This window comes from Ctenocephalides felis, unplaced genomic scaffold (assembly GCF_003426905.1).
Source record: "Ctenocephalides felis isolate EL2017-DRISC unplaced genomic scaffold, ASM342690v1 CF-g0.4_SCAFFOLD_00845, whole genome shotgun sequence".
NCBI lineage: Eukaryota > Metazoa > Arthropoda > Insecta > Siphonaptera > Pulicidae > Ctenocephalides > Ctenocephalides felis.
In genome coordinates, this window is record NW_020536999.1 from 32413912 (window position 1) to 32486000 (window position 72089).

General features: G+C 27.4%; 5 protein-coding genes across 5 annotated transcripts in view; all 5 read left to right on the plus strand.

The window, feature by feature from the left end:
• The first annotated feature begins 35634 nt into the window (after positions 1–35634).
• LOC113371510 lies at positions 35635–37800 on the plus strand. Its single transcript, XM_026612138.1, has 2 exons — positions 35635–35649; positions 36242–37800. Coding segments are annotated over exons 1-2 (1446 nt in total). The 5' UTR covers positions 35635–35647; the 3' UTR covers positions 37686–37800.
• A 664-nt stretch (positions 37801–38464) lies between these two features.
• LOC113382324 lies at positions 38465–40802 on the plus strand. Its single transcript, XM_026620768.1, has 2 exons — positions 38465–38568; positions 39356–40802. Exon 2 carries the CDS (start codon positions 39366–39368, stop codon positions 40800–40802), a length of 1437 nt encoding a protein of 478 aa, XP_026476553.1. The 5' UTR covers positions 38465–38568; positions 39356–39365.
• A 523-nt stretch (positions 40803–41325) lies between these two features.
• On the plus strand, positions 41326–43367 carry LOC113382337. Its single transcript, XM_026620769.1, has 2 exons — positions 41326–41369; positions 41889–43367. Exon 2 carries the CDS (start codon positions 41967–41969, stop codon positions 43365–43367), a length of 1401 nt encoding a protein of 466 aa, XP_026476554.1. The 5' UTR covers positions 41326–41369; positions 41889–41966.
• Positions 43368–43695: 328 nt separating this feature from the next.
• LOC113382350 lies at positions 43696–45889 on the plus strand. Its single transcript, XM_026620778.1, has 3 exons — positions 43696–43828; positions 44025–44215; positions 45659–45889. Exons 1-3 carry the CDS (start codon positions 43741–43743, stop codon positions 45887–45889), a joined length of 510 nt encoding a protein of 169 aa, XP_026476563.1. The 5' UTR covers positions 43696–43740.
• A 22598-nt stretch (positions 45890–68487) lies between these two features.
• Positions 68488–72089, plus strand: part of LOC113371527 — a 9659-nt gene continuing 6057 nt past the window's right edge. The window contains exon 1 of the mRNA XM_026612160.1: positions 68488–68545. Within this exon, the coding sequence (XP_026467945.1) occupies positions 68488–68545 (58 nt within the window). The remainder of the gene's footprint in view (positions 68546–72089) is intronic.

Below are 72089 nucleotides of genomic sequence, written 5' to 3' on the forward strand. Positions count from 1 at the left end.
ATGATTATCCAGAAGATATCAGTTTACCAGGAACTATTGTTTCAAAACAAGTAATAGATGACGTAGAACTTTCTTTCAAAGATATTTGCAAAATGAATCCTACTCCTGAATATTACACATGTACTTCGATGTATCAATTTTTATCTTATCCATACGATAAAGGTATTGCTAAAAGAAAGGAGGGATATAAAAAATTGAAAAATATGGTTGAATCTTGTAATCTTGACTAAATTAAAGTAATATTAATGTGTGTATATATATATTTCAACACTATTCATTTGACAAGCATAATTTTGTTCAATTAATGTATTAATAAAAAATTTACAATTATGGAATAAATGAGTTGCGCATATTTTTTTTTATTCTCTATTTTATTTGCAACTGTCCAGTTAAGGACATTTAGTTCATTTACAATTGTCAGCCGTAGAGAGACATCGTACACTAAATTGACATGTTGGAAAAACAATTAGATTTGAAATAAATTTTAGTATGTTTTTTTTAAATGTATTCTATTCTTATTTTAGTTAAATTATTAGTGTAATATCAAAATTTGATTCTCAAAATAAAGTCATACAACTAAATGAAACGTATGAACGTGTGAACTATAAGTGAATACATTAGAAACATCATTTCCATTAAATCTTTTGTATCTTAGAAACTTATACACAATTATAATAAAAAAAATAACTTCGCAGCAAATTGAAATAAACAATCACTATGATCTTGACCACGCCAATGTACTTAGAAGGTCAAGTGTTACATAATACGAATGGAAAGATTTTTATAAGTGTAATCGCCATATTTATTTTGATATGAACGAATGGTGTTAGTTCACATAAATTAATAAAGTTAGTTAAATAAATAATATTCAGAGTAATAAAGTTTTAGCATAATAATATAGTGATCTAAAGGAAATTCTACATACCATAGAATAACATAAGGTACGTTTGCTTTAATTGTATTAAACTAAATTGTTTAAAGTTAAATTATCTGTAAATATTTGTTATTGAGTTAAAATAAAATTAAAATTGCGGTTTAAACTTGCTAGAAAAATTACGAAACTAAAAATAAAAAATACATTCTGTGTTTAGCAATGTATAGTCAAAAAATACAAAAACAAAAATCTGTTTCAAAACAACAATATGGCGAAGAAACTGCACTACATTTGCAAAGTGAATCTTCACATGGACACCTATTTTTCAATTTTTATCTTATTATTAGTGTTATTTTTATCTTATGATAAAGATATTTCTGAACTAATAAAATTAAAAAAAATAGGACAATTAATACCTTGTTTTTAATTTCCAAAATGCATATTATGATGATGCGTCAAAGTCAATTTTAATAATAAATGTTATTCAATGATAATTGCAATATTTTTAATTCTAAGTACTGTTTATATTTTGTATTTTTGTTGCTGACGTTTAATCTTATAAAAGGTCAATTGTATAATGTTAATCATTACTCTGATAAAATAATTGCAATGCGTTTCTGAAGTTGTGGGTTATTGTATATTAGAGAACAGAATTAAAAACATATTTTTTAATTGTGAAATTCGTGCATTAATAAAGCAGTTTTGTGAAAAAAGGTACAAAAATTTAAATATTAAATTAATGTATTTAACATAGAAACAAGCATCAACATTATATGAATTAACATTGTATAAGTGGCCACTTAAAAAAGTTAGACTAAATGCAATGAGTTTAATATAAAAACGTGCCAAATCAGAAATAGTTTTTAAAAAACTTGTATAAGGCAATAATGAAGTAATAGATTAAAAAATTTTCAATTTCGATTTTTGAACGATTACAATAACTTACCCTACGGGAGGTTAAAAATTCATAAAGATCACTATGATTGCAAAAAAAATTATGAATAACTTTTGAAATTAATGAAAGTTTAATAATTTTATTAAAACACTACATTTTATTTGATCTGACTATATCATAAATTTTCAATTGCATATTATCTTTATCATTTCACTTAACTGAATAATCTACATTCATTATGAACACTATGAACAAATAAATATGAATAAAACTTATGTGTACATAAATGTGTTTCATCTTCTTGCCAATATATTATTATAGAAAATAGATGTGTGTTATATATTTGCACGTAATATAATAAATCATTTTGTACTCCGTAAATAATATTTTTAATATTTTACAGATTTCAAATATGCTGCGACTATTAATAATAACTTTTCTCGGGGTATGTTACGCCACTGATGAAATTCATTCGTGCAATAATAAACAAGAAATCATACAACCTATATCAGATTTCTACAAAACCGTATATGAAATGAAGTCACCATTAGTAGATAAAGCAAGCCATGAACAAATATCAAAATTAGTGTACTTCATTGAAGAACATTACAAATATTATAATAGAACTTGTGGACACGAAAACACTGACGGCATGGATGAACTTTATGATTTCATAATTGATATTACAAAAATTCTCGATATTCCGCCTTTGGGCTTCCCTGATGACATGAATGCAGTGAAAGAATTATTTGAGAATTTTGGTAGTAAGCAAATAAGGCAATATTTTATTACACAAATTTACTCATTTGCAAAAAATTTTGATATAGTTATTGAAGTCACAAAACTTATGAAAAATAATACGAACACAATTAACGAAATGCACGAAGCAATCATTAATTTGTCAAATGATACTAACATATTATTTGGAAAACAACTTGTACCCTTAATGAAAGAGATTATAACCCAAAATGAGACAGAAAAAACATCAACCTACGTCAAATGTAACCTGAAAAAATTAGTCGAAAAATCAGCATATAATTATTCTGAGCCACTTGTACTTCTTAATGAGATAGATAGCGCAACTGCAGCAGAAATCGTTCAAGAAATTATTCCAAAGGTATTCAAAAATTATATTTATAGCAAAGCTTTTAATGTTGTAAATAATTCACCTACAGTTCACTTGAAAGCACTGGCTTTAAAAGCTCTACATGAAAAAATCACCTCAATGAACTTGCAGAACAATCTTGTATCTGCTAAGGTTTATGTATGGAGTAAGCAGATGAAGAAATTTTAAGTAATATTATACAAAATGCAACAATATTCTCTAGAAATTTGGTCAATGGTTTTTCGTGTCGATCAATTGAAGAAATAGAATCATTCACAACTAATAAGGAAGAAGAGAGTCATGCCAAATTCTTGGTACTACAGAATACAGATCATCCCCAAGATATCGGAATAGTGCTCAAAGCCACAGAAAGTGGTTCAATGTTAAAAATAAATATTGATACTAAATCTCACACAAATAGCATGAAATATTCCTTGATCCTAGATTATGATGATTATGAAGATTTGACTAATTTATCAGTCGTTTCTAAACAGAGATTCAGCTATGAAAATTTAACGAGTGAAGTAATTTGCAGACTTCATCCTCAGCCTGAATTTGATGTTTGCATACCAATGAGTAAATATTTAAATTACACACATTACGAAGCAATTGCAGTCAGAAAACAATCTTATGAAATTTTAAAAGAATTCATAAATACCTGCAACAAGGATAATTGATTGATAATAATTAATTGATTCAATTTATTGATTGATTAGTTCAATTTATTGATTTGGATAGTAAGGATAATAATATTGATGAACTAATTGCTGAATAGTTATATTATTTTACAAGTAAATAATTCGAAACATGTTAAACTTTGCTTCAGCAGGTTTTTTATATAATCGTTTGTAAAATAAAAACTAAATGAAAATATCTGCATAAAAATACATTCTTCAAATTTAATATTGCTGTTTAATTTATCTGTTTTAATCCTAAATTTATAAATTTTTACATAGATATGTAGATATCATTCTTCAAATAATTCTAGTATATTGTATGTCTAATAATAAGAAATATGCTCCTTGTTGAAGTCATAGATAGATTTCAACTAGTAGCTATGGGATCGTGCTTTAAGACAAATTGCTAGAACTTCCCGCACCTTACTTAAATGTTTGAGGAATATGAAATGTTTCCAAATAGATTATTATAAATAATGTAAGCTTCATTATTCTTATTTTATAAAAACTAAATAAACAAAACTTAAGGGGGTTGTTCTTTTTTCGTTACAAAAAATGCAAGGTATTTGTTTTTGTTTTTTCTCGAAATGTATTTATCATAGAGACATGCGGTTTTTTTTAAACAAAAATTACAAAATCATAGAATATTACGTGATTTTCTTCTTTTCTTTTTGCGCCGTCATTTTTTAATCAGGGGGCGCCAAAGTCGGTCTTGCAAAATCGATCTCTTTTGCGGTGCCACAGATAAATCCGTTGCGCATCGCCCGAAACAAAAAAAAAAGAAATTACGTTGAAGAAGAAGTTTGTTTCCAGTCTCCCTACCAGAATAAAAGAAAAAAAGCAAGAAGGAAAAAAATGGCAGCTATTTAAAAAAAAAGTGTCAAAAAAGGCCTTTTTTTGGGGCGAGAAGCTTCGCAAAATTTTTTTGCGTAATGTTATCAAGTTGTTTGAGGTAGGGGGACTCGGTATTGCAGTGGTGAACAAATTAAAAAAAAATGCAAGTCGATCCGACTTGTAGTTTTTGTTTAATTTGTGGCACCGCATTGAAAAAAGTCAATTTGAGAAAAACGTATTTAAAGTTTTTAATATGATGTACTAAATACACCATTTAATTTAATGTACTAAATACACCATGGTGTTCAAAGATGCTGACACATTAAAAAAGTCATGTGCATGAGGTATTATAATGAAAAAGAGGAATCTGGTATACAATAGCTCGCGGAGCGATAAAAAAAACGCTTTCAGAGGATCATACATATAGAGATATATATATCTATAACTTCGTCAAAAAAATAGATATTGAGATGATTTTTTTTTTAAATGATTCTAAGGGTTTTATCTTTCATAATATCAAAAAATCTCAAAACCGAAACAAAGAAAAATAAAAAAAGAACAACCCCCTTAATCAATCAAATTTAAAATGAAAACATTGTCTAATATTTCTAAGTATTATATAAACTGAATTGCAAGGTTGAAATTATTAATATGAAGTATATAAGTAATGTTTAGATCTTTAGCTAAAATTAGAAATAAAATCCGAATTATTTTTTGATATTCAAATTATTTTTTAAATTAAAAAAAAATTGGAATAATAAAATTTCATTCCGCAAAAGCAATTGTTTCATGAACACAAGCGGACTTTTTTTTCAAATATTTCAAATCGGATGCTTAGTTCTCTCAAAAACTATCGTTTTTTGCACATTTAGCTATTTATATATATATATATATATATATATATATATATATATATGAAACCGCTAGACCTGCCTTCGCCAAAATCTAATTACCACTCCCCATCATTACGAATCGAATGATTTTTGGATCATTCAAATCGGTTGATCCGTTGTCTCAAAAACGGACATTTGTAGCACTTTTTGCTTCACATCTCCGAAGCCGCTGGACCTGTATGTGTCAAAAACAAATCAGCACGTCTCCTCATCAATAGGAATCGAATGTTTCATTTAAATCGGTTAATCCGTACGCCCGGAATCGTCGACTAAACATTGAAACTTCACACAAACACACAACCATTTATTTTTCGGAGGTATGCCAAAATGTTCAGAAACCTCTGAAACGTGAAGATGGGCCAAAAATATAAAATTTTGTTTTGCAGATACGCAAAAAAATTCATTAACTTCCCGTAGGGTAAGTTATTGTAATCGTCCAAAAATCGAAATTGAAAATTTTCACATTTCTCGACGTTTTGAAGGTTTCAGAATCCTTCATTTTGGCATACCTCAGTAAAAATGATGTGTGTGTGTGTGTGTGTATGTATGTATGGATACAATGTTTCGTCCACGTTTTCGGGCGCACGGATCAACCGATTTGAATGGTTCAAAATTTACCAATCAACCTGTCAACCTGTTTATCTATCTCCATATTCGCCTATCTACCAGTTTTCCTCTCTACCATTTTACCCGTCCACCAGTTTACCTTCATAAATTCTTTAATTCACCTTATTTATTTACGCATTATAAAACAATTAAAACTCAAATTGATTCTACGTTTTAGTTAGAAAACGTTTGTATGTGGAAAAGAAAGGGGCTGTTTTTAGGCTTTTTCCAGCAATTATTCAAATTTTTCTCGTTGAAAGAACCATCCTGAGACTTCAACAAATATTTAAAAAAAAAGAATTGGCCAAATTGATCAAGGCGTTGTTGTGTTATGCTTTTACCAACACATTTTGCCATTCATTTTTATATTATAGATAATCTATTTGAAAACATTTAATATTCCTCGATCATTTCGTTACGGTATGGGAAGTTCCAGCAATTTGCCATAAGGCACGATGCCATACACCCCACTAGTTTATGTTTTTGGCCCATTACTAATACTTACCCTACGCGAAGTAAAAAATAGTTTTAATTTTCCTCTTAATTTAAAAATCCATGATCACTTATCCAATATCATAAATCTTTTCTATTTTTATATTTTGAAGTAATAATTTTATCGAAGTAGGAGTGCAGAATTGCAAGTTATATAATTTAATAGTAATTTATACCTACACAATTTTGAAAAAAACGTACCCATAAGTTTGTCAGAATGTATATCCAATATTCGCAAAAATATACAAATTAGTGAGAAATTATGTATTTCGAAAATAATTGATTACACTTTTTAATCAAATTTATACGTATTAGTTTTGATAAGGTTGTTATATTATGTGTAATTATGTAATTATAATAACATCTGTAATCATTTTCCGCTAATTAAACTAGTATTTTTGTAGATTGATCTTATAAAGTTCAATTACACTTAATTATTTTTCTGATAAAATAAATGTGATACACCTTTGAACTTCTCACAAAATATTGTATATAAACACCCGAAAGCAGTAAAAAAATATTAATTCGAGAGATTTAATGCTCTGTGATTGAAAGGTATAAAACTAAAAATATTTAAAAGCAGTTTAATATGTTATTTATTGAACTATAACGTGAAAGTTAATTCATTTATATTGAACTATACATCATTTCAATTTGAAATCATTGTTACATATCAACCCTGCGGCAAAGTTATAAATTAAAAAAACGTTATTCGTATAAATTATTGATATGTTGGAAATATAAAATGTGGATTAATTTGTTCTTAAATAATTAAATCTTATAGTGACAAAAATCGTAAAATATAAAGTCATAATCCTTTAAATAGACTTGGTATTAACACTTATTATTATCAATGATGATAATGGGCATGATTACTTATGGTAACAAAATACGATATCGTTGGTTTAACTTTAGTATTTTTCAGGCAAAATAAATAAATATGCGCACTTTATATATTTTTTACTAATATAAAATATTAAATTACTATTTCATTAAAATATTAAATTAATATCAAGATAATTTATTTATAGGTTAGAAGATGTTGCTGTTTCTAGTATTCGCATTGCTCGGTGCATGCTGCGCCTCACCTGTCACCACCACCTGTTCTGACGATGCAATTTTGAAACCCATCACAGAATTCAACAGAAAGGTAGAAGAACTGCGGTCACCACATGTGGATACAGAAGAAAAACTCGGTGAAATATTGAGTGTTGTGTTTGAAATTAAAGATCATTATGATACTGTTAAAGAAACTTGTGGAAGCGAACACCATGAATCTTTGGAAAAACTTTCCAAATTCGTTGAAGACACAAACGTAATCAACGTTTTCGAGATTTCATTCCTAGGATTAGCTGATTCTACAGATGTCGTCAAAGAAAAATTTGAAAGTTTCAGTAGCAAACATATAAGACATTATATGATTGCTTATATCTACTCTTTGATCGAAAAGTTTGATATGATTATCAAAGCCACAGAATTAATGACAGATAAACATATAATCAATGAAATGTACGAAGGAATTGTATATTCGTTAAATGACACCAACGTAGAGTCTGGAAAAGTACTTGTGCCCTTGATTAAAGAGTTTATCACTAAAACTAACGATGAAGAAACATTAGCCTATGCCAAGAGCAACCTGAGAAAATTGGTCGAAAGATCAGTGCACAGCTATTCAGATGCTCTTGTACTTCTTAATGAAATTGATAGTAAACTGGCAGAACAAACCGTTCAAGAATATATCGAACACACATTTACCAACTCAGTTGCCAGCAAAGCCTTCAGTGCTGTGAATTATGTTCCTACAGTTCATTTAAAAGCTCTTGCATTAAAAGCGCTGAATGAAAAAGTTCACTCAAAGAACTTAGAGAATAGTCTTGTCTCCACCAAGGTTTATGTATTGAGTAAAGACATTGTTCGATATGCAGATAATGTTGATAAAGAAGATGCTGAAATTCTGAATAATATTGTAGAAAATGCAACTAAATTTTCTAAAAATTTGGTTTATGGTCACTCTTGTCGCTCCATCAAAGACGAACATGTAGAACACTCTGAATATTTAGTGAATATATTCACAGAGCATCCCAACCAGATTGGCGCAGTTCTCAAACAGGACGAAGCTGGTACTTTGTTGAAAATTAATTTGGAGACAGAAGATCAAGCAGATAATTTGAAATACTCATTGTCGTTAGAAAACGATGATTATCCTGTCGTTAATTTACCTGTTACTTCTATGCACCGATACACCTTTGTAAGCAAGACTAATGAAGAACTTTGTGGATTGAACCCTCAGCCTGTATACAACATTTGTATCCCAACGCTCAAAGTTTTGAATTATTCGCACGATGAAGAAAAATCTATCAGAAAACAATCTTACGAAGCTTTGAAAAATTTCAAGAAACCTTGCAACACCGAATAAGCACAAGATTGTTAAGCCTTATTTACTTTCCTGATTTTTAATAGGCTCTTGAAAACTTTAGATTACTTCTCTTAATTAATAAATAGATTATTTAAAAACCTGATTAATTAATGTAATATAAAAAAAAATAAAATGTGAACACTATTGCAATGTAAATGTGTTTTTTCATTAATATAGCTACTTTTCAGATTATGATTTAGCTGTTTCTAAATATTTAGAACAAAATATTGAATTTGGTTTCAAAATTGTCTTAACAGTTTTGTTTCACCATACTTATTAATAAATAATATAAAATAATAATAAAAATGAGTAAGAACTATTTATGGAATTGATGTTACAATTCATCTTTATTAAATATTCCGATCAGTAGAAATTCATACCAATATTTTAAATGTCATTATATTTTAGATGAATACCAATTTAAGCAAGGTTTTACTAATATTTTTTGTATTTCTATATATCAATATCCAACTTATACGAGCATCTAATAAGAACTTAACACGAATCAATTTTCACAAATCAATTTTTACTAAATTTTGAGAACGAGGACACTAAGTTTTAATATTTCACAATAAATATTCATTCAGTGATGACCTTATGATATGATATTATATTATTTAAAAAATTAGTTTAAATTCCTTGTGCTAATTAAACCAGTATTTTTGTTGATTATGCTCAATAATCAAAAAGGTTAATCACAAATTAATATACACTTTTGAACTTTTGACAAGATATTGTATATAAACACCGGAAGGCCGTCAGATAACATAAATTTGAAATATGTGGTGTATGGCATAAGGCCTTAAGGCAAATTGCTGGAACTACCCATACGCAACGAAATGTTCGACAAATATTAAATGTTTTCAAATAGATTATTATAAATATTACAACATTGTCTAATATTTATAAGAATTATATAAACTGAATTGCAAAGTTGCAATTATTTGTTTAAAGTGTATTCAAACTTTAGTCAGAATTAAATATAAAATCTGAACTCTTTTCGATATACAAAAAAAACATTTTTTGAAAAAAAAACAAATTTGAAACAATTTTTTATTCCAAGATCAATTATTTGGTTAAATTAAGCAGAAAGTTTTTTGAATCATCCAAATCGGACGCTTAGTTCTCTCAAAAACTGCCATTTTTTGCACATTTAGCTCTGTATCTTCAAAACGGCTAGACCTGCCTTTGCCAAAAACTAATCACCTCTTCTCCCAATCATTATAAATTGAATGTTTTTTTAGATAATAGAAATCGGATACTCCGTTCTCTCAAAAACTCGATTTGTATTTCCTGCACTCTTTACTCCGTATCTCCGTAACGGCTGGACATGCCTTTGCTAGAAACTAATCAGCTTCCATCAATAAGAATCGAATGTTTTTTCAGCCATTCAAATCGGTTGATCCGTGCGCCCAGAGAACGTGGACAAAATAATGCGGACATACAAAACACATACACACACACGCTACAATTTGTTTTTACGATAAAAATAAATATATGAATATATGTTATCAATTGAAATTAGTTCATGATCAACTTTATTTTGAGAATTGATAATAAGCATAATTATGTGACAATAAGATTATTACATCTCTTTTATCTTTTTATATAGTTATTTCTCATAACAAATTTTTGTCAAATTATACAAATAATACTTGTACATACAATCACACACATATGTGGAGACTAGTTCCAACACTAACTACCAGAGACCCTAGAGGGGGTCATCAAACGGCGCATATAAATAAGTAGTCAGGTATCTCAATCAAATGTATACTTCTCAGTATCTATTTATTCATACGTGTTAGTTGTTTATAAATGCTTGATATCTAAATAAAAAGTCAACTCAAATAGTAATAATTTACAAGTTAAAAAATGCTCTTATTACTGATATTCGCATTGCTCGGGGTATGTTGTGCCACTCCAGCGACTACAAACTGTTCTGAAGACGCAATTTTGAAGCCTATTAAAGATTTCAACAATATGGTAGAAGAGTTGCATTCACCACTTGTGAATAAAGAAGAAAAAGTTGATGATATATGGAATTTTGTGATAGAAATTAAAAGGCAATATGAAAATGTTAATAAAACTTGTATGAATGTAAATACTGACATTTTCAATAAACTTTCAAAATTCGTGGAAGACACAAATGCAATAAATGCTTTCGTGGCTTCATTTTTAGGGAATGCAGAATCTGCAGAAGTCGTCAAAGAGCGATTTGAAAATTTTAGCAGCAAACAAATAAGACATTACATGATTGCATTCATCTACGCCATAGCAGATAATTTTGATATCGTTATTCAAGCTACTAAATTAATGAAAAATGATAATATAGTTAATGAAATGCAAGAAGGGATAATATATTCGTTGAACGATACAAATATTCATTTGGGAAAAAAAGTTCTTCCTTTGATAAAAGAACTTATTACTCAAACTAATGAAGAAGAATCATTGGCTTATGCCAAAAGTAACTTAAAAAAATTAGTTGAAAGATCTGCGCATAATTATTCCGATGCACTTGTTATTCTTAATGAAGTTGATAGTAAAATGGCAGATCAAACCGTCCAAGAATTAATTCAAAACTCATTCTCAAATTTAGTCGATAGCAGAGCCTTTGATGTTGTAAATAATTCACCAACAGTTCATTTGAAAGCTATTGCATTAAAATCGTTAAATGAAAAAATTCACTTAATGAATTGGCAGAATAGTCTTGTCTCTACAAAGGTTTATGTATTGAGCAAAGACATAGTTCGAAATAAAGATGAAATTAACGAGGAAAGGGATGTTAAAATTTTAAATAATATCGTAGAAAATGCAACTAAATTTTCTAAAAATTTGATTTATGGTCATTATTGTCAATCCATTAAAAGTGCAGCCAAAAATCCTGAATATTTAGTGAATATATTCATAGAATATCCTAACGATATTGAAGCTATCTTTAAACGCAAAGAAAATGGTACATTGTTGAAAATTGAATTGGAAACCGAGAATCACGCAGATGATGTGAAATACTCATTGTTGTTAGAAAGTGATGATTATTCGGAATCAATTAATTTGCCAATCAATTCTAAGAAACAATACAGCATTGTAAGCCTGACAAATGAAGAACTCTGTGGATTAAATTCTCAAGCTGAATACAAAACTTGCATACCAACTTTGAAATATTTGTTTTATACGCCTGAGGAAGCAGAGTCAGTGAAAAAACAATCTTATGATATTTTGAAAAATTTCAAAGGTCCTTGCAATAGGAAATGAATATAATAATTAATGATCAATTGGTCATTATTTTTAATTAGATTTTTTTACTTTTAATTTTATAGTATAATTATAATAAACTCATTATTTACCAATAAATATTATAATTTACTAGGGATATTTATAAATATTGCAGAACGAATAAGATATAAAAAAATAAATAAAATAAAATAAACGCATTGCTATAAAATCGTCTTTTTCTCTTATTTAGCATGTTGTTAACAAACAAATCTGGTTCTTAAATAGTTTAGTTCTCTGTTAGATTACTTGTTTCTATAGAATTTAAAATAATAAGATTTTTGTTACAATATTTAATTTGGTTATAAAAATGTTTCACAACATATATTTTATTCATATTTATTAATGAGTAAGAAAAATGTTATATGTATTTTATTTAAATATTAAATGTTCTCAGAAGAACTAATTATGAATTTATTTGATATAAAATATGAGCTAATTCATTTTTAAAATAACACAATATTATTCAGTGTGCATCAATATCAAATGTATCTCAAAAATATATTTATCAATTTAAGTTACCGAATTGAATATTTCATGCAACATAATAAGATTTTCCAGGAATTTTATTGTACATATATGTATCGCTATTCAATTTATATTCACAATGAGTTTTCTTTAAAAAAAACAATGTAAATATTACATAATTTAAACGTTGATACACAAAACCGGTTTTAGTAAATTTTGTGAACGACTTTGCAAGTGTTACTATTTCACAATAAAAAACTCGTTATACCGCTTATTGGTTTTAATGAGGCGATTATGATATAAAACTTGTCATGTAAAAATAAAAAACACTTGTTTAATTTTCTTATGTTTATTAACTTCCCGTAGGGCAAGTTATAGTAATCGCAAAAAAATCGAAAATGAAAATTTTTATATATCTTTACGTTTCAGAGGTTTCTGAACATGTTGGCATACCTTAGAAAAAATGGATGTATGTGTGTGTGTGTGTGTGTGTGTATGTGTGTGTGTGTGTGTGTATGTATGTATGTATGTATGTGTGTGTATGTATGTGCGGATACAAATTTTCGTCGACGATTTCGGGAACACGGATCAACCGATTTGAATAATTCAAAAAACATTCGATCCGTATTGATAAGGAGACGTGCTGATTAGTTTTTGGCAAAGGCAGGTCAAGCCGTTCCGAAGATACGGGGCAAAAAGTTCCGAAAACGGTAACTCAGTTTTTAAGAGAACGGAGCGTCCGATTTTAATAATTTAAAAAACATTTTATTTGTATTGACAAGATGAAGAATAGATACAACTTTCATGAAGGTAGGTCCAGCGGTTTCGGAGATATAGAGGAAAAAGTAAAAAAATGAGCCATTTGGCGGTCAAAAATGATCATTAGACATATGCACATCAAATTATCAGACATTTTATAGAGATTTTAACAATAAGTATACATTTTGTTAACATTCCTATCGGTTCCGTACCAATGCTTATGCGTTAGACAGCGACGCGGCGCTTACGCGCTTTATATTTTGTCCCTATGTAGTTAAAGCAATACGATTGCTTTGAAAAAAAAGTTCAGATCTTCCACAATATGTCAAAATAAAGAAAAAAAAAATTTTTTTAAAAAAAAATTTTTTTTAAAAAAATTTTTTTTTTTCAAAAAAAACTAATTTTTTGTCCAATTTATAGTTTCTCAAAAATCTTATTTTTTCAAAGTAATTTTTTTTCAAAAATGTTGATCGTTTTAAAAAAAAATAATAATTTTTGGTACGGGAAGTTCCAGCAATTTGCCTTAAAGCACGATGCCCTAATTGCCTTAAGACAGAATTCCACTTACAGCTAGTTATTTTTAATCTTAGAGACTTTAATTACAATTTAAATTATTTATCACATATAGATACACCTTTGAACTCTTGGCAGGACATTGTATATAAAAACCCAAAAACAGAGCAAAGATATTAATTCAGGAAATTTGATGATAATTGCAAACATCTCTGATCAAAAGGTACAAATTTTAAAATATTGATAAGAAGCCTAAAAATGTTTTTAAGTAAAATATTTTCATGAAATTAATAAAAATTCAATAAATAATTTAAACCATGTATTAGTAAGAAATATGCATCATGTGAAAATTTGTGATATATAATGTGGATTAATTTATTCTGATAAAGGCGTTGACAAAAATTGTGGAACGTAGATTAATTATCTAATAAATTAAAAATAATATCATGTACTATTTAGTCTTATAGAAATGTGAATTATAATAAAATTTTGAAATTTTAATACTTTGCAGGTTGAAGGATGCTCCTACTATTAATATTCGCATTGTTCGGGGTATGCTGCGCCACACCTGTGACCACACCCTGTTCTGAAAATGAAATATTAAAACCTATTGCAGATTTTAACCAAATGGTAGATGAGCTGCACTCACCACTCGTGAATAAAGAAAAAAAATTAGAAGAAATATACAACTTAGGCGATGAAATTGAAGAGCATTATGATACTGTCAATAGAACTTGTGGGGACGAAAAAATTGACGGATTGAATAAACTTGCTACTTTCGTAATGGATATTAGTGGAGTACGACTTATCGAAATGTCATTGTACGTATTGGCTGATGATATAGATACCATAAAAGAAAAATTTGAAAATTTTGCCACTAAACAAATAAGACATTTTCTGCTTGAGCAATTTTACAATGCTGCAGAAGATTTTGATATAATTATAAAAGCAATTAAATTAATGAAAAATGATACAATCATAATTAGTGAAATGCACGAAGGAATAATTCTTTTGTTAAATGATACAAATATACATTTTGGAAAAGAAGTCGTTCCCTTGATAAAAGAGCTTATTACTAATACTAACGAGGAAGAAACTTTATCGTATGCCAAGAGTAACTTACAAAATTTAGTTGAAAGATCATTACACAATTATTCAGATGCACTTGTACTTCTTAATGAAATTGATAGTAATTTGGCAGACCAAACCGTTCAAGAAGTCATTCAAAACTCATTTACAAACTCAGTTGATAGCAAAGTATTCGATTTTGTTAATAATGCACCAACAGTTCATTTAAAAACTATTGCATTAAAATCGCTGAATGAAAAAATTGTCTCACTGAAATTGCAGAACAGTTTTGTTTCCACCAAGGTTTACGTATTGAGCAAAAGCATAATTCGAGATGAAAATATTAATAATGAAGAAGATGTTAAACTTCTAAATAATATTGTAGACAATACAACTAAATTTTCTAAAAATTTGGTTTATGGTTATTCGTGTCACTCACATAAAGATGTAAAATCCAATGAAGTAGAGGAGCAACAAACTGAATATATATTGCAACAATTAGTAGAACATCTTGACGAGAATGGTTCTGTACTCAAACGCGAAGAAGAAGGTACTTTGTTAAAAATTGACTTATCAACCGAAGATCATGCAGATAATATTAAATACTCATTGTTGTTGGAAGCTGATGATTACTCAGATTCTATTAATTTACCTGTTATTTCTAAGCAACGATACAGTTTTGTAAGCCTAACAAACGAAGAAATTTGCGGATTGAATCCTCAGCCTGAATACAACATTTGTATCCCAACACTTAAATATTTGTTTTACACACATCGTGAAGCTGATTCTGTAAGAAAACAATCTCATAAAGTATTGAAAAACCATAAAAATACTTGCAACACGATATAAATCATTAATTTACATTCTTAATATTGTTTATTATTGTCAATTTTTCGAAAGCGATTCTCTACTGTGTTAATCAACTTGTCATTCTGTATACTTATTTACTAATAACTAATGTAATATACCAATAGCATAATATTGATTTCAAAAATACAAAAATTTAATAAATAGTTTTGCATAAAAATATATTTCTGTTTTATTACTTCATTATGTTAAATTATTCATTAATATTATTATATGTGCTAGAAGCTGGTCGCCTGTGAAATATTACTTAAAGAAGAAGCCTTACTAAGAGAAACGTTAAGTTTTCAATACAAACACCATATTTTTGTACGTTTTTTTGTATTTTAATGTCAATAGTAAATAAACAAAAAAATAAATTCTGTGACAAAATCTTATGGCAAATCTAGGTTTCGATATGGAACAATTTGCACGATAATAGTACAGTACTATGTACTCATAGAAACTTATTTGTAGCAGACATGATTATAATCATTATATAGCCGTTTTTAGTCAAATTTGAAAAAAAAAATCTTTCATTATAATTATCTGTGTAAATACTGTGGTAGATTCTGATTTGTATAATGAGCAGAATTTTAATTACAGAGTTTTTATATTTTATATTACATTCCTAAGAAGCATTTTTTGACTATTTTATGAATGAATTTGAAATTATTCATTTTTATATAAAAATGTAATTTGTATATATATGGATTGCATTATTTTTGGATAATAATTTGACATTTACATTTTTATATATTTGTAACAATTGCCAAACAATATGCAATGCTTGCGAACTACATATACATACTAAATAATTTGGGATACTAAATATAAAATAATTTTAATAGTTATCCCTGAACTATTAAATAATCTAGTTTTAAATGGAAGTTTGCTATGAGAAAAGTGTCCAATATATAAATATAATTAAAAATCAATACGATTTGGATCCAAATCGTATCAATCTCCTTAACTCCAACCATAGCTCGAGTTAAAGAATTGTTTAAAAAATTTATGGTTATAAGTGGTTGTATAGTAAAGGATTTGGGATGCATGCTGAAGATTATAAAAAAAATCAGAGAAGCTACTCACAGATCGAGTCAATTAAATGCTATGATAAAATACATTTTTTTATTTAAAACAAAATCCAATAGCAAATACATCTAAACAGCATGCAAAGAATCATCAAAAAAGCGATAAAATAGTACACAATCTTTCTTATTAAACACCCACCAAAACTTACATAATACAACAATCTCCATTGAAAAAAAGTGTGCGAGTAAGGCACACATGCGATTCAAGTAAAACTTTTTTGCTATTGTACAAGATGACAATTAAGTCAAAAATGAATGCTTCATTGAAGAATTCAAAATAATGTTTAAGACTACTGTTACATCCACTATACTAATATTTTCAAATAATTACTATCATGAGATACTGAAGCGTGAGACATAAATTCAGTCGACAAATTGTTTAATTTTTTTGTGAAATTGAGAATTATTCTTCGTTAAATTTATTTTATTATCTAAAAAATCAATATCCGAAAATGTTCAAAATAAAACTTGGCATATAAATTTCCAGGAAGTAAAAAGGATTCAACATGTTTACAATCAACCCGTATAGAACAATATATCTATGACGAATAACTTGAGCCGTAACGGACTTCCGTTGCATTTTCATGGATTTACTCCCTCGTAGCGCCTAAAAAAGTTTTACTTCAAAAATAATAAAAATTGAAAAATGTAAATTAATACAAAATAACCAAAACGAGTGCTGCAATATTATTAATTCGTACTGTCGATTTAATAGTACTGAAGGTATCACTTGTTAAATTCTTCTCGGTATATTATGAGTTATGTGCTTTTAACTTTTGGAAACATACTTTATTACAATTATTTACTATTCGAGTTATATAATTGATAAATATTTCTAAACAAAGATATTTTTAATCAAATTTATGAGTACTGGTTTTTATGGCTATTATATAATTTGATATTATATCATTCAAAAATAACATTTTTATCATTTTCTCGTGCTAATTAAACTATTTGATTATAAAGTAATTGCAAATCACCTTTGAACTTCCGAGAAGATACTGTATATAAACAGACGAAAGCAGTGAAAAATTATAATTCGAGAGATCCGAACTATTTCCGAATATTCTGTGAGCAAAAGGTATAAATTAATATTTAAATATTTAATATCAAAGCTGTAAAATTTAAATATATAATTTGAGGTTAAAATGGATAATTAATTAGAATAGTAGTGTTTCTTCTGATTTATACATGTACATACAAAAATCATTAAAGTGTATTTTTTGTTTTGATGTATGTGATGATGAAAATTGTGAATACGGTGTCATAATCATAAAAGATTATATAAATTTTATCAAAAAAATATATTTTATTTTTGTACATTTTTAATTACAATCTGTCATACTTAGGACATTTAGTAATTTTATTGACTTCATAATAAGGATCTTTTTTGAATGGATGGCAACCCTATAGTTGTCCAATCCAATTATGACTGAATAACTATATTTGATTTTCACTTGAGGCTATATTTGAGACCTATAACCTGAAGTGGAAATTTGACATCAACGTTACGCCCTAAAATAATAATAAATATATATGAATAATAAATAACAAAGCCCTAAAATAATAATAATAATAATATATATGAATATATATATATATACGAGTATATAGCCAAAAAAAACGTGTTATCCAAGTAAGAAAACTCAAAGCTTGTTAAAATATTTTTATGCCAATTATTTCTTACGTTATAGTCATTTTCCATTATCCATTATCCACTTAAAAATTAATGAAATGAAACATTGAGAGACGCGCTTCACATACAACTTTTTTGACTGCCTTATGACTGAAAATAGTTAATTTCCACACAAAATGTTAACTTTATTTATAATTATTTGCAGGTGAACAGAATGCTGATCTTATTAATATTCGCGTTCCTCGGGGTATGCTACGCCAACCCTGTGACCCCAACCTGTTCTGAAGATGAAATTTTGAAACACATCACAGATTTTAATAGAATGGTAGAAGAAATGCACTCACCATTTGTGGATTTAGAACAAAAACTTGAAGATATATCAGACTTAAATGAAAAATCTATAGACTATTACGATGCCGTTATTAATACCACTTGCGGGGAAGAACAAACTAATAGTTTGAAAAACCTTCATTCATTTCTGAAGGACACTAGTCCGATAAAAGTTCTTCAGATGTCAGCATTAGTATTAAGTGATAATGCGGATAAAGTAAGAGTCAAATTTGAAAAATTAGGCAGCAAACAAATAAGACATTATATGATTGCTCACGTTTACACCGTGGCAGAAGATTTTGATTTAATTATTAATGCAACAAAATTAATGAAAAACGATTTAATAATTAATGAAATGCACGAAGGATTAATTTATTTGTTAAACGACAAAAATGTTCATTTAGGAAAAGATCTTGTTCCCCTAATTAAAGAGTTCATAACTCAAAACAATGAAGAAGAAACACTAGCATATGCGAAAAACAACCTGAAAAAATTAGTTGAAAGATCAGCGCACGAATATTCAGACGACTTGTACTTCTTAATGAAATTGACAGTGAAATGGCAGGCCAAATCGTCCAAGATATTATTCAAAACACATTTACAAATACAGTTGCCAGTAAGGCTTTTAGTGTTGTAAATAATGCTCCCACAGTTCATTTGAAAGCACTTGCACTAAGAGCACTAAATGAAAAAATTCACTCAATGAACTTGCAGAGTAGTTTTGTCTCCAGCAAGGTATATGTATTGAGTAAGAACTTGGTTGAAAAAGAAAATAATGATAAAGAGGCTGTTGAAATCTTAAATAACATCGTAGAAAATACAACTAAATTTTCTAAAGCTTTGGTGTACAGTTATTCTTGTCGCTCCATTAAAGATGTAAAATCGATTACAACCAATGAAGAAGAAGCGAAACAAGCTGAATATGTATTGTATCAATACGTAGATCATCTAGATGAGAAAGGCTCTCTGCTCAAAGCCGAAGAAGATGGTACTTTTTTAAAACTTGATTTGGAAACCGAAGACAAAGAAGATAAGACGAAATACTCATTGTTGTTACTAGCTGATGAGTATTCAGAACCCATTAATTTACCTGTTATTTCCAAGCAACGATACGGTTCTATAAGCCGGACAAATGACGAAATTTGTGGATTGAATCCTCAGCCTGAATACAATATTTGTATTTTAACTCTAAAATATTTGATTGACACCCATGAAGAAGATACTGTGAGAAAACAATCTTATAAAGTTTTGAAAAATTACAAAGGGTCTTGCAAGAATGAATAGCCGATTAATTATTAATTATTTTCCTGTTTTTGTTCAATGCCACTAACTTTTTATAAATTTTGAAAAGCCTTAGGTAATAGTTCTAATAATCTTATTATTTTATATCATGTTATGCACCAGAAGTATTTGTATATTATGGATAGCAAAAAGTAAAAAATGCAATAAACACATTTGCGTTACACAACATTTACATTTGTTTAGCTTTGAAACAATAAACATTAATATATATTTTTATATATCTAACAATTGTTATTTAAATCTTTCAAATTAATAAAAATATAACTTATATTAGTGTGTAGATTTACAATATTAGCATTGGTTATAAAAATGTTTTCACAACTAATGGTGTACTTATGTCTCTTGAAAAGTAATGAAATATCTTATTAATAGAATAAATCTGGAATTAATTTGTTGTATTTGTATAAAATTTTCCAAAAATTATCAAACATATAAATATATTTAATTTGAAAAGTCTAATTAAAAAAAATCAAACAAATTGACAAAAATAAAAAGTTTAATCTATCATTTGCAAACATTGTTAAATTTATTATGATAAACTTTTGTCATTAATAAATCAGAATTCTTACTATGCTATACTTATAAACTATTTATTTTAAATAACAAATTGATATTCAATAGCTTCCCCAAAAATATTTTATATAAATTAGTTGTATGTGTCATTTGACAATTTGCATGAACTTCCAAGTATGTATAAGTAATCGACATAATCAATATGAAATAGGATTTAGCTATTTTGAACAAATTTACAAATGATTGTTTCCAAAAAAAAAGTTTTTGCAAACATGGCTGATATGTTCTATAAGTGCGATCCATTTTTTAATACTTTAATGATTTTTTTAAAAATTAATCACTTTCGTAGGACGGTTTTTAAAATTTTGGTATCACTAAATTTTTTTCAACAAAATTAACACCAAAGTATGTGATTATTTATAATAATATAATTTGGGATGCATGCTAAATCGTATAAAAATTATATATAGATCAAGCCAATTAAATAATTAATAATAAAATATTATTTTCTAAATAAAATTCAATTGAGAATATGTTCCAAAAACAGTTAAATTAATCTTCTTACGGTAACTTTAATTATATTGAAGAATTGAAGGCTTCCCTGTTAGCGGAATAATATACGAGTTTTGTGCCGTTTTAACTTTGAAAATGAATTTATTACTCTAGTTAGATAAAATCAATGTATTTGGTTAATATTGAGATAATTAGAGATATTTTCAATTAAAATTAAATTCACGCGTATTTATAAAATTATTAAGTAATATGTTATTATATTATTAAAACTAATATTTTTTATCATTTTCTTGCTCTAATTAAACTAGTATTTTCATTGATTACTTTTTATAGATTAAAGAGTAATTTTAAATAACCTTTGAACTGTTGACAAGATATTGTATATAAACTGGCGAAAGCAGCAGTGAGAACATATAAATTCGAGATATCCAAAGTAAAAATATTCTCTGAGCAAAAGGTACATATCTTAAAATATTCAATTAAAAATTTAATTTTCTTCCAAATGAACCATTTTCGTATTTTGAAGTTTATATATTAAATAAAATAATAAAAAATGTTAAACGGTGGTAAATCAAAACTATCAAAACTGAGCAAAAATATAAAAGAGCGCCAAACTAAATATATGAATTCAAATAATAGCGTTTCTTATGATTTTTACATTAGTAACGATTTTTATTTTCATGGTGGTGCTAATAAATTTTGTGAATACAGTGCTATAAGCATAAAGCATTATATCAACTTAATAAAAAAATATCTATAATTAATTTTTTTTTATAATTAACTTTTTTATTATAATTTTATATTAATTGTTGCAAGCATTATACGAGGTGTAAATTAAACCCTCGTAGTAATAAAGTTTTCCAGTAACTGGCCAGTAATATGAATGGCAGGAAATATTGAAAGACATTTCAAACAAACTTTTTTGGATGCATGTTAAAGTTTACCTCATCTAACGGGCCAATCTTATGCTGAAAAATAGAATTATTTTTATAAGTATATTTTTTACAAAAATTATATGTATACTTTTTTATAATATGTTGCAGGTTAATAGAATGCTGCTTCTGTTAATATTCGCATTGGTCGGTGCGTGCTGCGCGACACCTGAGACTCCGACCTGTTCTGAAGAAGAAATATTCAAATACATTACAGACTTTAACAGAATGGTAGAAGAAATGCAGTCACCAGCTGTGCATTTAGGATATAAACTTGACATAATATCTAGTTTAATTGAGGAATCCTCAGAATATTATAATGCTGCTATTAGCACTTGTGGTAAGGAGAATGCAGATAGTTTGAAACAATTACATTCATTCCTAGAGGACACCAATGTAGATAAAGTTTTCGAGATGACTTCATAAGTATCAGATAGTGATACAAAAACAATTAAAAGAAAATTTTGAAAACTTAGGCAGCAAAGCAATAAGACATTATATGCTTGCTCAAGTATACACTGCGGCAAAAGATTTTGATGATATTATTTATGCAACAGAGTTAATGAAAAATAGAACGACCATAATCCTTGAAATGCAGGAAGGTATAATTTATTTGTTGAATGATAAAAATGTGGATTTAGGAAAAGATATTGTCCCCTATATGAAAGAGTTTATAGCTCAGCAAGAAGAAAGATTTGTAGTGCTTGCAAAGGACAACCTGATAAAATTAGTTGAAAGATCAGTGCATGCTTACCCAGACGCGCTTGTACTTCTTAATGAAATTGATAGTGAAATGGCAGAAAAAACCGTTCAAGAATATGTTCGAAACACATTTACAAACTCAGTGGCCAGCAAGGCCTTTAGTATTGTAAATAATGCACCTACAGTTCATTTGAAATCTCTTGCGTTAAGAACGATTAATTTTAAAATTCAATCGAAGGACTTGCAGAATAGTTTTGTCGCCAGCAAGGTATTTCTATTGTGTAAAAGCTTGCTTGAAAACGAAAATATTCATGAAACAGAGACTGGTGCAATATTATTTAATATCGCAGATCATGTAACAGAATTTTCTAAGGCTTTGGTTCTTAGTTTTTCTTGTCTCTCAATTAACGATGTGAGACAAGATGAATATATACGGTATCAATACCTGGATCATCTCGATCAGAAAGTCTCTCTTCTCAAAGCCGAAGAGAATGGTTTAATGCTAAAACTTGATTTGGAAGCCGAAGATAAAGACGATAACATGAAATACTCATTATTGTTGCCAGCTGAAATATATTCGGAACCCAATAATTTACATGTTATTTCTAAGCAGCGATACGGTTTAGTAAGCCTGACAAGTGAAGAAATTTGTGAGTTAAACCCTCACCCTAAGTATAGCATTTGTTTTCCAATGATTACTACTCATTATAAAGTATTGTGCCTTGAAGCAAGTTAAATAAACTTCCCGATATGTATAAATAATTGACTTAATCAATAAAAAATAAATTAATTTATGGGTGATTAAAAGTATTCCGAGTGGACTTACTACACATAATTGTAAACGAACCAACACGTTAACTCTAAAAGCAAATTTTCAAAAATCAATAATTTTTATAGTTGAACCAGTTTCCGTAAGACTTTAATGACTTAGTATGTTCATTAAGACCAATTACTCTATCGTTATACGAAGTAAATCAAATAATTTTAATTTTAACAATCGTCAAAAAACTACTCGTTTTCTCAAACTTTGATGAAATTTTAAAATTGATTTTAAAACTCATCAATATCATTCCAAATTAAAAAATTTTAAACAGTTTTTGATTTTGAAAAATCGATTCGGTAGTAAAAGCTTAAATCTGGACGAAAAGTTTAACAGTTTTTTTCCAAATAACAAAGGAACTGCTTGTATGATTGTCGCCAAATAACAAATGAACTGCTTGTATGGCTCGAAACGTCGAGAAAACATAATATATAAACATAAAATAGCAAATCGGATTTTTTGATGAACACGTAATCTTCTCCTTCGGGAAGTTATTAATTGATCAATTTATATCCAAAGCTATAATCTATACAATATTAGTATAGTTTTTATGTATTTGCGGCAGGCATGATTATAATTACTGTATATTTTTAGAAAATTTCTAGTAGATCTAATCTATTAGTATAATTATTAAACAATGATTACGCACTAAATTGATTCTGAACCGTTATGATGAGCATAATTTAGTTACATATTTTATATTACATTTTTTAAATTATTCTAGGAGTATTTTGTGACTGTAGTTTTTGAATGTAATTGAAATATATTGCAGTAGTCGCTCATCAGTTTTTACAATTTACAAAAATTAAAGATTGGATAAAATTTAATCAAAAATATGATTATATATTTTAAGCAAACATTGTTTAATTTATTACGATAGAATTGTGTCAATAATAAACCAGAGTTCTTGCTATGCACTTATAAACTATCTATATTAAATAAGAAATTGATATTAAATAGTTTTCCCAAAATCCATTTTGAATAGATTAGTTGTAATATATTGAGATCACTGAAAATCACAAAGGGATATGATAATAGCATTCCTACAAGAATTACATATAGATCGAGCAAATTAAATTATTAATTAAATAATAAAATACTTTTTCTAAATAAAAAGGGACATATTTAAAAGCAAATATATTACAAGAGATTTAATAATATTCAAGATATAGGATATTCCATTTGTTATCAGCATATCAGATTTTCGTACGTTTTTAACTTTTGGAAAATGAATTTATTATTCGAGTTAAATAATATTGATGTATTTGGTAAATAATGTTAATTAACGATATTTTTAATCAAATTTACGCGTTTTAATGAAGTTTTTAAGTAATTATATTATAAAAACTCATACTTTTTATCGTTTTATTTCTTTGATTAAATTAGTATTTTTGTTGATTATTTTTCACCGATTAAAGAGTATTAATTGTAAATGACCTCTGAACTCTTGACAAGATATTGTATATAAACAGGCCAAATTTGTAGTAAGGACTATACATAAATGTTCTGTGAGCTAAAGGTATACATCTTAAAATATTCTGTAGAAATTCTTTAGTGGTAATTTTTGAAAAATAAAAATGAGTTGCAAATTATTTTATTTTTATGTGGCTCGTAATAAACATTGTGGATACAGTGTCATAGCCATAAAAGCTCATATAAAATTAATCAAACAAAATTATAATCGAATAATTTATTTTATCTAATAATAAGTATGGAAGCTCAATGTTGTTTATTATATCAAATATTATAGTAAACAAGTTTTGTATTATTTGACCAATAAAATATAAATTGGAAAAAACGTTGACACGAAAAGACATGTTACACTAAATTTTTCCGATTCGTGTTAGAGTTTACATAATCTAACGGGCAAGTTTTATGTTTAAAAATGAAGTATACTGTTTACAATTATATGTTTACTTTTTTATAATACTTTGCAGGTTAATAGAATGCTGCTTCTGTCAATGTTCGCATTGCTTGGTGCGTGCTGCGCCACAACCGTGACTCCGACCTGTTCTGAAGATGAAATCATGAAACACATTACAGATTTTAACAGAAAGGTAGAAGAAATGCAGTCACCACTCGTGGATTTAGAACAAAAACTTGGCGAAATATCCATTTTAATTGAGAAATCATTAGATTATTATGATGCTGCTACTAGCACATGTGCTGATAAGAATGCTAATAATTTGGAAAAATTATACTCATTCTTAGAAGACACTAATAATGTGAAAGTTGTCTCTATGAGAATTCAATCCTAGGTGGCAATGCAGATAAATTTATAGAAAATTTTGAAAAGTTAGGCAGCGAACAAATAAGATATTATACGCTTGCTCATGTTTATGATGCGGCAAAAAATTTTGATGAGATTATTAATGCAATAAATTTAGTGCAAAATAGCAAAAACATCATTTTTGAAATGCAGGAAGGATTAATCTATTTGTTGAATGATAAAAATATACATTTAGGAAAAACTCTTGTTTCGTATATGGATGAGTTTATAGCGATGCATGAAGAAAGTATGGTAGAGTATGCGAAGAAAAACTTGATAAAATTAGTTGAAAGATCAGTGCATGCTTACCCAGACGCGCTTGTACTTCTTAATTAAATTGATAGTAAAATGGCAGACCAAATCGTCGAAAAATATGTTCGAGACACATTTACAAACTCAGTTTTCAGCAAGGCTTTTAGTATTGTAAGTAATGCTCCGACTGTTCATTTGAAAGCTCTTGCGTTATACACGCTGAATGAAAAAATTCACCCAATGTACTTGGATAATACTTTTGTCTCCAGTAAGATGTATGGTTTGGCCAAACTCTTGCTTCAAAACGAAAATATTAATGATGAAGGGGATCTCAATATTTTAAATGACATCGTATATGGTGCAACTGATATTTCTAAAGCTTTGTTTAATACTTATTCTTGTCGATCCATTAAAGATACAAAATCTACTACAGCTGACGAAGAAGTGAAACAACCTGAATATATATTGTACCAAGACATAGAGCATCTAGATCAGAAAGGCTCTCTGCTCAAATTGGAAGAAAATGGTTCAATGTTAAAACTTGATTTGCTAATCGAAGGTCAAGAAGATAACATGAAATACTCATTGCTGTTACTGGCTCAACAATATTCGGAACCCAATGATTTACCTGTTATTTCTAAAAACGCTATAGTTTTGCAAGTCTGACAAATGAAAAAATTTGTGAATTAAGTACTCAGCTTGAATATAACGCGTGTATTCCAACGTTTAATACACGTGATGAAGATTCTCTCAGAAAACAATTTTATAATGTTTTAAATAATTACAGAGGACCTTGCAACTCCGAATAAATAGTAGGTTGATATATTTAATTTAGTTCTTCATTTTGTTCAGCTTAGTATTTTATTTATGATTTTTAAAAGCCATAGACTATAATTCTAAAAGAATTATTCTTTATCAGGAATTATTATAATACATCGTTATGCATCAGAAGTATTTCTAAATTATGTATTGTGAAAAAATAAAAATGTAATAACCATTTTTTCATAAACACTATTTACAAATGTTTAGCTTTGATAAAATAATTATTTATATTTTTTTTATTTATCTAACAATTGTTATTTAAATCTTACAAATGCTTATTATATACACTAGTGTATTTATACATATTAGAATTAGTTACAAAAATGTTTTCACATTTAACGATGCCCTTATCTTTTAAAAATTTATGAAATATTATACTACTATAATAAAACTGGAAAGGATTTGTTGTATTTGTATAACATTTTCTGACGATGACCAATCATATAAATGTATATGATTTGAAAAATCGAAATTTAAAATATCAAACAAAAATAAAAATTGACAATAGAGTTCATATATACATTGCTAATGAATTCAAAAATAGAATATAACTTTGCAGAAAATTTTAAATACTTGCGTATTTAAAATGCCATCCACGGCAATGATTTTTCAGGGCGTTTTAGGTCATTTTTAAGTTACTATGTTAATCTTAAGTACAAATGAAGTTTCAATGAAGTAGTATATTTCATCGACACATCTCTTTGCGATATGAAAAATTCCATACTAATTTGTCTATTGGTATGTCAAATTGAAAAACAAATGCCAATGGTTCTAGGTAAATATTTTGTAAAGGATTTGGTAATTCTTTAAAAATTAAGACGCTAAGAAAATTTGAGTAAAGCAAATCTGTATGATCTTTCGATGAATCACTTAAGCATTGCATAAAAATAATGGAATAGCTAGAAAAACAGTTCACTTCGATTTTGTATCTAATTCTTTATTGAAAATTTGCTAGTACCACTTTCTTGCTTTCATGATTAATTTTACAAATTAATTTCTATCTCAGTTAGATACAATATGGATACAATTAAATATATTTTGTAAACTTTATTTACCTGAGATATTTTTAATAATATTTGTATTCACTAATTGAAGTTTTCATTTGCTATTATGTTAAGTTCTAATTAAACTAATAATTATGTTGATTATTTTTAATACTATAAAGTTAATCGTGTTCAAATTATTTCTCATGTGGAGTGTTTATGATACACTTTTGAACTTCCAACGTGATATGGTATATAAAGAGACAAAAGCAGAGAAAAAATATTATTTCGAAAGTTTTGATGCTAGTAATAGCTCTTCTGTATACAAAAGGTATAAAACTTTAAGTATAGAATACAACTTTCGATGTGTTTTTTCATTTTTACCTGAATTTCAATTACAAAAATATGTGTTTTTTTTGCACTAGCAATTTTAAATCGAGCAGAAAACATCGTAAATATAATTAAATACTGAAATGAATTATGAATCAAATAGGTCTGGTATTCAATGTTAAAGTGGATTAATTTATTTTAATATGCGACGACAAAAAATTTAGTATAATCAGATTTTACCGGTAATCAACATATTTAACTTTAATTTGTAAAATGCAGCAATCAAATAATATTTTTCTATCAAACTGAGAAATCTTTACAGATTTATAATTTTTTTTTGTAAAACATTTGTTACATAAATACATTTGTTCTAGCATCCATCAAGCCTGTTGTGAAATGGCATTCTATAATCGAATAATTCATTTTATCTGAGCACGAATGCTCAATACTTTTTATTATATTTTATGTTAATTATTGCAAGCATTATTATTGCAAGCAAGAATTATTAATTTGAGACTTTTGATGCTAACTGCAACTATTTCGTGAAATAATGATACAAAAATGATAATACAGAATAAAAACTGCATTGAGTTTTTATATTGTTGACTGATTCTTAAATATTAAATTCAGTGTGATTTTAGGTTTAACTTGCGGTAATATATGAAATAGAAAAAAATCTTTCAATGAAGTTGATCATCAACATGATTGTATAGCATGTATAACATGTAGTGTATAGCATCGTGCCATAAGGCAAACTGCTGGAACTTCCAGTACCGTTGCGAAATATTCGAGGAATATTAAATGTTTTCAAATAGATTATTATAAATACTGTAACAATGTCTAATATTTTTAACAATTATATAAACTGAATTACAAAGTTAAAATTATATATTTAAAGTATGTAAGTGAGCTTCAAAACTTTAGTCAGAATTAAAATTAAAATCTGAATTATTTTCGATATATAATTTTTTTTGCAAAAAAAATTGATTTTTTTTCAAAAGCAATTGTTTTGTCAACACAAGCAGTATCTTTGAGATGGCTGGACCTGCCTTTGCCAAAAACTAATTAGCACATCTCCCTATGAGAAGTTAATAATACAAACATAATTATCTTCAAATTAATATTACAGCTTAATTATATAAAACTTAAGTATTTTGAATCAAATTTATATATACTGGTTATAGTTATCTAAAAGAATTTATAAACATCCGTTATCGTTATCTAGTAAACTAATTACCCACTAGTTTTGTTGATTTTTTAAATCAGTAAAATTTAATCGCATTCTTATAATTTCTTATGTAAATTGATTATAATACACCTTTGAACTTTTAGGATGATACTGTATATAAACAGACGAAAGCAATGAAATAATATTAATTCGGTAGTTCTGAAGCTAACTGTTACTCTTCTGTTAATAAAAGGTACAAATCTTAATCTAGAGAATATAATTTTCAATTGAAATTATTTTATTGAATTCAAATATTGTATAACTGTATGTTATTTTAAATAGCAATAAAATATGAAAGCTGTAAAAAGTAAATATAATTTAATTGAAATCTGATTAAATTAAAAATTAAAATAGTAGTGCTTCTAATAGTTCTTTTTATTATAATATATTTCAATCTATGTAGTGAAAAAACTGTGCAACATGTGTAATGATAATTAGTAAATCTCTAAATTTTAAAAATTATAATTACGAAAGTATTTCATATATCAAGTAGAAAAACTCTACAGCATGTTGATTTATTCAATAATTTTCGCCTTGAAGTAACAAATATTTTCAATCAAGTAAAAATAGTCATTTGTCATGTAATATGACATTAAGCAAATCTTTTAAAAAAAGTTTAACTTATTTGAATTGGAGTTTAACTTGCAGACCTGACTTCTGGCAAAAATCGCGTTATTATATAAGTATACTCCTCGTATATAATATAATTTGTTAATAAAATTATTAATATTTTGCAGGTTTAAAGATGCTGTTGTTATTTATATTTGCATTGCTCGGAACATGCTATGCCAACCCAGTGACCACAAGCTGTTCTGAAGAAGAAATATTGAAACCTATTACTGATTTTAATAAAATGGTAGAAGAACTGCACTCACCACTTGTAAATTTAGAAAAGAAACTAGACGAAATATCAAATTTTGTGGATGATATTGAAGAGCATTATGACACCGTTAAAAAAACTTGTGGAGACGAGAAAATAAACGGTTTGAAAAATCTTCAATCATTCGTAATGGACACTCATGTAATAAAACTTCTCGAGATGTCATTTTTAGTATTAGCTGACGATATGGATTCCATAAAAAATAAATTCGAAAATTTTGGCAGCAAACAAATAAGACAATATATGATTGCTCAATTCTACACTGTGGCAGAAAATTTTAAAGTAATTATTAAAGCAACAAAATTAATGAAAAATGATACAAACATTATTAATGAAATGCACGAAGGAATCATTTACACGTTAAATGATACAAATGCACATCTTGCAAAAGATCTTGTTCCTGTAATGAAAGAGTTTATAACTGAAAACAATGAAGAAGAAACATTAGCATATGCCAAAAATAACTTAAAAATGTTTGTAGAAAGATCACTACATAATTACTCAGATGCTCTTGTACTTCTTAATGAAATTGATAGTGAAATGGCGGACCAAACCGTCCAGGAACTTGTTCAAAGTACATTTACAAACTCAGTTTTCAGCAAAGCTTTTAGTATTGTAAATAATTTACCTACAGTTCATTTAAAAGCTCTGGCATTAAAATCACTATATGAAAAAATTATTTTAAAGGATTTACAGAATAGTCTTGTTTCTGCCAAGGTTTATGTATTTAGTAAAGACATAATTCAAGATAGAAACATCACTGATACAGAAGCTATTAAAATTTTGAATGATATTGTAGAAATAGCAAATACATTTTCTAAAAATTTGGTTCATGGTCATTTTTGTGGTTTCAATAAAGATGAGGGCAAAGAACACCATGGTGAATATATAGCAAATATAATCATAGAACACCCTGACGAAATTGGTTCTGTGCATAAAGTCGAAGAAAATGGAGCTTTAATAAAAATGGATTTGGAAGCAAAAAATAACGCAGATGATATGAAATACTTATTGTCTTTAGAAAACAATGATTATTCTACCATGAACTTACCTGTTATTTCTAAGCAACGATACACCTACGTAAGCCTGACTGATGAAGAATTTTGTGGATTAAATCCTCAGCCTGAATACAATATTTGTGTTCCAGCTCTCAAATTTTTGTATTACACCCATGAAGAAGCAGAGTCTGTGAAAAAACAATCTTATGAAATTTTGAAGAATTTTAAAAGTCCTTGCAACTCAGTATAAATAACTATTTTATGTAACTATTTTTGTTAATGATGATGATGATGATGATGTCTTATAATTTGTTATACAAAAGCATTAATATTGATCATAAAAAAATAAAAAATAATAAAAGATCTTAGAAATGAATACCATAACGTTTATATTTGTGTAACAAAACTTGTCATTGAACAGCAATTAATTTTGGCCCTATGATAATGTGCTATTTGTTATTTCTGATGATTATTAATAACTAATGGCTCTGAAAAGCCATTCAAATCAATGGTTGTGCCATTCAAATTTTTATATGATTAGTTAGCACTTTTTATCTAATAATAATAAAATAAACTTGAAACATTGGTGGTTCCGTTTTAGAACACCACATTCTGAGCTTTAAGTTTTTGTTATTATACCAAATGCTATGTTTTCACACAATACTGATTTTTCGGCTTATATGCTTTATTTTAGGTGACAATTATCAAATTAATATTTGATTAATTTTGTTAAAAAAATCCCTCATTCGGAAGATATACTAAGGGTGGATTCATAACCAGGATAAAAAAGTTTTTCTAAAAAAACACTAATTAGATAGTAAACCTATCCACAGAATTATTTTAAGTAATTAATATAATCACTGTAGAACAGTAATGTAACAATATTATTATAGCTGTATAATATAATATAATATTGTAATAACTAAATAATATAATTGTTTGTATTGGATCTGATCATTAATATATAAAGCACCAAATTCAGTGTATTTTGAGAAATATTTTTCTTGGAAATAATATATGTGAAAGAATAATTTACTACAATTTTTCTATTATAACTCGAATATTATAGACCAGGTTAATAGGGTTTTTAATGGAGCTTAATAAATTTTTAATCCTTCGAAATTAAATTAAATACAATATTTTTTACTTCTGTTGAATAAAGTTGATATATTTGATAAGTTATTTAGAACATAAATTTTTAAAACTTTTATCACTATCACTATTACTTATATCACTAGTTTTATTGAATTTGACATAATTTATTATTGAAAATAAGTATTGTTATCATTTTCTAGTATTTTATTTAGTATTTTCAATGTTATAAAATTCAAGTATATTTTAATTTTTTCTCATGTAATGTGATTATGATACACTTTTGAACTTAACATGACATTGTATATAAATAGTCGAAAAATCAGTGAAAAAATATTAGTTGGAATGTTTCGAAGCTAATGATAGCTCTTCTGTGAACAAAAGGTACAAAACTTTAAATATTAAATAAAATTTATAATTTTCATATACGGAACAATGATCGATTTAAATTTAAATTGTGATAAAAAGTTAAAACAGCAAAAAATCATTTTATTAACATAATAGATAATTACAAATTAGAAGGTCATTAATTGATTGAAATTTGGAATAACAAATAGTGGTTTGATAAAGGTGGTAATAAAAATTGTTAATTATATTGTCAAAGAGGGGTTTACTTAGTTAATCAAATGATTAATTTCATTTATTGGCCTTCTAAAAGACTTTATTGTATCTTGTAACAAGTATTTTTCACTATTTTTCAGGGAAGTAAGAACTAGTTTCTTTGCCTCTTTGAGTAAACCTTCTATTATTTATAAATACGATTTTTATCTCAAAATGTCAACTAATTTCATAATAATTTCCAGGATAAAAAATGCTGTTATTATTATTATTTGCTTTGCTCGGGGCATGCTGCGCCACACCTGTGACCACAATCTGTTCTGAAGATGAAATAGTTAAACCCATAAGAGAATTCAATAAATTGGTAGATGAAATGCAGTCACCACTTGTGAGTACAGAAAAGATACTTGAACAAATATTGGCTTTAGTAGTTGACACTGAAGACTATTATGACAGAGTCAATGAAACCTGTGGAGACGAGAAAATTGGCGGTTTAAATAAACTTGAATCATTCCTAATGGACATTCATGTAATAAGAATGCTCGAGATGTCATTCTTAGCATTAGCTGACGATATGGACACCATAGTAGAAAGATTTGAAAATTTCGGCAATAAACAAATAAGACATTATATTATTGCCCAATTTTACACTATGTCAGAATGTTATACTTTAATTCTTAGAGCAATAGAATTCATGAAAAATGATACAAACATAATTAATGAAATGCACGAAGGACTGATTTACACCTTAAATGATACAAATGCACATCTTGCTAAAGACCTTGTTCCCTTGATGAGAGAGTTTATTACTCTGCATAATGAAGAAGAAACATTAGCATATGCCAAAAATAACTTAAAAATATTTGTGGAAAGATCAATACATAATTATTCAGACGCTCTTGTACTTCTTAATGAAGTTGATAGTGAATTAGCAGATCAAACCGTCAGAGATGTTATTCAAAACTCATTTACAAACTCAATTTTCAGCAAAGTTTTTAGAATTGTAAATAATTTACCGACAGTTCATTTGAAAGCTCTGGCTTTAAACTCACTTTATGATAAAATTGTTTCAATGAATTTGCAGAGTAGTCTTGTTTCCACAAAGGTTTATGTATTAAGTAAGGACATGATTCGAGAAGAAAATATTAATGATACAGAAGATATTGAAATTCTGAATAATATCGTAGAAAACGCAACGAAGTTTTCCAAAAGTTTGGTATATGGTCATTCTTGTGGCTCCATTAAGCATGAGGACACAGTACATCATAATGAATATATAATAAATATATTCATAGAACACCCAAATGAAATTGGCTCTGTGCTCAAAGCCGAAGAAGATGGAACTTTGTTAAAAATTAATTTCGAAGGAAAGAATTACGCAGATGATATGAAATATTCATTGTTGTTAGAAGCTGATGATTATTCTGATAACATTAATCTGCCTGTTATTTCTAAGCAACGATACAGCTTTGAATCCCTGATAAGTGAAAAAATTTGTGAATTAAATCCTCATCCTGAGTACAATATTTGTATACCAACGCTGAAATTTCTGTATTACACATATGAAGAAGCAGATTCTGTGAGAAAGCAATCTATTGAAATTTTGAAAAATTTCAAGAGCCCTTGTACAACAGAATGATTAATTGAAATTTATAATTTTTTCTTTGAATTTAACAGTTTATCAAAACCTTTACATCATAATATCAATAAATATATAGCTTATTTGTATACTTAGTTTTATTGAAGTATATTGAAATAAAATATAATCATCCTTTTATAGAGCTCGTAAAAAGGCAGTAATTCAATGCACGTAATTTTCATTGACATATTTGCGGCATTAACTATTAATAATTTTCAATATTCAAGTATTTGTAAGTAAAAAAAATATTCATGTGAATGTACTAAAATTTAAATATTTAACAGGCATAGTATTTACAGAAACTGGCTTATTTATGGCAAACTTTACACTGAATACAATTATAAATGGCGCCAAATACTCTAGAAAAATGTTTTAATATTTTAAAATAGTAATTTCAAATGTTCGGAAAAATATATCTAATTTGCATTTATTTTAGATACAGCTAACATTATTTCACCCAACATAATATTTTTGTTGATATCACCCAACATGATATCATTATTATCATTTATAATGTACCTTATATATTTTAATAATATGTTCAGAATCAAATGTACATTTAAGATAAAAATTCATCTTTATTGGAATTTTCAAAAACGGCTTAGGGAATAATGTTGCTGGTTTTGAAGATTATAAGTTACCGTAACAAGTATTATTATAATTAACCGATTATAAAATAATTAAATATATTGCAAAGTCACCTGAGTATTTGCAGTATTATTGACTAAATACATATAAATACATCCAAAACTAGAATTTTTGTCGCCTTGAATTTATGCCGACATCAATACTATTCCAGTAATTTGCAATTTCAAAATATTTTCATAGATAATATTTATCTATACCAATTAATTCCAACGCACCATATTCTCATCAGTATTATTTAATCTAGAAAGGTCAATAGAGTAAAAATTCACAGATTGTCAAAAGAATTAACGATGTTCTCAGTGTCTTCCAATGATAATACTATATAAACGGTCACAAAAAATTAAACAAATTAGTTGTGACTTTTGATGGTGCATACACTTTGGAAAAAATATGTAAGTAAATATTATGATAAATTAAAATTACTCTTTGGTATTTAAATTTAACTATTAGTGTCTTTATAATAAAAATAATTAACTACAATCCAGTGATTGCATTTTGTAATAAGCATTTTCACACTTTAGAAGTTTCGGTCATAACAGTTATCACACAAAATTAATTGAATATATAGCTTATATTGTTAGTATTATATTTGTGCCCAGTATACGTGAATATCAAGATATAAACATTTACTTAATAAATAAAATAATCGATTTGATTTATATAAAAATTTATATGACGATTATATAATTGTTATTGATTTATAGATAAATTTAAAAACTAATACTTCTTCATAAAACATGTCCCCTATCAAATGATATCTACCACATACAAAGGTTGTAATTATTTATGCAGTTACATATCCTTTATATTCAACTTAAATGGTAAAAACTAACACCACTTCTTTCTTGAATCGAGTTGGAGTTCAACTCCGCTCACAGATCTGCCTTAGTGCAATACTACCCATTACTATTCTTTAAATTATGTAGCTATATATGTTTAAAGATAAATCATATTACAATAAGCAGATCTATAATATTATTCTAGGTATATCAAGATGAATAGGCTATCGCAATGTGTTTTAATCTTGGTGGTTTCGAACATAATTTATGCTGATGCTTGGTTAACACGATCAAGTACACCATGTTCCAAAGAAGAGATGGAAGAACCAATCCAAATTTTCTACAAATTTATTGAATCTCTCCAATCCAAAGAACTTAAAAATGCACAAACATTGGTGGCACAACTCTTAGAAGACTTGCATGAAATACCAGATCACTTAGAGAAGATAAATATTACTTGCGGAGATGAGAAAACAGAAAGTATTAATAAACTTGTTGAATTGATTGAAAACATACGAACTGTACAAAATATCGTGCAAGCGTTAGGTAATAATAATTACGAAGAAGCAAAAACTTTAATTGAAGCTTTCCATTGCCCACATTTGGTCCAATTCACAGTTCGATTGAGCTATATGAGCTATAAAACTTTGGACAAAGTTGTAGAATTACTGAAAGTTTTAGAGAATATGAAAACCATTAACATGGTAAACGAAGCACTGATCTATGTCATAGATGATACAAATATTGGAGCAAGTAGCACAATTATACCTTTAATGAAAAAACAAATTCTGGACAACAAGGAAAAAATACCTGCTGATGTATTGTTGGCAGCAAAATTAAATATGAAAGAGATGGTCAAGATTACATCTGCTGATTGTAACAAAGGTTTTATAGCATTGAATAAAATTGATCCAGAGATGGCAGACCAAGCATTTTATGAAGTTGTATTTCAAAATGTTACAGAAACATATGTGAATTTCAAAAAGTTGGACTTGGCACCAAACACCCACTTTTATGTTATCGGTTTGGAAGCATTTTACGATAAACTCGTAGTTTTGGAAATGCAAAATTCCATTTCCATGGGTAAGGTGGTGAAATATGCTAAATTGGCTCCAATCAAACCCGATCTTGAAGAAGATTCTAAGGCCAAAAAAATTTTAGAAAATATTTTGGATAATGCTCCCGAATTCGCCAAAAAAGTTTCGGAAAGCTACGTATGTCAAAATTTTGAACAAATCAAGTCTATTGTCATAGGTCAAGAAGTGCAACACTCAGAACATAATGAGTACACAGTTTTCTACAATCCAGAGACACCTGAACTCTTCAAAGGAAAATTCATTGAACAACAAGAAGGTGAATTGTTAATGATAAATCTTGAACGAAGCTACGGACCAAAAACGGTCAAATACTCAATAGTGATGGAAAATGGTGTTTACCCAGAGAATATTTACATGTCAGGAAAAATTTTATCTAAAAAGGTTTATGCAAAAAAATCGGCAACATTTAAAGAACTTTGCGTAATGGAACCTGAACCAATTGCCCAAATTTGTGCAAAATTGGAAAATACGATGACTCGGGAAGATCACACACAGGCCAGAAGAGAACTATATAACAATTTTTTAGATTACGTTAAAAAATGCAGAGAATAAAAATAATTGTTAATAATTGTGATAAAACTACTTGTAAGAAAATAAATTTTAGAACCAGGCAACTTAAACTCGTATGCTTATATTTCACCAATAAATAAAGATATATCGTCTGGTAGGGGATAATATATATATTTTGTCGCTTTTTTCAATAATTATAATAATAAATTGGATTACAAATCTATTTAGCCCTCCATTTATTGGTTTTAAATTTATTTTTATGAAGCTATCAAATAAATTTAAATTATATTTATTAATTAATAAAATTAAGTCATCAGGAATATATAAGTGAAAATGAAAAAAAGTTTGAATATTCTAGTACCAATAAATAGTACTTTTTCGATCAATAAATATAAAGGAAATTTAAATATTATTGTGTCAATTTCAAATATTAGGCTTTATTTAACAATATGTGTAAGATGAAAAATATATTAGAATTGGTATATTGAATAAATTAATTAAATTTAATAAATACTATCATAGTAAAATCTGATGCTGGATACTTAGGAATTATTTAGTAAAAATTCTACTTCTGTGATGGCTATGAACCTATTCCTATTTAATAGTTTTTCCTATTGTAAAATTAGAATTTTTGTCGCTTTGAATTTTTGCCAACATCTATACTATTTCAGAAATTAAACAAAATATATAAATCAAAGAATTTGCAGTTTTAAAATATTTTTATAAATGATACGTATCTGTACCAATTGATTTTGACATACCATATTTCCATCAGTATTATTTAATCTAAAAGGTCAATAGGGTAAAAATGTACTGACTGTTAAAAGAATTACGATGTTTTCAGTGTCTCCTAATGACGATTGTATATAAACGGTTACAAAAAGTTTAATAAATTGTTGTGTATTTTAGAAGGTGTATATAAATTGTAAGTAAATTTTATGATGATTAAAAATTTTTAATTATAAAATTATTGCATTTGTTAATATTTTTTTGAACAAAATAATCTATTATCTGGTGATTGCATTTTGTATTGATGATTAAAAAAATCAATCAAAACATATATCACATAAAATCAATTGTATTCAAGACTATCATTGACACTTTATATATATATATATATATATATATATATATATATATATATATATATATATATATATATATATATATATATATATATATATATATATATATATATATATATATATATATATATATTAATATTTAGTGTCAAATAATAGTGTTAATATTAAGTTAGTATTAATATCAAGTAGCAAAGTATCGATTTGGTTTAAAATGATCCTATTTGTAATCATGCACATGCACGCTAAATAAATTAAAAGTTATAAATAATAATATATTAATATTTATAACTTTTAATTTATATGTATCTACAGTATTAAGACCTGAGATTACTTTATGTTTAATGCATAATTATCTAATTTGATATATAATGTGCCTACACTGGATTATACACATACTACAAAATCAATTTTGTTCAAATTAGATTAAGTTTGAATTTTTTTAAGGAGAAAGTTTAAGATTTATTTAAAGATTTTGTTTCAAGTTTTCGAATTTTTTAATGATGATGCCGGACTATAGGAATTGAATTTTTCCAAATAACATGAAGTGCCTTTCTAATAATTTATGAATAAATAATTAACGTAGTATTCAAGTGATATTCTTGAAATAACTCTGAAATATTATTCTAGGTATATCAATATGAATAAACTATCGCAATGTTTTTTAATCTTGGTGCTTTCGAACATAATTTATGCTGATGCCTGGTTAACGCGATCAAGTACACCATGTACCAAAGAAATGATGGAAGAACCCATCCACATTTTCTACAATTTTATTGAATCTCTTCAATCCAAAAAAGTTAAAGAAGCAAAAATATTGATGGCACAATTCTCAGGAGACTTGTATGAAATACCAGATCACTTAGAGGTAATAAATATTACTTGCGGAGATGAGAAAACAGAAAGTATTAATAAACTTGTTGAATTAATTGAAAACATACAAACAGTAAAAAATATTGTGGAAGCTTTAGGTAATGATAATTACGAAGATGCAAAAACTTTAATCGAATCTTTCCATTGCCCACATTTGGTTCAATTCACTGTTCGAATGAGCTATATGAGCCATAAAACTTTGCATAAAGTTATAGAATTATTAAAAGTTTTAGAAAATATGAAAACCATTAACATGGTAAATGCAGCACTGATTTATCTCATAGATGACACAAATATTGGTGCAAGTAGCAAAATTATTCCAATAATGAAGAAACAAATTCTTGACAACAAGAGTAAAATACCTGCTGATTTATTATTGACAGCAAAATTAAATATGAAAGAGATGGTCAAGATTACATCAGCTGATTGTAACAAAGGTTTCAAAGCATTGAATAAAATTGATCCAGAGATGGCAGACCAAGCATTTTATGAAGTTGTATTCCAAAATGTTACAGAAACATATGTAAATTTAAAAAAACTGGACTTAGCACCAAACACCCATTTTTATGTTATTGGTTTGGAAGCATTTTATGATAAACTTGTAGTTTTGGAAATGCAAAATTCTATTTACATGGGAAAAGTGTTGAAATATGCTAAATTGGCTTCAATCAAACCTGGTTTAGAAGAAGATTCTAAAGCCAAAACAATTTTAGAGAATATATTAGATAATGCTTCCGAATTTGCAAAAAAAGTTTCTGAAAGCTACGTATGTCAAAATTTTGAACAAATTAACTCTATCGTCATAAGCGAAAAAGTGCAACACTCAGAACATAATGAGTACACAGTTTTCTACAATCCAGAAACACCTGAGATCTTTAAAGGAAAATTCAAAGAACAGCATGATGGTGAATTGTTAATGATAACTCTCGAACAAAGCTATGGACCAGAATCCGTAAAATATTCGATAGTGATGGAGAATGGTGCATATCCAGAAAATATTTACATGTCTGGAAAAATTATATCTAAAAAAGTATTTGCAAAAGAATCAGCAACATGGAAAGAACTCTGCGTACTGAATCCTGAGCCATTTGTCCAATATTGTACAAAATTAGAAAATACTCTGACTAGAGAAAATCACACACAGGCAAGCAGAGAACTGTATGAGAATTTCGTATATCGTGTAAAAAACACATGTAATGAATGAAGGTAGAAATATTATAAATAATTGTGATAAAACTGTTTGTAAGAAAATAAACGTTATATTCAGCCAACTTATTTAAATTCGTTTGTTTGTATTGTTTGTATATAAAAAGTTCAGATAATTCCTCTGATAAAAATTATGCGAACAGCAAAATAACCTATAATGTCAAGTTGAAGTTTGTATATGCAAAATTTGTAGTGCAAACAATCAATAAAAAAATAATGTACTAGTTCTTGTTTTATCATACTACTTTGAATGCAAATTGCATTTATGCAAATGCATTCTACAATTCTACACATATAATTATAAAAAAGTTGTTTACAAGAAAACAGTGCACAACTGCAGTTCCACGACAACTTTCGATAAGATTGCATCGCTTGTAGAATTTGCTTTGTTAATTCTTGGTAATATTGGTTATCTAATAAATGTCGAAAGATCAGAGTAACAAAATATAGTGATATAATTTGTTATTGCAATTATTATATATAAACATTTTAAAATTTGAAATATAAATTCAAGATGAACACATTTATCAGTATTACCGATAAGGTGGAGTTTAAAGCGCACAAAGTAAGTAGATTATATGCATTTTTGTAAATGGTTAAATTAATTTGTTGTATTGTAATATTACATATAATATTATATATATATATATATATATATATATATGAATACATATATATTTACTATTTTTGTGCCTCTTAACAATATCCATGTGTACTTAATGTTTGTTTTTAATACTAAACGTTACTTAAATGTATCTAGTAATACTTTTAAGTCTATAAAATAGAAAATGACATTATTATTGTATTCGGAAAAATATATGTAGATTAAAATGTGAGAAAATACTGATGAAGTTTATGAAAATATTTATTTATTAAACTGCAAATGAAGGTAAATTCAAATAAATAAATATAAAATATAAACGAAATAAAAAGAATAAGATCCACTCAAAATTTAAACAACATAAAATTCATATATTTTTATATAAAATATCTACTAGTTTTAATATGAATTATATTAAATATTCATGTTATATGAAACCAGCAAATATTCATTTATTTACTTAAAATAATTATTTCATTTCAGAATGGAAGCAATGCAAAATAAATTTTTACTAATTGTAGTCTATTTTTTACAATAAATGTTCTGAACTGCATATACGGAATGCAGTTCAGTTCACCTTGCAAAGACTTGGAAATGAGAAAACCAAAGGAAGAATTTTTTGAGCTGATTGCTAAATTTCAAACACCAAATGCAAATCCTAAACTCATAATGAAAGATATCACGGATGTTTTGAATAGTATCCCCAACCACATTGAAGACGTTAAAAATTATTGTGGAGAAGAAAAAACAAAAGTTATAGAAAAGCTTGTAAAGTTGCAAAATGATATAAAATTAGTGCATGATGTTATAAAGCTGATTGATGATGAGAAATATGAAGCAGCTAAAGAAATGACTCAGAGTATTAAATGCATTTTTATAATGCATTATTTAGTACAAAAATACGTGAACGATCACGATAACTTTGATAAAATATTGGAAATGCTCAAAATAATGGATGATATGAACGCTATTAACTTAATTAACGATGCTTTTATTTATGCAATAAATGATTCGAATATCCAGGATAGCGAAAAAATCATTTCTCTTATGGAAAAACAAATTGTTGATAATAATGCAACGGCGTCTGCAGAAGATATATTATTTGCAAAGCACAATATGAAAGAAATGGTTCAACGGAATTTTCACGATTGTTTTAAATGTCTTGCAGCACTATACAGAGTTGATAATTATTTGGCTGATCAAGCAATGTATTATATAATATTCCATAATGTGACTGAAGATAATTATATACCAGCATTTGATAAAACTCTAGCTGCACCTAATAAGCACTTAAAGATTTTTGGTTTGAGGGCCATTTATGACAAACTTTACGAACTCGGTATGGAACACGGACTAATATTAGGAAAAGTTTTAATACTGACTAATAGTTTGATTAAAGATGATGAATTACAGAGCGATCCTCTGGCTTCGGACATAGCAAAGTCCATGCTCAAGGATGCAACCGAATTTGCAAAAAATGTTATGACAGGATATAATTGTCAAGATGTAACTTTGGTTGAATCTATTATATTTGGTAAAAAAGAAGAAACTATTTCCCAACATAATGATTCCATGGTTCTTTTTGATGAAGATCAATCAGAAGATTTGTCTAATGGTATATTTGTAGAAAAACCTGATGGTGATTTTTTGATGATCACGGTACAAAGAGAATTTCATGGATATAATGTTGCATTTTCAGTACTTATTAAAAATGCGGATTACCCTGAAAATATACACATGAAAGGCACAATTGTTTCAAGAAAAGTTATAGAAAAAATACCTGCAACTTGGGAGGAAATCCATGCCATGAATCCTCCACCAATTGTAAAATTATGCTCTCCGTTTAGTAAAACTTTTATGTTACCAATGGATAAACATTCCGAACATAGGAAGCAAATGTATGAAAACTATAGGCATTTTATTGGAAGTTTAGAATTCAGAAGAGGAACTCTCAATCATTAGTTATAATACAATACATTTTCAACATTTTAGATAAAATATAATTGAATTTTTGTTTTTTTATGTGTTTTAACTGGTTCTTGTTATAAATATAGTTAATATAAAATCTATTTTTAATATGAATACTAAGTTATTTTAATTGTAATTTAAGTGTACATTAATGCTTGTTAATTATTTTTATATAATGATCAAAATTACAAATTATCAACGTATTTATATAATAAAAATATATAAACATTAATTCCAAGTTTTTGAACTGTTGAAATCGAAATAGTAACAATGACATAAACAAAATTTGAAAACAAAAAAAATGACATTTTCAATCCATATTATAAAATAAAAAAATAAAGCAAATATAAAAATTAAAAATTTAAAAATGGGACGTTCAGTAAGAAAATTATATGAAAAATTTAGGTTTGATCTTGAAATCGCAAAATCATTGGCGCCATTGATGCCACTAGAAGGTAAGGAAATAAGTTTCAAAAGCGATATTTGCATCAAAATAATTTTTTTAATATAATATTTAACAACACAGATATTTTACTTTGAGTCAAATTTTATCAGCGAATAAATCTAACATGTTTATTAAAATTTATTCAGAATTGTAATAAATTGATACTTGAATAACACTTTGGTATTGAAAATATTTTTTTCTTTCAGATAATCTTGCAATGCAACAATGGATATGCAAACTTAGCTCACTTAGCGATCCAATAGATATTGTAGAATTAAAAATACACCATGTTTATTTGTCGATTATGTTGTTGATTATGGAGAAGGGAAAAAAAGTTGTGGCACCATTTAGCGCAGAACCGCCAACTGATCGTTTGATACCAATATCTAGCTATGTGGTAAGAATTTGAGGTCATTGCAATAATTTATTTTTTTCATAAACTCCCCAAAGGAGAAGTTTATGTTTTATCAAATCAAATCCGATTCGCTAAGTTTATGTTTTCTCGACGTTTTAAGCGATTCTGAATCGAATGAGAATTTGGAAACAGTCTCGTATGTGTGTGTGGGTAAGTGAACAGATTTTTTGCCGTAAAACGACGTTTTCTTAAAAGTTATAAAATGCCGATTTCAAAAATTCAAATGCCATTGGATGTATCTCGATGAGGATTATTGTTTCTCGGTTTTGTGCGACGATCGGCCGAGCCCTTTCTTTGTAATTGGCATAAAATTATTAAACTTTTCATCCACGTTTTAACTCATAATCCTGAATAGATTTAAAAAAACTGATTTGAATAAACTTCAAAGAACCTGAAAAAAAATCCCGAATAGATTTCAAATTCTTTGCATATATATGATATTTCATTAAACTCTATGTTCTAGTGTTACGACGCTTAGAGCCAATGTTTTTATGAGTTTTGAATTGACAATTTAAACCGCTCAGAATTTTTAATATTGGCCAAAGAATTGTAGAAAATTTCAACAATATAAAATATGTAAAACTAGTGCAACCGATCATAGTGGAGACTATGCGCCACTTTTTTTTGATCAGCCATAATTTTGGTAATTTACCAGTTGGCTGGGAGAAAATTAATTAAATGGTATATGAAACATTAGTCTACGTAGTAATATAATCTACAACAAATCAACATTTTTTCAAACGAAGTAAACACGAACTCTTTGTGAAATTATTTTTTTCATGTTGAATATTTGTTTTCTTTTCACTCTCGTATTTTGTCTTAGTGATGTAACTTTTTTATCTAATTATTCTTCACCCAAAGAGGGGGAAAAATTCATGTCACAACCGTACCTACAAAATTTGCACAACCGTACTCATATTTAAAATCATAGTTATGATTAAGCCAAATCATCTGCCAGTAATTAACTACCAATGTTCAAATTACTGAAAAATAAACAAAATGATCTATCTGGATACACGCAGCAGTTAATCGAACAAAGAAACATTTTTTGACTCTCTAAAAGCAATTCAGTACACTAATCATGTTAATGTAGGGTGCAGACTAAATGCTATAATGGAAACATGTTCCAAACATACTACATCTTTCTCCTTTTGGTTCCTATGTCAAAGTATTATAGTTTAGCAGTCGTGGAGACTGTCACTACCGTACCCTGGCACAACCGTACCCAGCCTCCCTACTAAAAGTTTCTGCACATACTCAAAATAATTCGTGTTATTAGACTTCACAATTTGGAATAAACATTTTGTTCTATAGTGAAATAATTTTAACCAATTGTACTATTAACGAAAACATTTAACATAACATATAATATTAACATGCTTCGCAAATATATTTTACTACATTCTCTATTATAATTATTTTTAGCAAGATCCTGAGGAAACAGAAAATTTCATGAGTATATTCGAAGCAGAAGATATATTGAATTTGAAAGCCATCGCAGATGCTAAAAAAAATAAACGTATTGGAAAGTGTGATCGACCTATAATAACGCCTCCAATGTTTTTTGAGTCAATGCCACAACCATATAAAGGTGTTGTATGCTTTGGAGCAGTATTTTGTGAAGATTCAGGGGAATTATCACAAAATGATAATTAGTAACAGTAAATTTTGTAACAATATTTTGTTAACTGAAAAATGTAGGTATAGATAAATTCAATAAATGTTCATTCTGCTTTTGATAAAATTATTATTCGTTAAAATTAAAATAAACTAGTGGGTATTGGTATTTTGACTTGAGGTAAAATACATGAAATTTCGATATGTTTAAGTAATCGACTTAATCAATGAAAAATAAATTAATTAATGAAAGATTAAAAGTATTCCAAATGGATTTATTACACATAATTGAAAATGATATATTTCGCCAAAAAAACTTTCATAAAAATCGGCTTAATTTTTTTTTCAACAATTATAAGAAAACGGCTCGGTAGATTTTCACCTGAAACTAATCAGTATCATTCCCAACTAATATCTTTCGAACAGTTTTTGATTTTTTAAATCGATTTGGAAGTATCAGCTTAAATGTGGACGAAAAGTTTATTACTTTTTTTCAGATTACAAAGAAACGGCTCGGCAGATCGTTGCACAAACGGTAGTCCTCATCGAGATATATCGAACGACTTTTAAATTTTTGGAATCGATCCAGCCGTTTTTGAGAAAATGTCGATTTATGGTGAAAAATCTGTTTACACACATACTTTTTCCAAATTTGTTTCAATCGATTCAGAATGGCTTGAAACGTCGAGAAAACAAAATTAGCAATTTGGATTTTTTGATGCAAACAAATTCAATCGGAAAGTTGATTCAAAGAACTTTCTGCTTGTCTTAACAAAATAATTGATTTTGGAAAAAAATTTTGTTTCAACTTTTTTTTTTTTTTAATTTTTTGTATATCGAAAATAATTCAGATTTAATTTTAATTCTGACTATAGTTCTAATATACTTTACAAATAATTTTAACTTTGCAATTCAGTTTATATAATTCTTATAAATATTAGACAATGTTACAATATTTATAATAATCTATTTGAAAACATTCAGTATTCCTCGAACATTTCGTTACGGTACGGGAAATTCCAGCAATTTGCCTTAAGGCACGATGCCACCCACCCCACTAGTTAATATTTATTTTAGTATAAATAAAGTTGATTGATAATCAAATTTATCTAAAAAACTTTTACCTTCCGATTCCTATGGTTTTGAACTTTTTGTTCTTATAATATAAGACTAAACTAGAGGTGCATGGCGTGCTTTAAAGCAAATTGCTAGAACTTTTTGTACCGATATTTAATATTTTGAACTGAGAATAATTTACTTTTTTTATTGGACCTGCCCAAAAATTTAATCACTTCTTCCTTCAGTAAATAAATGTAAAATGTTTTTTGAATCATTTAAACCAGATGCTCCGTTGACTCAAAAACTAAATCGACATTTCTTGCACTTTTGCCCTGCCTTTGTCAAAAAACTAACCAGCAAACTAAATATTTGTATCGAAAAAGAATATTTATAAATTAAATTTCTATAATATTCGCAATTCTTATACGATAACCTCTAATATCATAAATTTCTTTTCGCGTATGTGTATCACCTAAACCATACCTAAATTATACCTAAACCATTGCATTTTACGTGGTTATACGCCTTATAACTACTATATCGTATGTTCCTTAAACCACCCCACCGTATACGCTCAATCCTTACACTTATATCTAAACCACCTAATATTTTTTATATTACGCCTACAATTTCGTTTACATACTATTTTCACCCTTACCGGGAATCGAACCCCGGTCCGCCGCGTGACAGGCTACGACCTTAACCACTCGACCACCATAACGCTACAATCAACCGTCTTTTTTTGTGTGTTGTCGCGTCACCTTAGTATTAGTTACTCAATTAATTAGAAAATGAACCAAAGAAACAACAGTGTGTTCCATAATATATTTTCAGTGGGGTCACCCGATAGAGTAGTGGTTAAGATGCGTGACTGTCACGCAGAGGAACCGGGTTCAATCCCCGGTATAGGCAATAGATAGGTAGAGATAATACATAGGGCGTAAGGTAGAAATATAACACATTGATATTAAATAAGTATGTAGGGTGTCTGATATGTATATACATATATATAAACACACACATATATATATTTATATATATATATATATATATATATATATATATGTATATATATATAATAAGTTAGTTAGCAAATAATAATCTAGCTGTAATAGATTATTTGTATGGATAGAGAAATTGATGGTATAGGTATCTCACGGTATAATAGATAATAGTGAAATTATCTATGATATATAATAGTATAGTATAATATAATAGTATGATAATCTAATTAAACAATTATAAAAGTACAGTCTAATTAAACTTTTATAAAGTGAGCATAGTGTTTATGTGATTAATTATTACAATTCACTTTGAAATATTTTTCATTTTTAATAAATTATAAAACCTTCAATAACTTTTATTTTTATTTTTGATAAAATATAAAACCTAATTCGTCGCTGATGTAGTATTAAATTCACACACAAAATCTATGAAACGTGCTTCCAGAATAAAAGCACTTCACCATACAGTTCATTTAATTGTAACAGTAAAAGATCCTAACTGCTGAATTATTCAGCCTGCATGCCTTATCAAAGGGGCACGCAAACAGTACCAATTAATTGATCGCGTCGCATTGATGTTGCCAGATCACGGATTTCAAGGGATTCCTGGCAAAGGATATGGCCCTGACATAATGGATTACTTGGCAAATGCTTTGACTTCTGGATATTTGTAGACTTAAATAGGCTTTCGTATGGTAAAAATGAATCTATACGAGAAATTTGTGCTTAAGAAGACGACCATTGTGAATTAAGTAGGGTTTATATTAACAGACTCAATGTAAACGGTACTACGAGTGCCAGATTCAGTTACCGTATATTTGTTATTTGAATAGCTATAATTTTAATTATTGCTAACTGGGGAAATAATTATATTCGCAAATAATATTGGTAAAAATTGTCATTTATAATTAATAATAATTTTTTATGAAGATTAGCAGACACGTGTTTTAGAAACAATCACCTAAATGCGTTAATTACTTGCATTGGTATTATGAATAATTTTAAGATAATGAAGGCGATAGTATATTGATATTATTACTATTGATATCCATCATTTTTTTTTTCAATATTTATTGCATTCATTAGCAAACTCCTTGATAACAGAGAACTATCCAAGAAGATTGGAAAGAAAAGCGCTACTGTATTTAAGTCATCAACTCCCCTGATAAAAAATGGAAATAACTTAGTCAATATCTATAAGAAAATATTTTATAAGTAAATAGTTAAAATTATATAATTATCAATAAAATATTGTTAATATTATATCGAATGGGAAAATGACTACGGAGTTGTTTTTCCAACATGTCCCTTTAGTATACAATGACCCTTTACCGCCGATTATTGTAAATTCCTCAAATTTATTAAGTGTCCTTAACTGGACAGTTGTAAATAGAAGAGATAAAAAACTTGCATGATTAGTGTCTGAGTTAGTAATTAGTTTGTTCATATTCTAGGCTAAAAATGACCAGATTTGACATACTTGAATTATTCAAGAAAATTGGCTTAAATTGGTCGAAACTACTAAGTATGATGCACAGGTGCATCCTGGTACGAGAGCAATAACACTCTGCATAAGATCTGAAGGTGCAATATATTAAAGACTTTGTAAAAACAACATCCACTAATCAGAATCACAAATTAAAAAATCACTGTAAGTCACTCATTGCTCTACAGCTCCATACACCTGAAGTAAAAAGATTATAAAGATGCCCAATTAACAAGATCCAGTAAAATATCATCTAATAGTAAATACCCCCTAGGTTATTTTAACTATCTTTTAATATAATTAATTAATGACAATCAAACTAACTCATAGTAACTAATGTTCTGATCGTTGTTAATGAAAGAAATTAAAAAATCAGCTTGGATAAAATAGTGGATCAAGTAAAATATTTCAGGATTAGTTACAGGTGATAGATCTAAAATACATAAAAGATTTTGGATTTATAAACGCTGTGTATATACTACATTACAACTACCCTTGATAATGCCTTCTACAATTTTCTTATGAATTTTCACCTATTGTATATATATATATATATATATAAATTTTTTTATATAATTTTGATGTTGAAATATGTGATATTCAGTTTTCAGGGCAATACATCAATTAAAAAATTTTGTATGACTTTAAAACATTTTTATTTTTTCCATACGTTTCGACACATAGTTTTGTGTCATCTTCAGTGGACTCTATTTTGAAATAAATAGAGTCCACTGAAGATGACACAAAACTATGTGTCGAAACGTATGGAAAAAATAAAAATGTTTTAAAGTCATACAAAATTTTTTAATTGATGTATTGCCCTGAAAACTGAATATCATATATATATATATATATATATATATATATATAAATCTAATATAACTGCTATTATCCTGAAGTCACATTAGTCATTTGGCATTATCCCACCATGGAAAATGTTAAACGATTTCTCGGCATGTGTCGTATATATCACAACCGACTTTTAGGCGCCAAAGATTTGTATGCCAACTATATTATGAATATATATATATATATATATATATATATATATATAGGTACTCTATTAGACTATTAGACGTATTGCAAATACGTTTGATATTAAATTTGTATCTCGCATAATTCTAACTAATAATAAAATATATGGTACATAACTAATTCTCAGTTTTGGCCATGAGCACAATAATTCCATAGTTCAAGAAATTATTTACAACTTTTCTTTCACATTTATTTTACAGTATCTTTACATGAGATATATCATGATGGAAAAATGAGAAAAAAGAGTGTGCCTACTGATCAAGAATAAATTATTATTTGTTCTTCACAAAGTATACGTTTAGTAGACGAACTTTAACGTGGAAGTAGTTACAAACTTCAATGAATTAGAACTAATAATATAATTTTACCTGGTCTATTTATTACTCAAATTCTCTTATTTTTACAAACTTTTACTGAAACAGTTTCTTAATTTTTTTACTTGCATCCATAAACGGTATGAAACTTCTAATGGAACTGTTTTTTAATTTTATTTTTTGCATCGACAAACGGTACTGCGAATAAATAGCCAGCTTGAAAAAATTGGAAATAGTAATTTTTTATGTTAATTAATAGATATATAAAATCTATTATTTTATTATTTAAGGCATAGTTATTTTTAATCTATACAATTTAAATTTAAAAAAACAACATATGGAGACCAATTTTTTTCAATGTTTTTTACGTTTTCATTCTTTGATTGAAACTGTTTAATATTTGTTTTAACATTATTCTTTCTCCGTAGTCAAATTCTATTCAAAATTCAAACCGTTTTGTTTAATCTATGTATTTCAAATAATAATTGGCTCTACGTTGCTGAATGTTATTTCAATCAAGTTCTGTCATCCCAGTCCTTATACAAACACTGACACGAACGTTCTGTGCAAACAGTTAAGAAAAGACCATACTAACTCTGAAAGAACGTGAAATAATCCTACAGCCTTTCATTCGAAGTTTTTATATTTTGTGCAAATAATATCTTTGAGCGCAATCGAGTGTAGCTTAAAGAGAATGATGAATAAGCCGATTACAAAGTTTCTAAAAATCATGAAATATTCTTGGAAATTCATTAATACTTATAAATTAGAATCTTATATGGGTTTTATCAAATAATATCGCATTATATAATATATTAGATACATCATCTTTTATGTATGATTATATCATTGCTACTATGAATGTACCAATTTATTTTAAGGGTAGAGCCAGACTAAGAGATCCGCAAGTAACAAGGTTCACTACCATTATCACAAAAAGTACAGTTTAGAATCATTCAACGATAGCTAATATTAACACTTACGGGACGGCACCGATTTCAAAACAATCTACTGTACCGTAATAGTAAATTCATAAAATTTGTCAGTACTATTTGAAACTCATCTTCACTATTGCTTAATTCACAAAATTTACCAGTCGTTTTGCCATATTTAAAAGCGCTCGGTCGTTAGCAAAAAAGACTAAAAATACTACTAAAATAACATGAAATTATTTTTAAAATACAACACTGTTTATCACTGCTATATGTTTTCTACTCAACTTTTCGATGCAAACTGAGTCATTGTTTATAAAATAGCCTGTGCCTCACAGACTATGTTTGTCCACTCAGGTGGACAGCCGTCCTCTAAGAGTTAATACGAAATAAGAAGTATTTTGTTTTGTTGGCCGATTTGAATAATTCAATCTATTGAAAAGCATCAAAAATATTTTGCTTGTGAAGAAACTATCAGTTCTTGAGAAGATCGAAAATTAATTTCTCCTATTTCAAAATTTCAATTTCTTTTAATTATCAAAATTGATTCGGATTTTAATTTTAAAATTTAAATTTCTAAAGCACACTTATTTACTTCAAATAAATAATTTTAACATTTTTGCATTTCAGTTTATATTATTCAGTTTTCAGTTTAGAAATATGAGGTAAGATCCTTCACTTTCAATCCGCTTGATCAAGTTTTGTATATTTACTTTTCATGATAACATGTAAGGAAGTCATTGTCCAATATATAAGCACCTATATTTTGTCTATAAAAAACTAATAATTAAAGTTACAGCATTTATAATAATTAATTTGGAAGCATTTAATATTCCTCTAATTATGGTTCAGCAATTTGCCTTAAGGCACGATGCAATGCACCACTATAGTTAATTATTTATTTAGTATATTATTTGAAGAATTTTTAAATTAAAGTTTTTGAGTGTTCTAGAAGAGTGAATCTGATTTTCTACACTAATAAATTTATCGATAACCATCTTTATACAAGTAACGATAAAACAAGCGATAAAAACCATTTTGAAGTAAAGAACTCGCAATGATCGACTGTAAATTCTCCCAGAAATAAAACACATTGAATTTAACGACATTAACTTTGAGTTAAATAGCCTTCATTTTCCTTTCGACTGGCAGTTTGATTTGCATATTATTCAACTGAGAGTCTTGAGTAGAAATGAAATGCTAATATTAGTTAGAATTCTCGTTCTCTGCAGGGCGCGCCATATGGAAAATCATTTCAATGGTTTTGACGGAAGCAGAAAGTCCCATTATTTCCGTATCCACTGTAAACAGTATTAAGTTTGCAAACATATAACTAGTTTGTTCGTACATGCATATTGCTGTAAAATCGATGGAACAATTAATAACAGGTGCGCAAATCGAAATACCATACATGGAACGGAATTAATACATCGTTGCAGCTCCGTGCTATAGTATCAAATTTGTAAATAATCTTTTTATTAGGACATATTTATTATTCACGGCAAATTCTTTATGGAGTAGCATTTATGAAAGTTGGGTTGGGCGGGACACAAAAGTCCAATGCGACTTTCAGTAATTATACTTTTTTTGTAAAATTGGTTGTTTCAATTAAAGTTACTTTTTTCTTTTTGTTTACACTTTTTTCCAGTGAAAAGGTTCAAGTAGCTTATTTTGCCTCAACTATTTTAAAAGTTATATAAAAACCTGAAAACTAATGGTATATGGCATCGTATTTTAAGGCAAATTGCTGGAACCTCCCGTACCAGAAAATCTTTTTTTTTAAAAAAGATTAAATTTATTTTCAAATTGAATAAATAAAATTTTTGAAAAAAAAAAGACTTTTGTGTTTTCTTTATTTTGAAATATTAAGTTAATAACAATACACCTTATAAAACAATTAAATAACGCATACATAAATATTGTATTCAGGTATCTTACTAAATAAAAGGGCTCAGAACTAAAAAAACTACCACATAAAAAAATAATTACGTTATGAATATTTATACATGGCGGTTTAGTGAAGGGCATGGTGGTGGAACTTTAAGCCCCATTCTATGCTATATACAACTAAAAATCGAAATCGAAAATTATTTAGGAGCAATGAAATTCCAAATAGATGAAAAAATACAGTACAAAACATAAATCGCATAATTTAGTTTCTGCTGCGAGATATGGAACCGATGTGTAAGATCAAACGCATTTGTCAAAACGAAATGACACAATTGAGCTACAAAATGCCAACCAAACCGGCGTCAAAGAAAAACAAATACAAAAACAGACGTATAGAAAAAAATGTATTCTGACGTCAAAACTCGTGACATATTCCCAGTTCGCGACCGACCGACAAACATTTTTGCAAAGTTCCCGCGAAAGTGTCAAAGCTCTTTCTCACACAACCCGACAAGCGTAATACATACTTCTAGTTGTAATAGACAGAGGGCAAGGAATTGATTATATTCATGAAAGGAAATAAAATGGTAACTTTTTATGATTTTTTGCAAAATATTTTTAGGCAAATATTAATATTCTTTAAAATTAATGCTCTCTAAGATGAATGCATTTTTTCGTTCCACAACTAAATTGACTCTGAACAATTCAGAAAATGAAGAACTTATTACCTAAAATATTTTTTAATCTTGTAAATTTATAATTATTTTAATCAATATTCGACCAAAAAGAACATATCTGTAGTTATATTCAATTATATTCGAAATATAATTATACCACAAAATATTGTACAAAAGTAGAGCTTAAAACTTTCAATTTAATTGTAGGAGTCGATCTAAAAAAACATATAAAACCAAGTTATTTTTATTGTATGATGAATACAAATAATAAATTCATTTTGATACTATGTTCATGAGAATCTCGTATATACCTATCTCTACAAAAAACTGCCCACATTGACGTAATGTATATTTTCTTCTAAAAAAAGTCTTACGATTAGTCAATACCTGTGTTAATATATAAATAAGATAATGAAAACACATTTTTTACATTCTATTTAGATGAATTTAATGAATTTTCCGCATGCAATTCAATTAAAATTTTTATATATAACTAGTTGGTATTAAAACTAATCAGTATCATTCCCAACCTATATCTTTTGAACAGTTTTTGATTTTTTAAAATCGATTCGGTAGTATGAGCTTAAATGTTGACGAAGTTAAACACTTTTTTCCATATTACAAAGAAACAGCTCGGCCGATCGTCGTACAAGACTGAGAAACAATAATCCTCATCGAGATACATAAAATGGTTTTTAAATTTTTGAAATCGATTCAGGCGTTTTTGAGCAAACGTCGATGAAGGGTGTAATTTTGACAAATGTCCAATAAAACAATACTATTTTTTGCAAACTTTGACAAATTTTCATTATTAAACGACTTGTCGTAGGGCCGTTATATTATAGTATGCTCTAGAAAACCTTGATATCTATCACAGAAAAAAAATCATAAAAATCGTCAAAAAACATTTTTTTTAACATTTCATTACAAGAAAACGGCCAATCGTTACCAAAAACTAATCAGCACAATTCCCAACCAATATCTTTGGAATGATTTTTGAATTTTTAAAATCGATTTAGAATTGCGGGCTAAAACGTGGACAAATTTTTTTCACATTTCTGCTATTTACGAAGAAACGGTTCGACCGATCGTCGCACAAAACTGATGAACGCTAGTCCTCATCGAGATACATCGAATGGCTTTTAAATTTTTGAAATCGGTGCAGTCGTTTCTGAGAAAACGTCGATTTACGGCAAAAATTCTGTTAACGCACACGACACACACACATTCTTTTTCCAAATTTGGTCTCATTCGATTCAGAATGGCTTGAAACGTCGAGAAAATAAAGTTGGCGATTCGGATTTTTCGATGAAAACATAAACTTCTCCTTCGGGAGGTTAATAAAAATTAAGGTTTTTACTTTTATTACGTGTTTTAGCAACTTTGCGACGCGAATATCTTTTTTCTTAGCGATTTGATTGTTTGCAAAATAACTTGATATAATTAAGTGAAATTCATCTCAATATTTGTGTTACTATTAGACCTACTATTTCAGCAAATATATAATCATAACTTCTGTAATCAGGTACCCAGTAAATTTGACCGGTTTTCGTAGAGATAAGAATACCGCATATGAATTTCGAAATTTAGTTCATCAAATTTGTATTTTATGTATAATATCTATTAATAAATTTACAATACAATTTAGTTTATATTTTTGAAATAGTTTTTTGAGTATTTCGAATTTTTTATGTCGAATAGATGCAAATGTAAAATATAATGGATATTCTAACGAAAACGATATTGTATATTTTGGAAACAAAATAATTCGAAACAAAAATAGAACCGTATGTTTAAAAAACTCAGCAAAACAGTAAAATATCCAGCTCTTGAATTTACTACGCCCGCAGGCGTCGCTGAACGATACGCGTGACCTGACGTAGACCGTGTTCGGCTACGTCATAGAGGCAGCGCTACGGGAGCTTCCAGGCATGAATAAAAGCGCCTAATTGAGAACCAAAATTATTTGTATTAGGTTGTTTAATGAAGTCTATTTATAGGCTTCAGAATTTTGTTCATATAAAATTACTGACAACGTTGGAGTATGAAATTATAAAATTTATGTTACAGACTATTTTATCTATAGGTTTGCAATTTTTTTGTAAAGTTCCTACAATGGTTGATACCTTATTTAGCAAATAAAAATATTTTTATAAATCACGTTGCAAGTAGCATTTTGTTTTAGAGTAGATTGCATTAAATTTCTGATACGTATGCAATATTATAGATAGGTCTATAAACAAGACTCTCTGAACATTTTGAGTGAATCGGTCTATTAAAACTCGAGAAAAGTCATCAGTACTGAAAAAGTCTGTTCTGAGAAAAACGCATTTAAAGTTTTTTTAAACTATGCTGATCGTAGGCCTATAATATTATCGTCAGAAAAAATTAGCATTTAATTACAAAAAAACGGTCCGGTCCATCTTTACCAAGAAATAATCAACGCAATTCCCAACCAATATCTTCCAAATAGTCTTTGAATTTTTAAAATCGTTCAAGATTGTGGGCTAAAACGCCGACGAAAAAACTTACAGTTTTTTGCTAATTACAAAGAAACGACTTGACTGATCGTTACGAAAAACTGACAAACTCTAACTCTATCAAACTACATCGAATAGATTTCAAATTTTTGAAAACAGTGCAGCCGTTTTTGAGAGAACGTCGACAAAAGGTCAAAATTGGCTCACATACATCCACAGTTATACATATACACATATTTACATACATTTTAACACACAGTTATACATACACACATATTTACATATATTTTCTAAACTTGGTCTCATTAGATTCAGAATGGATTAAAACGTGGAGTAAACATGAAATTTAAAAATAAGATTTTGTCGCAAAAACAAAAACCACTTCTGAGGGAAGTTGATAAAACATATGATTTTGATATAATATATTGATAAATTCAATATACTAATTGTAAGACCAAACTGCTGAGTGTCGCTTACCAAATTTTTGGTAACATATTTTTAGCAATATTCAGAACGATGATATATAGTTCGACTGGATTAACTTTACTGTATGAATATTCCATACACATACACATAATTTTTACAAATTAGATCTCATTCGATTCAGAATGGCTTGATAGGTCGAGAAAATAAAATTAGCAAATTTGATTTTTTTTTTTGCAAAAACAGACGCCCACATCGTATTTTCTATCAAAAAAGTGTTAATACTTCGGTTTAGTTGAACAGTATAATATAAGGCTTTCCAATAAAATAAAATGTAAGTGTTAATATATAAAGAAGAGAATAATGAAAATATTAAATGTCCACGGTAGAAACATGTTTTTGTCCATAAATTTGACCAGGGCTTTTACTATTTAACCCGGGTGGGGGATACAATTTTATGAGTATAAATACCTGTAACTTATAATAATAAGGGAGCCTAGCAAAAGTAATGAGAGAAGAAAGTTGTAGGGGAAGTAGAAAGTATTTAAGAATAATCTTCCATTTTTTTATTTTTTGCAGGTAATAAAAATTTAATTTACACAACAAAAGAAAAATTCATGTCCCACCAAGTTTTAAATTAACAATATCTTTTATCAAATATCCAGCATACCACAAAAGCAGAAGCTACCCTCTTACAGCTTAATACAATGGAACAACCCCGCGATAGCCAAAGCTCGACATAATTTCTCCCATACGAAAATTCTTCGTGCATCGCACAGCATCCCTACGCTGAGGCAACCGCCCTGGTACGGCCAGTCGCCCCTAGAACCCCGTAGCGTACGCACGCCGCGTATGTCATTGATTGTCGGTCTTTATCGCGAAGTAATTCAAAAGTTCGAGTAATAACATTGTTGCGAATTTTGGTTGATTTATATTCAGGTCTTGTCTGAACTGTTAGGCCTGGTGTAGGTTGTAAAAACAGCCTGTTGCATCCACAGAACGTAACGGGTTTTTGAAATAAGTAAGTAGAATTACTAAGAACTATTTTTAAGAATTACCTATTTTTATTATGATTTTATTATGAAAATAATTATGATTTTAAAAAAAATTAGTGATTAACTATGATTGTGCGTGATAATTAGGACTATATTATTCTTTGTTATAAATGTTATTAATTGAACTTAATAGCATTTATATTGATGAGTAATTTATCACAATATTATAGTACTACGATAGGTTTTAAATTATTTAAATTTACCCATTTTTGACTAATAACTATCAAATAATTATCATCAAATAAGACACCTAAAATAATGTTTGTAAATAACTAAATAATGTGTATAACACATTTTTTTCATTAATTTGCTATATTTTTTTTATTTAATGAAAATTCAAGGTACTTAAAAAGCACAATTAGCAATTAATTATAGTTGTGCATGATTATTATTACTATACTATTTATTGTGATGAATGATAATAATTAAACATAACTTTTTTATCAATGAGTAATTTGTCACAATATTATAGAACTATGATAGGTTTTAAATTATTTGAATTTACCTATTTTTGAATAATGACTATCAAGTAATTATCATGAAATAAGACATCTAAAATAATGTATATGAATAACTATATAATATGTGTAACAATTTTTTTTTTCATATATTTGCTATATTTTTTTTATTTATTGAAATTTAAAGAAACTTGAAAAGCACATGTTATATCTGCGTATCATTGATCAGTTTTAGATCAAATTCATAAATAGATTTTATTTATTTGTCCAATCAAAATCTGTCTGCGCCAATGACCAAACGAATAAATGTATTTAATATAACATATATTAAATTATAATAAAAATTATAATATATAAATAGGCTATTGTAAATAAAATTGATTCAAAAATTTTAGGGTATAATTTTTTATATACAATTTTAATGAACATGCTTCGATATTTGCATTATTATCTAACCGGTGTAAGATATTTTAAAAAAAGAACTTTAAATTGTATACGTCTGTCGGATCAGCTAGTATATATAGATTAAATTTATATTAAATATATTAAGTATATATAATTAGAAATTTGACAATATAATATTCAGATTGCAATATGAGAATCTTATACCCTTTATCATGTAAAAACAATACTTTTTGCAATCCTCAGTTACTATCTATCATAACTTGTCCTCAAATTTACATGTTAACTTTGTATTACGTTTACTTAACTTTGTATTAGGTTTTCATGGTACATTTGATAATCAAGAATCTAATTATAATTCATTATGTAAATTTATAAAAATATAGGCTATAGATACTATGTATATATATACGTGATGCTTTATTAAAAAACTTGGTGTCTGCACACAATCTAAAAAACGCTTCACTTTTCAAGAGCGACATAAAAATGTAAACAAGTTTCAACATGAAAAATTTAAATAACAATTTTAAATAAAATTCCATAAGAAAGATATACGTTGATAATGTTAACGTGTTTTAATTAATTTATATTTAATAATAACTCTATTACAAAATTTATTTCATGAACTTGATATAAAGCATAATTTTTTTTCCCTTCAAGATATAAATAATCTCTTTGAAGAATATGAGAACTTTATGAGCAATCATTCCTAATCCTCTGATATTATCTAAGACAATCATTACAGAGCATCGTAAAATGAAGTGGATATATAATACTTGATTTTACGACATTATTAAAAGTTTCCAATAGTTAATACAATTGTAAAGTTAAAACGAGGAAATATTCTAGTGTAGAAATTCAAAAAAATAGTCATTTTTACTTATTTTCAGAGTTTAACAATTTAAGAATGTGTGTATGAAAGGATTTTTAAAAATTTAAATTATTTTCGGAGATAAAGCTGTTTGACCATGATAATCATTTCTGTTGCTTTCTATTTGCAAAACTTTCAACGTATATAACTAGCCTTATCTCAAAAAAATATTTTTTACTATTTTTAAATAATTCGAGAATCTCAAAAAAGTGGTAAGAAATTGATCTTTTCTTTTTAAACAGTAACGAGAATATTCTAGATTAAGAATATTTCCTTCTTTTTTTATTTCGGATTACTAGAGAATTACGTGTCAACTTTTTGAGAAGCCTCATTTTAACCACTGCTAATGTTTAAAATTATTACTTTTTTGTTTTAATTTTCGAGTTTTTTCTATACTCTTGTAACGTTGATATAAAAATCATAATAAAGATAATGTTATTTAAATTGAATGCCTTTTTTAGGAAAATTTTAAAATGACATTCATGCAAGCAAGAAAGTTCATACCTTTACAATAGAATACCTTCTTAGGTAAAGTAATAATAAGAATAAAAATAAATGCACTTTGATCGGAAATGCATTTCCAAGAGTTGATGCAATTATAAAAAAAAGTATAAGTGCATAGAACTCAAGTGAAGTAATAATACATTTAAGTATTAAAATAGAATACTTTCACCGTAAAAGCATTATACCAAAGCGCTAGAAATAAATGTGATCACTGGCGAGAAGTTTTGTTTTAAGCGTTTTTTTAGATTATGTGCAGACACCAAGTTCTTTTTAATAAAGCATCACGTATATATACATAGTATCCATAGCCTATCTTTTAATAAATTTACATAATGTATTATAATTAGATTCTTGATTATCAAATGTACCGAGAAAACCTAGTACAAAGTTAAGTAAACATAATACAAAGTTAACATGTAAATTTGAGGACAAGTTATGATAGATAGTAACTGAGGATTGCAAAAATTATCGTATTTATATAATGAATGGTATAAGACTCTCATATTGCAATCTAGAAATGGCTTAGATAATAATTATTGCTACTGTAAATTGATCAATATTCCATCCTTCGTAAGTACTATCCGCAATATATAAAATATCATTTCGAAATTCAAGTGTAAAATGTAATATATGCATTACCAAAACGTATAAACGTTATTATACAAAAAACACAATAATCATTCAAGGTGCATAAAATTTAAATTATCATGTACAAGATTATATATTTTGTCGTTTTCAACCCTTTGACCACCAATTTTGACTTTCATTCGTGTTTAACTGTAATTGGAAAACATATGCCCCACACTCAATACAGACTACTTTTTGGTAGATCTGTGTTATTAATATAATGATATCTGAGTAAGTTGATTTTAAATAAATGCATTTATTTTACTATATGACACGCCGGTAAGTTGAACTGACACCTTGGCAATTTAATTGGTTGATGGCCTGGAAATCACATTTTTAATAGAAAATAAACTCTTAATATACAAGACAATAATAAAACCAATATGGTCCTACGGTTTACAAATATGGGGTGCGGCTAGTAAGTCAAACATAGTAATTGTACAGAGGTTTCAAAACAAAATTTTGAAACAGATCATGAACGCATCAAAATATGTACCTAAGTGACTTAAAAAAAAGCTGTAATGAATTATTACATAACATAACCATAAAATTTAATAACAGAAGGTACTATCATCGGTTAGTTATCCTTCAGAAGCCAAGAAATTAAATTGTCTAAAATTGTAGCTGAACATACTTATTGTATAGTTTGCTATGTAAAATAAACAAAAATAGTGGTTTATGGCATCGTGCCCTAAAGCTAATTGCTAGAACTTCCCGTACCGTCACGACATATTCGAAAAATATTAGATGTTTTCAAATAGATTATTATAAATACTGTAAAATCGTCTAATAATTATAAGCATTATATAAACTGAATTGCAAAGTTTAAATTATTTATTAAAAATATATAAGTGAGTTTTAGAACTGTAACCAGAATAAAACTTAAAATCTGAATTATTTTTGATACATAAAATTTTCTTTTCCAAAAGCAATTGTTTTGTTAACACAAACAGAAATTTTTTTGAATTATGCAAATCGGACGCTTATTTCTCTCAATAACTGTCATTTTATATACATTTAACTGTGTATCTTCAAAATGGTTGAACCTGCCAAAAACTAATCAGCACATCTCCCTATTAATAGGAATCGAATGTTTTTTGAACCATTCAAATCGCTTGATCACACACACATCAATTTTTTCTGAGGTATGCCAAAACATAATAATTAATGTAATAAATGTTAAGAAACGTGAAGGTATGCAAAAATTTTCATTTTCGATTTTCGTACCATTACTATAACTTACCCTACGGGAAGTTAAAAAGGCTAAAGCAAAAAATTCAAGTTTTTGTGAGAGATATTTATTAGGCTTTCAAGTCATAAAAACAAGAACGATTTATAACACTATCCTCCTCAAATATTTATATTATCTTTATCAACCCTGTTGTTTTGACTACATGTCTTTGCTTTTCAACTCGACAAGAATTTTCCCTTGTATTGTGCACATATACTCGTAGTTGGGAGCGTTGGCGGTCGTCTTCCATATCCGTCGCCTTTGTGAGACAAGTTTTGCACTTAATGTACAAAAGCGATCTATTGTCGTTACACGAAAATTGACTCATGGTTTGGTCAAGGAAATTTATATAATACCACTGTAGCTCTGAATATGAATATTGCATAGATGACTGATTGTGAGGCAAAATCTATTTCGCAATGGATTATGATCATCAAGCGCAAAAAATAGAGAAAACCTTCTCAAAACGCAAAATGAACAAACATTCAATTCTAACATTAGATAACCTGTATTTATATTAAGCATTTTAAGTGTATCAAATGATCAGCATCGTTTCGCAATTTAAATATAGCTGCTGAGATTTTATGTCTTCAAATACCAAATCGTTTTCTTTCGGTTTGCAGTCGTAAATGTGATGAAAATCTGTGTTGAAATGTCTCTCTATATGTTAATTAATATGGTGAATCTCTATATGTTAATTAATATGTTTCATTATTAATCTGATACATTCTGTATTTTTCCTTAATATTTTAGACCAGAATATGAAACATTAAATTAATTCATATGCTTGGTGCATTCAAATTTGTTTTATATTTTTCAATCAATTATTAATAGTTTCTAGATTTTTCGCGTTTAACAGAAAATGTGTTAAAAATACATAGATGTTTTAATCATGCAACGAAGCTAATTTATTTTATATTATTTAATCAATTGTTAAAAATATTAATTTAATTAAAAGTCTTTAGCTTTTATGGAGTTCCATAAAAAATTTTGGTAAAAATCTAAAATAGTTATTACTGATATTCTACATTCAAATCATGCAATGTAGCTAATTTATCTTATATTATTCAATCAATTTATAATAATATCAATTTATTAATAGTTTCTAGTTTGCATCGAGTTACATAAAAAATTATATTGAAAATCTAAAAAAGTTATCTGATATTTTACTCGAGTTATAACACAACAATGTAAAATCTAGAACAAAAAATAAGATTTTTTTGTTGCTAAGGCATAGTTAGACAGAACAGCAAAATATATTAACAATATACTAAAAATATAGCTATTTCAATATTTTTTATAAAGTACAAATAAAAAATTAAATCCTTCGGTTAATTAAATTTTGACTTTAGTTACTGACCATAATAGTGCATAAAATAAATCAAAATTAATATATATGAATATCAGCTTCGGTTCTCTCGAAAACTAAATCGTCATTTCTGGCACTGTTTTCCCCCCACTGTTTTCAAAACAGTTGGGCCTGACCTTGACAAAAACTAGTCATCACGTCTTCCCTACAATACGAATCACATGTTTTTTTAATTATTCAAATCGATTGATCCGTGTTCACAAAATCGTCGATAAAAATTTGTTTCTGCACACACATACACTTATACATCCATTTTATCTAAGGTATGTCAAAATGTTCAGAAACCTGCAAAACGTAAAGTTATAAAAAAAATAATTTTTTTAGATTATTATAACTTACCCTATTGGAAGTTAATAATTATCCCGGAGTAAAATAAATAATTTTTTATGTTTTATGCAGTTCACACTTTACGCAGCAATTTTACTAAATTATTCATTGAATTCTTTCTATAGAAAAATGTTATCAATTTAATAAAATGTTCTATCAAGATGCTTTGACAAAACCTTAATTTTCCTTTGAAGGATATATGAAAGGATATCCTTCGAAAGCATTATATGAAACGTCATAAACTCGCATTTGACACTTGATATTATGATTGACGCGCATTTATTTTCTCTACGACAGTCAGTTAAACGTTGTCTTCGGACATTTTTATATACGAAATTATTATATGAGATAAAAGAATTAATCATAAATGATTCTATTATATTCTTGATCAATATTTTAGCAAAGACTGTAAAATGAGTTTATTTTATGCTATTATAAGTTGATTTAATTCAGCAATTGAAATAGATTTTACATTGGTACTACGAATTTTTTCAATTTAAAGCGGAAAGTTTCGTAATATATTATGTTTTAAAATGATATTATAAAACATTTATAAAGCATTTTATAAATTATGTTAAAAAAATGTCAAAGAACTTAATGACGCAATTTCCCATGTAATCAATGACCTGTTGTTAGGTTTCTCTTGAATTTAATTACTTTCGTAATTAACTAGAGAGAAACGGGATATCACATCATTATCAGAAAATGTACCGCCTAACATCAACAAAGGAATTGGAAATGTATTATTCTCAGAATTTTCCTCGAAACATAATCTTTGCACGTAGAGAATGATTCAATTTCAAACACATCGAGTTGCCGAAACTATTATTGGATTAATTGAGTTATCTGAGATTTCTTACGGTGTTTTACTACTTGTAAAAGTAACAACATTTCAAAAATAATGGTAAAAAATAAGACAATGAAAAAGGTTTATTACTATGTTGCAGAAAAAAGATCTACTTTTCAATACCTATTTGAGCGCTTTCAATAAAAAATAAAAATTATTTTTCATAAATCTTAAAAATTTATTGAAATTTAATCTCAAACTAGTCGTGTATGGCATCAAGTCTTAGGGCAAATTGCTGGAACTTCCCGCAGCGTAACGAAATGTTTGAGGAATATTAAATGTTTTCAAATAAATTATTATATATAGTGTAACATTCTCTAATGTTTATTATTAAGAATTATATAAACTGCATTACAAAGTTATAATTATTTATTTAAAGCATATAAGTGAGCTTTAGAACTTCAGACACAATTAAAATTTATATGGATGTAATGTCACGATGTTCAGAAAAATTGAAAAAAAAATTGAAACATTTTTTTTCTAAAAGCAATTATTTTGTTGAAACAAGCAGTAAGTTTTTTGAATCATTTGAATTGAATGCTTAGTTCTTTTATAAACTGACATTTTTTGTACATTTACCACTCGTATCTTCGTATCTCCTTAACGGCTGGACCTGCCTCTGCCAAAAACCAATCGGCACATTTCCCTATCAATAAGAACCGAATGCTTTTTGAACGATTCAAATCGGTTTATCCGTGCACCCGAAAACGTGGATTAAAATTGTATCAATATACATATACACACACATCAATTTTTTCTAAGGTATTCTAAAATTTTCAGAAACCTGCAAAACGAAGTGAAGATATGCAAAAATGTTCCATTTCGATTTTCGGACTATTAGAATATTTTACCCTACGGGAAGTTAATAATTAGCATTAAACTTCTTCTTATTAAGAAGAAAGAAAAGAATGTATTACGAAATTATTAAGTATTGGGACTAAATACTATAATCAAAATGTTGCCAGTAATTTTTTGTAAATTTTGCAAAAAATACGTATATAAATATGCATAAAAATTTGGGTAAATATGAACTAATATCATTTAACATAAACCCATGTAAACCATCGCAATTACCAATATCTGTAGGGACGCAAAATATTCGGAATTCCGATTGTATTCATCGCATTTCATCACTTCGAAACCCCAATAAATTTCCAGCCTAACACTTTTATTCACTTATTTGACCCGGGGTAGCAAATAAGGACACCGCACAATTTGCTTCGACGTATATGATAAAAGACATAAAAAAGCGGAGTAATGTTTTATTCCTCGACCCAGGCGAACTCGCTTTTTATGTGCGATGAACTATCTGTTACTTTGAAACGATCCACGTTCGCCCTACATAAAGAAATTTCTTGTAACAAAGTGTTCACAATGTACCTTTAATAAACGGGTGAATTTTACTGAAGCTAAAACGCATTTTAGGAACACCATATAGATAATAGTCTTAGTGTTTTTCACGATTTTGAGTCAGCACTTTTTATTGAGGTTGCATTCCTTTTATACATTTTCAAATGCATGAAATAAAATATTAGCTATGAGATTTATTGTTTTCAATACTCAAACAAGGAAGAATACACAAAATGACTATATTTATTTTGATAAATTTTGTTTATGAGTTCTAGAATTTGGAAGTGGTCTGAGTGCTCTTATTCGAATAATATTTAATGAATAACAATTAGAAAAACTGTTTACAAAACATCTGATTAAGAGGTACATATAAATTTATATTTTATATTATATAGGTAAATACAAATTATATGAATATATTAAAAACGAGTATAAATATATATTTGCGATTAATATAATTTAAATATGAAGGTTCAAATGCGAAGGTTGAATGTCAAAAACAATAAAAAGGTTGCAACTTGCAACCGTTCAATATTGATTTAATTTAAATATGATGCAAATAAAATAGATGCTTTTTTATCATTCAAATCTGAAAGCTAATTCTTTATTGATATAATATTAGTATTACTATTATAGTAGAATTGAATTGTGGTATAAAAATTGCATTTTCAAGACAACCAGAGGAATATTGAATTCTCAATATATCTTAGGGAATTCAAATGTCAGTATTAAAACTCATGTTTCATGAAATCCAATAAGTAACTAAGGCAATTTATGTAGTTATTTTTAGGTCAAGTATGAAATAATGAAATATTGTATATCTGAATATAATATTACATTTCTTGAAAAATATAATGAGGAAGATATATATATATATATATATATAAAATGTAATTATACATACATAATATTGGATAAAGATATATGTTCCATTTATATGAATTTTATCAGTTATGTAATAACAATTTAAAAATCCATATTTATTCATCCATCCAATATAATTGACTCTATATAACAAAGTAATTTTTTTTAATATAATGAAAAAATTGTAATAAAATCAATATTGAAACAACAAACAAATATTACAGAATTTATGAGTATATTCGAACAAAAATAAATTTTTGCAAAATAATATTTTGAAGAGACGCTGTATTAATGCACTACACCAAAACAGTAGAAACAAATGCATGAATTTATTGGATACATACTAGCTATTCAAATATATTCGTTCATCTTATGAAAATTATTAAAGTTAATTCAAAAAATAATAATATAATAAGGAAAATATAGATTAATAATTTATTTAGTCATAACTTTCCTGATTTGTAACAGGTTTAAACTTGGAATTATTTAACAATCTCTTCAATTATTGGTTTGAATTGAAGCTTGAAACACCTAGTTTTAAAACTAAATATTATGTTTGAGTTATGATATAAATTTTCCATTCCATTCCATGTATCTGAACAGTCTACATCAGCAAATTGTACATTTTTACCAACAATACAAATAGGTCGAAGTTTTTCACCTTCTTAAAAATCGTTAAGTTATTAATATAATTAATATTATTACAGTTAATTTATTAATATTGTTGAAGTAAATATTATTATTATTTCATTACAGCTTTTAATGGAAAGAAAGTGTCTAAACACTCTAAACAACTTGTTTCCGCGTTTTAACATGAAGTCAAGTTTTGGAATTAAGATATCGAATTCAAAAATGAATACAAAATTGATATAAAAAAGTTTTTTATATAATAAAAAACTGCAACATTTAAACCACAAGCAAAAGCTTTGAAATTTTTATCATTGATAATAATATTTTTTTGTAAAATATTATAAGAAAATATTTAGAAAACAAGCTACATTTATATATTATATGTGAAAAATAAAAAATAAAAACGTGTAATTTTTTTTTTCCTAATATGTGATTATCAAATTTAATTTATATTTACAATTTATTATTTTTTATTTTTCACATGTAATATATAAATGTAGCTCAAAACTTTATACGATATGATTGAAAATAATTTATATTTCCCAATATATTAAGTAATTACATCAAGCATCCCAACTGTCTTCATATTACAAATACTATTATATAGGGTAACTATTAGCCGTAATAGATCCTATTAATTATGTCGCATCCATGTAAGAAGATATAACGAGGGCAAGCAATTAATCCAAACTTTGTTTTCAGAACCTGTGAACTTCTAAAAGCCAACCCTTACAGTAACCTGGATCATTTCTCACCAAAGTTTACGTTTACAAGGGATAAGAAGAAATAAGACGAAGGCAAGATGCCCGTCGGCGGGCGTATGGCCGGCAAAGTCGGCTTCATCAACAGCAATTATAATGGTGAGTTGATTAGAATAAAATCTCAAAGAATTTTTTTGTGTCTCTGTGATCTTATCCTCAGGCAAGACAGATAAATTACATAGTTAGATGAGTTGAACTTGAGATGTTTTTTTTGGGCTGAGACAACTTGAAATGGATATTTAACTCGAACCATAATATGGAACCTTTGTTTTAACTTCTGCATAGCAACGCATACCTTTAATTCGTTAATAATATCCATAATCCATAGATAGAGCAGAGCTTAAAGCTCCGCGGGTAAAAAGATCCACCATCATTTTCTCAAAAACAGGCAAAGTATAGATTTTTTCAATTATACTATTTTAAAGTAGAAGACAAAAGTAGAAATCTTCATATAAGAAGATAAACAAAAAAGTATCAATGTTTATACCAAAAGTATTTTTTTCGTTGGTAGTTTTTTTTGGATTTGTGTTTTTTCATTTAGTTATTGATGATATCTAAGTATAATGTTTAGCTATTTATTATTTATTTGATTTGTAAGATGTATTGTTATTTTTATGTTAAATTGAACCATTTGTTTTATATAACCTCTACAAAATATTATATGCGTGTGGATTAAAAAGCACCACCTACGTTGGCAAGGGTGTAAACAATAAAAAGTAGTAAAAAAAACGTATATTAAATTTGAAAAGCAATTTTATAAAAGGTAAATTAAATTAATAGTTATTCATTTTCTGCTGATGAATATTGAAATACCAGATCAAGATTATTTACAAAACAACTTTGTAAAAAGTTTCCATAACATTTGTATTTCATATTGGTTAAATAATGTAGAGACGATAATTGGACGAAAATGGCATATGAAATATAACAAATTTCAGAAAAATAGTAGAAAAAAACATTTCTATAATTAGGAGTTAACTGGGACGTTTCACTGAACATAGTTCGATAGTTTTTTGTTTGATACCCGTTTTGTACTAAAATTCAAATTGGAACTGTATGTCTCACCCTACCCTATATATTGTACAAAAACACTATGCAGTAGTCTACTAAAGATCGATAATAAAAATCAAGTAATTAATATTCATATATACATGAATATTCATATTTAGAAGTTGGATTATTACTCGATAGATAAAAACGCTAATGAAATATTTTGCTATTATAATACTTCAATCAAGAGCCATTGCAATTCACATTTTTTCAATATTTCTGTAACAAGCCTGTCATTTCTATAATAACAAAGCCTACAAAAATGTTTTTTATAAGTTTTAATTAAATTCATGGAATTTTCTATTCACGTCAATAAATAATTTCAGTTCACGTCAACGGGCAGTGTTTAACGATACAAAAATTCTTTTTATGGAAAAATGACGATCAATTAGTATAATATGGTATTTTGTACTTAATTTATAAAGCACTTAATATCAGAAGTAATAAAGCTACAATCAAATGATTTTAGTAAATGCAAATACTTAACCATTTATTTTGAAACTTCTTTGTCCTCGAATAAGTTTTTTCTCATGATTGCTAAAAACACATTTTTAAATAACACAAAATATTGTATCTATAAATCTTGTGCAACAATTGCAGCGTTCGTTATTCATCGCACTATTTATTATTTTCTTAATTAACAGAGCTTTTTCTATGAGTTTTCACATTTATATCTTGACATTAAAATAACATAATTAAAAAATTAGAGTAATGTGAATAATATATCATGTCAAGACTTATTTTCCTAAACTGGTGCAAAAACCAACTGTAATATGCACAGGATATTCTCCAAGATATATTTCTACTTAAATTGAGTTTTTTGTTACAAAAATTTTGAATTACTTTGTTACAAAAACTCGAGTGGAATTATTCAAATATATTTCATCTTGGCGATAATATCAAACTCGAGTTCACCTACAAATTAATCTAAATATTCAAATAATTATATAGAATGTTTTGAACAACTATAGAAGTAAAAATATAATGTTAATTTCAAATACGAAAATCGAGCGAGTTTTCTATATATAAATTATTCTGGAATAACAATTTCAAATGTGATTTTACTGAATTTTCAATTCCAAATCAATTATTACCTTCATAATCTTTTCAACGAAATTCGAAATCACATTTACCGGAGCGACTAATTAACTTTTCGTCAGAGAGCATCACGTAGAAGATATAATTACTAATTAAAATCTGTAATGTAATTTACGCTTAAATAACACAAAGCTCTATGAAGAAAGAGAGAATTAAATTTGCAATTATTCATTGACGACATGAATTTTATTTGTCATTTTTTTAAAATTATATGGCAAATATAATTTATACATGATTTTTTTACAAAATAGCGTTATCATGCATGACTTTATTATACAAATTGCATGCAGTTATTAAATTTTGAAGATACACGCGGGTACACAGGTGTCGAATATAGTTTTTATTTTAATCTCCAGGGTTTAAAAACATGCAGCATATTTTCTGTGACTGCATAAATGAGACTTTTAAAAATACATGGGACAATAAGTACTAATTGAACTTGTAAAACGTGCAGTTTTTTCTGTGTTTAATTATACAAAATGCATACAATAAACAGTATAGCAGCGGTATTCAAACTTTGCATACTATATCCCAAGTTATAGAAAGTTGTTACCTACTAAGTAAATATTCTGCTAAAGCAAAAATAATTGCCGGACATATAAAAAACTAACTTGATGAATTATAAGCGCTCGTTAAAAATTTCAAGTTAGTTTTACATAAAGGTTTATCTCTATTAAACTAAAATAAATGATAATTATAAATTGCATAAAATTCATTCTTGTATTGACTATTAATTATGGATTTGCTACGCAATTATATAAATATTGAGTTAGAGCTTATTTATTTTGCAATGTTAAAAATTTGAGATATATCTTGATTATTTAATTTATTTTACAATAGTGAATTGAAAATATTTTAATAAAAAATTATGAAATAACATATTGTTTATATACATATACACACACATATATATATATATATATATATATATATATATATATAGTAGAACAATTACGCTTCGTAATCTATATGATGAATCATGATAGATTATTATGTCACAAACATTTTCGTATTCATCTCAAGAATAATAAATCGATTCTTTGATAAAACGGAAACTTAGATGATGGATTGTTAATACAACAATATCTTACTTTTAGATCAGCAGAATGATGAATTTTAGCTTTTTCATCATTTTGTTAAGAATGCTATTTTAAAAAATTGCGTTAAAACTCTATGAAGTAGGTTATAAATGAAATCCTGACTTTCAATATATGTACATCAATTTTAGTTTTGTGAGTGCGTTTTTCATGGAACCATTTTAGTAAGATAAGCATCGTATCATTCAGGTTTTATATATTATCTGAGATATGTAAAAAAAATATTGATATTAATAAAAATTCAATCAAACTTCTGCGCAACAATCACAAAACACTAATGACAATGAAGTGGAAAAAATTTAAAATGTGTAAATAATTAAAATAAATTTTTCATTTTTAAAAATATGTCTAGTGAGTGTTATTTATATTAATATATAAATAAGCTTGAATTAAGAATT

Excerpts from the sequence above, each read along its gene's own strand:
- LOC113382324 (XM_026620768.1), top strand. The coding sequence starts at position 39,366 with ATGAATAAACTATCGCAATGTTTTTTAATCTTGGTGCTTTCGAACATA.
- LOC113382337 (XM_026620769.1), top strand. The coding sequence starts at position 41,967 with ATGCAGTTCAGTTCACCTTGCAAAGACTTGGAAATGAGAAAACCAAAG.
- LOC113382350 (XM_026620778.1), top strand. The coding sequence starts at position 43,741 with ATGGGACGTTCAGTAAGAAAATTATATGAAAAATTTAGGTTTGATCTT. Across the intron at positions 43,829-44,024 it reads GCCATTGATGCCACTAGAAG|ATAATCTTGCAATGCAACAA; the intron begins GTAAGGAAATAA and ends TTTTTCTTTCAG. Across the intron at positions 44,216-45,658 it reads TACCAATATCTAGCTATGTG|CAAGATCCTGAGGAAACAGA; the intron begins GTAAGAATTTGA and ends AATTATTTTTAG.